The sequence below is a fragment of the Tiliqua scincoides genome, chromosome 5 (genome assembly GCF_035046505.1).
Source record: "Tiliqua scincoides isolate rTilSci1 chromosome 5, rTilSci1.hap2, whole genome shotgun sequence".
Lineage (NCBI taxonomy): Eukaryota > Metazoa > Chordata > Lepidosauria > Squamata > Scincidae > Tiliqua > Tiliqua scincoides.
In genome coordinates this window covers 87,014,976-87,080,614 of record NC_089825.1, presented here as the reverse complement: position 1 = coordinate 87,080,614, position 65,639 = coordinate 87,014,976, and the positions used below count along the sequence as shown (strand labels likewise).

Here is a 65,639-nt window from a genome sequence, read left to right as displayed (position 1 = left end):
TATTGGACTGCTTTTGAAAACTATCTGGTGCAACCAGATTGCTAAAGAGAGCCATAAAGGGAAAGCCTGTGATATCCCTCCTGTGTGAGCTATGCCAGCTGCACATTGGTTTCCAGATCCAATTCAAGGTGCTTGTTCTTACCTTTAAAGCCCTAGGCTTATGATACCTCACCATACAAAACTACCCAGCCACTTAGAACTTTGGAGGAAGCCTAGCTGGGTGTGTCACCACTTCAGAGGATATGATTGGTGCACACCAGGAAAGGGCCTTCTCTGTGATGGCCCCCTGGACTTGAAATGCTTTACCAAGAGAGAAGGCTTCCTTCTCCATACTTCCAAAAGGTGCAATAGGCTGCAATCCTATCCACACCTGCCTGGGAGTGAGTCCCACTGCATTCAGACAACATGGTGAAGAGCAAGATATAAATGCAAATAATGACAATAAGGCTTACAATTGATTATTGTGAGGAAGGGGGGGAAGAGGCAGGAGCCAATTGAGCTGTTATGATGTTCCAACCTGTAATAGTAACCTGAATGTATAAAAGAGGAAATTCAATACATTTTTCATAATTAAAAAAAAATCCATATAATATACCTAACAGTGTATTCAAAGACCCAGGATCAGGGAAAAGTGGAGGAATTTGCACGAGCGCTTGAGGAAATTCTTCCAGGCCCGGCCAATGCAAATGCATCCAACAGATGGGAAGATTTCAAGAATGCTGTTTACAATACCGCCTTGTCTGTATTTGGCAAGACCAACAAGACGGCAGACTGGTTTGAAGCCCACTCTGAGGAGTTGACACCAGTCATTGAGGAAAAGAGGAGAGCTCTAGCAGCATACAAAGCCTGTCCCAGTGAACGCAACCTGCAGGTCCTCCGAGCTGCTCGCAGCAACGTCCAGCAGACTGCCAGGAGATGTGCTAACGACCACTGGCTCCAACTCTGTTCCCAGATACAGATAGCAGCTGACACCGGCAACATCAAGGGGATGTATGATGGTATCAAGCAGGCCCTAGGTCCAACACAGAAGAAAATTGCCCCTCTGAAGTCTCCCACAGGCGAGGTCATCTAGGACCAGGCGCAGCAGATGGAACGCTGGGTGCAGCACTACTCTGAACTGTATTCCAGAGAAAACATAGTTACCAAAGAAGCGCTGAACAACATCGAGTGCCTGTCTGTGTTGGAGGAGCGTGACAGTGAACCAACCCTAGAAGAACTTCACGTGGCCCTGGACTCCCTTGCCTTTGGCAAGGCACCTGGGAAAGACAGCATCCCTGCTGAGGTCCTAAAGTGCTGCAAAGAGATCATTGCCACTGAGCTGCATGAAATTCTCTGTCTCTGCTGGAGAGAGGTGGAGTACCACAGGACATGACGGATGCAAACATCGTCACGCTGTACAAGAACAAAGGCGACAGGGGTGACTGCAATATCTACCACGGCATCTCTCTCCTCACGTTGTAGGAAAGCTGTTTGCCCGAGTTGCACTAAAGAGGCTCCAGGTACTTGCAGAGAGCATCTAACTAGAATTGCAGTGCAGATTCTGAGCCAACAGGTCCACCACTGATATGGTATTCTCCCTTAGACAGCTGCAGGAGAAATGCAGGGAACAATAACAGCCACTCTTTATAGCCTTCATAGATCTCACGAAGGCTTTTGACCTGGTCAGCAGGGACGGCCTCTTCAAGATTCTCCCCAAGATCAGATGTCCACCCAGGCTCCTCAGCATCATCAAGTCTTTCCACGAGGACATGAAGGGCACTGTAGTCTTTGATGGCTCCACATCAGACCCCTTCGACATCCGAAGCAGAGTGAAGCAGGGCTGTGTTCTTGCTCCGACCTTGTTTGGGATTTTCTTCGCTGTCCTGCTGAAGCATGCCTTTGGAACTGCAACAGAAGGCATCTATCTCCAGACCAGATCAGATGGAAAGCTCTTCAACCTCTCCAGACTGAGAGCAAAGTCCAAAAGTCCAGCTGAAATGTCTGCGTGACTTCCTCTTTGCCTTCGATGCAGCTGTCACCGCCCACTCTGCCAAAGATCTTCAGCAGCTCATGGATCGTTTTAGCAAGGCCTGCCAAGACTTTGGACTGACAATCAGCCTGAAGAAAACACAGGTCATGGTTCAGGATGTGGACTCACCTCCCTGCATTACAATCTCTGTGCGTCTTGAGTCCACTTCTGTACTGCAGCGAGTCATGGACTCTTCACTCACAACAGGAAAGGAAACTGAACTCTTTCCACATGCGCTGCCTCCGACGCATCCTTGGTATTACCTGGCAGGACAAGTTCCAAGCAACACAGTCCTGGATCGAGCTGGAATCCCTAGCATGTATGCACTGCTGAAACAGACACCTGCGTTGGCTTGGTCATGTTGTGAGAATGGGCGATGGCCGGATACCAAAGGATCTCCTCTATGGAGAACTTGTGCAGGGAAAGTGCCTTACAGGTAGACCACAGCTGCGATACAAGGACATCTGCAAGAGGGATCTGAAGGCCTTAGGAATAGACCTCAACAGATGGGAAACCTTGGCCTCTGAAAGTCCAGCTTGGAGGCAGGCTGTGCAGCATAGCCTCTCCCAGTTTGAAGAGACACTTGGCCAACAGTCTGAGGCTAAGAGGCAAAGAAGGAAGGCCCATAGCCAGGGAGACAGACCAGGGACAGACTGCACTTGCTCCCAGTGTGGAAAGGATTGTCACTCCCGAATCGGCCTTTTCAGCCACACTAGACGCTGTGCCAGAACCACCATTCAGAGTGCTATACCATAGTCATTCGAGACTGAAAGATGCCAATGATCAAAGTACATAATGCAAGTACTTTGCATGCATTATGCCGTTCTTTCTGGAAAAATTGAACCTCAGGACCAGTGGGGTCCAATGCAGGGTCCCTGACTCACCAAGGAACTGTGGCAACTGCGGCAAGCCAGATGCTTGTGGTGCTGCATGCAAAGCATGGTTTTTTTGCCCAAACAACCATTCTGAAGCCTGCAGGTGGACCCATGTGGCCTCCCCAGAAACAGAACACAGCTCCTGTCAGGTAGGGAGGGCATCCCTGGTTTTCCACGGTTTTGCTTAATCGCAGGCAGTTCTGGAATGGGATACCAGGGCACACCTGTACTTATTTAAGGATTTATATAGCATTCTTTGTTCTTACGCAGTGTTAATGGTGTTTCAGGCTCAGCCACTTTCAAGCTTTCACAGTAGCAGTTTATCCTTGGTTGGTGTCACAAGGTCTGTTAGCACGACTCCCACCCAAAGTGAGAACAGGGGGTAAACCTGCTTAGCTTTTTGCAGACAGGGCACCAGCTCAAACTACAGAACATGCCTTTTATCCATTGGAGACCTTCACACTGACTTAATTCAGAGTGCTTAATATATGAGGTGGGAATCTTTTTCAAGATTCTGGAATTAGGATGTAAAGTATAGAAAAAAGAGCGAGAGACTAACTGGAGAGACTAGTTCTATCAGAGGGTTATTTACTGGATTGGAGGGAGCCTTGATTAGTGTTTGGAAAGGGATATGGGTTTGTGGCTCTGATTTGTTCTTGTTGCTATTGTGGCTTTAAATATCTATTTTAGTAGATCTTGCTTTTTTTGTTCTTTGTGTTCTTATTGTACACTGCCGCCTAATGCATTTTAAGCAAGATAGAAATCTATTAAATAATAATATTGCTCGGGGAAGAGAATTCGGGTTGCCAGCCTTTTGTGGCATGAGGGAGAAACTCAACAGATCATACACAATTCCTCCAACCTTCACAGCTTTGAGCAAGGTCTCATTCCTTGCCTTGTTTAACACCACAGCCTATTTTGAATGTTGAGGCTCAGGCCTCAGGGATGTACAATTTAATGGAGGATGCTTCTGAGCATGTACGAAGTGCTTCTCCATTCTTAGTAAGCGTAACATTGCATACAACTAACAATGTTAGTATGCATAACATTGCACCTCTTGGATTTGAACAAAGAGCTTTGCGAAGAGCTTGTGGAATTCCTTGCCACAGGATGTGGTGATGGCATCTGGTCTAGATGCCTTTAAAAGGGGATTGGAGATATTAATGTAGGAAAAGTCCATCACAGGTTACAAGCCATGATGGGTAGACTCAGAATGTCAGATGCAAGGGAGTGGCAGTAAGATGCAGGTACCTTGTTGTCTTTCAATGTTGTTTGTTTCATGTTTGCAGCCTGCACCTTTAGCAATGCCACTGACGGTATTATTATTATTATTATCCAAATTACATGTAACACAGTTGTAAACTGATGTTGAGCAATTGATACAAGTCTCAGCCTGAGACCTAAGTATCAACTAGGTATTGGCACAGTATGTATGATGTTCCTAAAAGCGCCTTTTTTTTGCAGATCTGATGGTGGTATTTCAGTAAGCTGCAGTTGTTTAAAGTAGTTCACAAAACTTTTTGAGATTGTTCTGACTGCCCCATGATAATGGGGACCACTTTGGTATGTTTTGTCCATAGTCATGTAATATCAATGGCCAGGTCTTGGTTTTATTATTATCATTATCTTACTTCATACTTCCAGTAAGGGCTGCCACCCTTCTTCATAGACCCATCATTAAGCCTCCATGTTGCACCACTGCCTTTGCTGCCTGCTATTACATCTATGAAGGGGTCAGATGCAGAGGAGGGGGTCAGAGAAAATAAAAAACAAGTCACCTCACACTTAGAACAGGGTGACCAGATACAATGGAGGACAAAGAGCCTATACCTTTAACTGCTGTATAGAAGAGGGACTTTGGGCAGGTGCAGCTCAACATGGAAGGGTTTCAAAAGCTGCACCTGCCCAAATTCCCTCTTCAATACAGCAGTTAAAGGTACAGGCACTCTGGCTGTAATCCTATCCACACTTTCCTGGGAGTAAGCTCCACTGACCATAATGGGACTTACTTCTGAGTAGACAGGCATAGGCTTGGGCTCTCTGTCCTCCACTGTATCTGGTCACCCTGGCTTCGAACTAACCTGCCTTCTGAATTGCACCTGTACAGGTGATAGTGGAGGGCGTGGTTCTGGGGGGGCGGGCTGCCTAGGTGAGGGGGAGGGCGGTGTGGGCGTGGCTTATCAACATCTGTTCGCCTTCTAGCTTGGAAGGCACAGCTGGGGGAGGAAGAGCGCGCGCACAAGAGAGAGACCGGGCTGGAGCGTGCGCGGTGCGGGGAAGAATTGCAGCCGTGCACAGGCGGGCTGGTCACACTGGAAGCCGCATCAGCGGAAAGGGAAGTGGGAGGGCGTGCACACCCACCGCTCGGGCGGGCCCCTGAGCAGGCAAAGGTGGAAGGAGGAGCGGAGCCTTGAGCTTCGGCAGCAGCAGACCTGGGGCTGGCCTCCCCGTGCAGGTCGCTTGGCGAGGCCGGGTTGGCGTCCCCTCCATGCAATGCGCCGCTTCCCTTAGCGCGATGCAGCGGACCGGAGGAGGAGCAGCCGCTGCTGCCGCGGCGGAGCCTGGAGGAGGCGAGGCTGTTGCGGCAGCGGCGGCCTCGTACCGGGTGCTGAGCCGCTTGCTGGGCTATGGCGGGACTGAGTCCTCCGCAGCCGGGCTGGCGCTTGGAGGAGCTGTCGGGGAAGCCGCTGCAGCAGCTGGGGAGCGGGGAAGGGCGGGCGGGCTCCGGGGCTCGCAGCTCCTGGTCTTCCGCCCTGGAGAAGCCGGAGAGCCGCCGCCGCTGCTGCCGGGGGGTTCCCCGTCCGCCTGCCTGCCGCCGCCTCCCCCGCCTCCGCCGCCCTCGGAACTGCTGTGCGCCCGGCACCGGTGTGCTCTGCTGGACGCCCCCAAAGGGGAGCCCGGAGGGGGGCGGTGCTGGAGCGGCGCGGCGGGCGGCCTCCTGTTCCCCCCGGGGGCCGGGCTGGAGTTGCAGCTGGCCGCCTTGGGGCTGCACCACCAGGCGCCCCCCACGGCCCCGGGAGGGCTGAGCAAAGCCCCCGGCGCCTGCCCCTGCCTGAGCCTCCTGCCCCCGCCGCCGCTCGCCCCGCCGCCTACGCTGCCCCTGCTGCCCCCCGGGGAGGAGACCAGCGACGCCCTGCTCGTGTTGGAAGCCCTCGGCCCCGACGAGGAGGAGGAGGATGAAGCGGCGGCGGCGGCAGGGCCGGCGGAGTCCGCCCCCCGCCTGCCGCCCCCCGCTCCCGCAGCCCCAACGCCTTCTGCTCCCCCTCCGGCCGGCCCGGTGGCCCCCCTCGCCGTCGGGGCCAGCCGCCCCAGCGCCCCGTCCAGGAAAGGCTCTTTCAAGGTCCGCCTGAGCCGCCTCTTCCGCACCAAGAGCTGCAGCGGGTCGTCCTGCAACGCGGCGGCGGCAGCAACCCCCGCTGGGTCGGGCCGGGCCGGGGAGAGGGAGCTGCTCCAAGCCGCTGCAGGCACAGCCCACGGCACGGCGGGGAGCCTGCCCGACGTGTCTCAGCCTGGCTGTCGAGAGCAAGACTCCAGCAGGTAAGCGTGGGTCAGTGCCAGGGCTTTGCTGGGGGGGGGGAGAACCTGTTGGGGAGGGCCTTGGGGGGACCAGTGTTGTCTGAGGTGGGTGACCAGAGGTGGCTTCTCTGGTGGGCTGTGACGCCAAATAAGGTGTACCTTCCAGGTAAGGTGTATCCAGGTAAGGTATCCTTCAAAGGGAACCTGTGAGAGAACCCTCTGTGAAGGGAGCTTTACGGCTCCATCCAGTGTTTCTCAACCAGTGGTACTTGATACGATGCCTAGTGGTACGCGTGGGACCCCTAGACACCTGCTGCCCAGCAGCGAGACCAGAGACACGACACAACACGCAGCAGTAGCAGACTCAGCTCGGCAGGCAGAGCTCCAAAGCATGCTTTCCTGTGTTCAAAAAAGCCTCCCGTCCATGCGGAGCCTTTTACTAGTGTTTGTTGCTTCGGATCTGATCTTCCAACCCAGAAGTAACTGGTGATGATGTCATCACCAGTTACTTCCAGTGGTACTTTGAATAGGTGGACCGCATGAACTGGTATGATGGAGAACAAATGTTGAGCAACACTGCCCTATCTTGTCCAACTTTCCAGTACCAATACAGCTGTAATGTAGCACCAAGGTAAGGGAACAAATGTTCTCTTACCTTGAGGGCGCCTCCTTGAGTGCCCACCACTACCACAGGATGCAGCACACACCCTGTTGGCACAGCTGTATCAGTGCTAGGATGTTGGGTAGGATTGGGCCCTTAATTGTTTCATTCCTTGTTTTGTTGTGAGCTGTCTTGAGTCTTACTCTTGATGGTGGAAAGACAGGATAGAAATCTCAAAAACAAATATTTTCTTGGATATGTTTCTTCAAGTAAGAATTTTCTTGGGTATATGTACAAAGCTAAGAGGATGAGAGAACCAGCTATTTGCCCTCAACTCTGTGGGCTTCCAAGTTGGATCCAAAAGACTACTCTGTCCATGTTCTACAACTTTACTATCTAGTGACTTGTGGCTATTAGGCCTTCAAGCTGAACCCACAAGGGACAACCCACTGATCTCTAGTGTGTGTACAGTGGAGTTCTGGAATTACCTTTTGTTGGAATTTCAAAGGTTATTGAATTGGGTAGGAAGGCATATGACTGAAGTGGTTTACGGTCTGTGTGTAGGAGCTACCAGGAATGACTGATTTCACTAGGGTTCTGGTGTGGAACCAGAGGCATCTCGCTGGATTCTCTTTCTAGGAACTGAAGATCCTTTTCTTCAAGTGGATTTTCTCGTGTTACCCATCTAGGGATTGTGTGTAGTGGACACTTTGGAGCTCCCAAAGATTAGCCATAATCAGTGGATTCTCTGTTGCTAAGGTTGCATAATGGCAAAGAGTGGGTTTTCTGATATTGGAGGCAATGAATAGTGATTACACAGGCCTACAAAACTGAGAGTCAGAAAAGTTTTCCCCAAACTTTATGGTAGTTTGATATGAATTTGGGGTGCTGATTAAAAAAATGGCATCCGTTTTGCCCTATCATGTCTAGTTTTGGAGACAGGGAATAGTCATGAGCTTCCTCATGAGGAAGCTGCTTGAACCATTCACTACAGTGACTATGCCCTGTCTCCAAAACTAGACATGATAGGGCAAAACGGATGCCATTTTTTAATCAGCACCCCAAATATACCCAGGAATTGGTGTAACATTTAAGGAAGCAAAATGTGTGTTGGCCTGTGTTATTTAATTGTAATTAGAAGGCTTTTATAAGTGAGGCCCCCCCAAGTGGATTTTGGGGGGGGTCAGAGGCAAGTGGAGGGTAGGTTAATGAGTCCTGATCAATGTTCAAATCTAGGGGGTTAACAGCTGGGCCAACTCAGTGATGAATGGTAACTGTATGGATTGTCTAGTTCTGAAGGCCTGTTAGTTGTGTTTGGGGGGGGGGAATAAGAGTTTGAAGTTGGTCTTCTCTGTGGCACTACACGTTGGGATGAGGTTGGTATAATGCATCTATCTATAATACTAATTTATGATATAGTGTGAAAATCTTGTATAACTCGTTTCACTTTTTGTTTGATCATCTTGAGGTTGCTCAAGTCAGATAGTGAAGTTGCTGATTTGATTGGGGTTGGAGACACTTGCGTTGGAACGTAATGCTGTATCCTCTGTACCGCAGTGGCCCTGACTAGTGAGATTCCAGGACCTTGGTTATAGGAGGTCTGTTGGTTCCAGCTAGTAGATTCCAAGAGAACTTGCACTATTACCTTATAGCTCAATGTTTTGCATGTAGATGTTGGTCCTCCATATAACTGAACTGAAAGAGCGGAGACCTTGGAGAGCTCCAGCTGGTAGACAGAATTGGTCTTAGGTGGACCTGTGTCATGTTTGAAAAGTCAAGGCGTTGCGGAAAGTTGCCTAATGCTGAGCTTGGACCATTAATGTCTTCAGCCCAGTTTTGCCTGCCTTGCCAGGATTGTCTGGTTATTCCACCCTTGTTACCTGAGATCCATTTTTATTGCAGATACCAAATGTAAACAACAGATGTGTTGGTATTTCTGATGTAGGGAATTCATGGCCATAGGTACACACTCAGGCTGACTTAATAGGAATTAATTGCAAACTTCAAATTGCTTGTGCATTTTGGCCATCAGAAAAGCTGATGTGTGGTTTTTTTTTTTACAATAATAGAACATATCTGTGTGTATTGAAAAGGCATGGTTACTTTTCCTAGGCGTATTAATGTAAAGAGTGGTTGGGTTATTCCCTGGAGTTGGTGGCCTCAAATCTGTGAATGGTTCAAGTGGCTTCTCTGCGATGTTGAAGGTTAGTGGGTGGTATGATTTCATGCAGCTAGAGCAGGGGTGTCCAAACCTTTTGACAGGAGGGCCATATCATCCCTTTGACACGGTACTGAGGGCTGGGGAAAAAAAGAATTAATTTACATTTAAAATTTGAATAGATTTACTTAGATTTATATAAATGAATATATTAGAGATGGAACTTATATGAATGAATGAAGGTCTTGCAATAGCTTAAGGCCAGCCTTTCCTTCACTGCTGCTGCTGTATCACAGATGTGAAACAGCAAGCAGTGGAGGAAGCCCTCATCCCACAGCTCACGCAAGAGGTCGAACACTCACCGTCACGCTAAGAACAGTTGTGTTCAGCCAGCACAAACTCCAGCAAGTCTCTGGAGGGCTAGAGATTCATTGGAAACTGGGAGCTCCCTACGGGCTGGATTGGGAGTCCCCGAGGGCCGCAAGTGGCCCCCCGGGCCGGGGTTTGGGCACCCCTGAGCTAGAGGAACAAAAGTGAGAATACATAGAAAGGGCCTAGAACTGGAGGAGGTAGACATGGTCCCTTAGTTGGAGTTGGGGGGGGGGAACCAGGTGAATTATGGATTCTCTGGGGTAAGAGGTAAAAGCAGGACTGTGTTCACTCTGTCTTGCTTCAAATATATCTAAAATTCTGTGCCAGGATAGCATAAACAGGCCGTAGTTCTTTCTGAACTTGGAACTGCAATTTATTCAGACTCTGACGAGTTAACTTGGTTAATCTGGAGTTTCCACAAAACTGTGGTTTGTGCTTAAAGTGAAAGCACGAACTTTCTCTCTTTGATGTAAAAAGAAAAAGGGGGAATGTGCAGGCCCACGATGCTCTCAAGTGTGTCCGTGCAGCATCTGAACTGGGTCGGTGCATTTGCTGTATTCTTCTTTTAGCTTGTGTTGGCCAATGCTTCCCAAGGCTTTGTTAGGCCGGGAGCAATACCTTTTGTCTAAATAGGAAGTTTGCTTCACTCTGCCTTCTAAGAAGCATTTTGTATGAGTTGGCATTGCCCTCCCTTAGGATGGAGGCAGCCCAGAGTAGCAACTCGTGCAGTGATACATCAGTGGGCATCTCCTCTGGCACAGGGACAGTCTGCATCAGGGCTGATCTTATGTTGCCTGCAGCAAACGGAATTGCCCGATTAACAGGAATGAAGCAAGGTCAAAACAGTAGCCCTGTTCTCATGAAATCTCCCTCCCCCAGTCAGTAAATGTGGGGGAAGTTGCATCCCTAGACACTCTTGCTACCATAGGTGACATGTTCACCCCACCCACAGTGGTGCATTTGACTTTTGGGGAAGAACTAAATACACAAAGTGTTTATCTGCGCAGTTTACAACTGGGCCTTTGAAGTGCATTTTCATCCCTTGCTTATTCAGTTCTGTTTTTTTACAAAGATCAGCCATGTGGCTGGCAGGGATGGGGCCAGAGGGCTGGTTGGCATCCATGTATGTGGATGGTGCTATACTAACAAAATGTTTGATTTACAGTATTTCTATCTTGGCTTTCCTTCTGCTTTTTGAGGTGGCTCAGAAATTAAGTGGTGCGAACTGTCTTGTGTCAAAATAACCTATATTTATGATGCGCCTTCCACCTGTGTACCTTTTATAGTTTAACAGCAATTCAAAGTGAGAGATGATAGCAAGATAGGAGGCCTGAGGCAGTGACCTAGGTGGACAGGGACTGGGAGTGTTCAGTGGGAGGAATGAGTGTGATTATATGCAGGGACATGGTCTGTGAGAGATGAGGAGGCACCCAGCAGGGTCTTATTTGCAGTCTTGTGTGTCTGTCTGTTTGCAGAAAACCAAGACTGATGCGAACGCAAAGTGCCTTTTCTCCAGTTGCTTTTGGTCCCCTCTTCACGGGTGAGTGACACATCTTAATCTCTCCTTTTTCCTCTTATCCCTTGAAGGAAGTGCTTGTGGGTTTTAAAAAAATCCATGTGTGTGTAACATGTTACCATGCATATCTTTAAAACGCAAGGATATTATTAGAAAAATAAATATATCACTCGCTTCAGAAGTGATCCGGAATTGTTTAAAGTAAGCACCCAGAAATATATTGGTATTCTGTGCATATGTATGGTATTAAGAAATTCCTGTGTGCAAGTGATGTTCCTGGCATGCCAGGAAGTTGCTTGAACCAAATGAGAGAATATCTGGTTGCATCAGATCTACCACTGGGGCTAAATCTAGCCTGAAATGCACCAGTGTTTCACCTGGTGAAATGCACCTACTGAATCAGAGCTGCAGGACTCTTATATGTTGCCAGTCTGAGATGTAACTGAGGTACTGAGTGGAATTCTGCCAACACTCCATCTTAAACCACTGAACTTCCGTAGAGGGTTAGTTTATACTTCTCAGTGTCTTGGCTGGCAGACAGGACAAAGGCATTAACATGGGCTGTGAGATGAGACTAGTTGGCATTCAGCCAGATCAGAACACACAGGTTTCCTGTAACCAAGGGGTTGAGTAATCTGTGGATGAGGCTTCCTTGGTTTGAGTCTTGCCTTGGCCCATGAATTCTCATGGGGTTCCTTAGGCAAGCCACTCCCCCTCAGCCTCCCCTGCATTCTTGTCCATAATTCTTGCTCGTCTAGCAGGCCATTGTTGGACAGCATCAAGATAAAGTGAAAAGCTTGAAAACAGTTTTTGGAGGGGAAACAACCCTGGGGAAGGGGGTGTCCAAGGCTGAGACCCAAAATTTCTGAGTGGGCAAGTTGAGGGCAAGTTCCTCCCCTGTTGATTTTTAACTTCATTTTTGTGTAGTAGCATCCACCTCTAAGTTTTCTCCTGTTTGCTCTGAATTCTAATAACTGAAGTCATGCAATATCCATTCCTCAAGTACTTTTGCAGGGAGTTTAAGTCTTCCTGTATCCTGTGTTGACTGGTTATCAATAAGACAAAGGGATGAACTGAGTCTCCTTGGCAAAATGTACTTTTCCAGGAGGAGTTAATTTCTTCCTCGGGAGGTAGACTTGTCTATTGCAGCTTGTTACCCTCAATCAAAAACACACCATTTTTGGTCTAGTGAATCCTGTTGCAGACAAGCCTTGCGTAAGTGAATCACTTTAACCTGCAACTGGAGTAACAGAGCTCAGCTGTGCACATGGGGATTTCTCTGTTTGTTTTGTATCCTTCACAGGCTGAATTGGCACCTTTTAGCTGCGGTTGTCTGGGCGTTTGAATGGCACTTTCTTCTAGAGATTGAATCTGGTTTGGATTTTGCTTCCATGGTGGTGGTTCTAACATCTTCATTTTTCTGCAGGTGAGACGGTGTCACTGGTAGACGTGGATATTTCTCAGCGTGGTCTGACGTCCCCACACCCACCAACTCCGCCACCTCCACCTCGGCGAAGCCTCAGCCTTTTGGGTACAACTTTGCCTCCTTGCCTTCCTCTTATTACTGGACCTCAGATTTTCTTCCAGAATCTACTCAAAGGATAAGCCCTGAGAGTGTTTAGAAGGAGTATTTTCTTTGCCTCTGCTTTTATGATGGCTTCCTTTTTAAGCAAAACCATCTTGGAGCTATTTTGCAATGCTTCATTGCTCATTTTTATGTTCTGAAAAAAAACACCCCACCCTGTGAGGTAGCCAACTTATATTTATTCTTAATGCTTCTCTGTCCCCTTTCTCTACACCGTGCTACCCAAACTCAGAATCAAGAAGTTAATTTCTGTACCCCCTATGAATTATGCAAACTTGCATGTTTGTCTTGCATAATTCTGCTTTCTGCTGCCCATCCAAAGAGTAAAGAGTTATGCAAGTCACGGAAGTCTCCTTCCCCCTCACTCCCCAGGAATTCTTGCTCGAACCTCTTGTGACTTCTACTTTCTCGCCCTGCCTTGCTTGTACATCTCTGAACCTCTGTTACAGCCACAACATCTAGAAACTTTTTTATTTCAAAGAAGGAAGTATAGCTAAGATACTTGCAGCTTGATCAGGCAGTCAGTCAGTGGAACTCTTTGCCACAGGATGTAGTAATGGTATCTGGCCTAAATGCCTTTCAAAGGGAGTTGGATGAATTTCTGGAGGAAAAGTCCATCTCGAGTTACAAGCCATGATGTGTAATGTGCAACCTACTGATTTTAGAAGTGGGCTACCTCAGGTTCAAGGGAGGGCACCACGATGCAGGTTATGTCTTGTGTGATCCCTGAGACATTTGGTATGCCACTGTGAGGCACAGGAAGCTGGACTAGATGGGCCTATGGCCTGATCTAGTGGGGCTCTTCTTATGTTCTAATTAATGCATGACTATTTTCGCAGACCTTTAGTCTGATAATTTTAGTGGTCCAGTAGGCACAGACTTCTGAGCTTCAGGTTTGTAAGGCAGTTGTGCCTATTGGATTAGATTTACTTCACATACAGCTGCACTGGGCACCCAGTTTTTCCATATAGAAAGATCGTACAGTTAAAATACATTTTGAGATTTATGAGCACCCTGTGAACCTTTATTCTTTGCATCAGTCTTTTCTTTTTGTCACTCAGGAACCAACACAGACGCTCTAGAGCAGGGGTGTCAAAACATAAGGCCCGCAGGCCAGATGCAGCCCCCCAAAGTTATCTGGCCCCCATTATAATTGGACTCTCCCAGCTTGATAATTGGGTTTTCTCATATCTTGAAAATATGAACATGATTTGAACACTTTCTCTTCTGTCACTTGCAGCTAATTCGTTCCTATGTAAGAACAAAGTGCTTATTTCTGGCCATCATCTGCTTCATGACATCACTTCCTGCCTTATGATGTCACTTCTGCCCCTCAGCAGGCACCATGAATGCTAACTTCTGGCCCTCTGTATGAAATGAGTTTGACATCCCTGCCCTAGAAGGTGCAAAGACCTACTGAACCAAGCCAGTACTTTAGGCTTAATACAAGAGGCTGTCTTTCCACCTCCCAGTAATGTCAGCAAACACAGTAAGTGAAGTGATGTCATGCCTTGCACTGCCCCACCCTGCTGCATAGGCTGTTGAAGTGGGGACAATGCAAAACATAATGAAATCACTTCACATATTGTTTATTTTGAGAGATGGGGAGAGAGAGTGCCCATAGAAGGTACCAAAGATACCCTACAAACTGGGCAAAGAGGCCTCTTTTAGAGTAGTGACTCTCTTCTGTTTAGCAGGAGGAGAGCAACTGCCCCATTAATCCCAGCATAACCTGTTAGCCAAGCATAACCAATAGTTGTTGCTGGTGTCTCTTTATGATCCCCTTGGGGTTGGGAAGCATTTTCTTAATTCCTTTGCTATGGAAACCACTTTAATAACTTACTTGTTGTTTGAAAAGGGACATATAAATATTCTTAATAGCTAGATATTTCCTCTATGTCCTAATGCATTATGGTCCAAGAAACCCTCCTTCAGGGAAATATTGCATGTCGGTCACAAATACAGGTGTGTGTCGCTCAACAGGGTTCTGTTCCACGAACCCTGTCATTAAGTGACTTGGTTGCTAAGGAAAAATTACTTATTTGGTGCTGGGATGACTCATGGAGGCATCCTGCATATCACCTAGGGCCTCTGTGGGGTTCAGAATTTGGGGCCTCTGTCAGGCTCCCAATGGCCTGCAGAAGCCTCTGAAAGGCACTTCTTGGTTTCAGAAGCAAACTGGAAATGGCTTCCAAAAAAACCTTCTAGAGGTTTCTACAGGCCAGTCTGAGGCCTGCAGAGTCCCTTTTTGACATGGAGGTCTCCAGGGTCTTCTGTGAGGCACCCCAACACCTGGTAAGCAATTTATAAATTGCTTTTTTCCAAATTGATTTTTAAAATCACTAACTGCTGACTAACCACAGTTGTATATCTGATTGGTTGTTAGTTGGCAGGTTGCTAAGTGATGCACAGCAGTATTATGTAGTCTGCCCAGCCCCATACAGACCAAGAGCTGTATGCTGTGGCCAGGCAGATGATCGACTCCCTCAGCCCTGTTTTCTTTTGCAGTTCTGGGCACACAGCACAAACAGGAGGCTTACCAAGTTTCTGATGGGCTGCCATGCTTGTCTGGTGGGCCATGTTTGGCTGGGTGGGTCACAGAGAATGCACAACTGCCAGTTGTGAAACAAAACAATGTCGGAAACCATTCAAGCTCTGCCAGACTATGTCTTGGATTCAAACCGATTTATCTCTTTGAGATCCATCCTGGCAAGGAATATAGACTCTTGCAGCCCCAAGCTTAAACAAGCACCTGCATTTTTCAATGGCTCCCTTATAAATGAGCATATATACCCTTGCCTACTGGAGGTGATTATATTTTATAAATGGGTTAAGTCACAAGAACAAATACAGACACCCAAAATTTATTGATGTCTAAAATCATCAAAGGATAAAGCTGTTGTAGCAGTTGAAGAATCCTTGTGATTTCCCCAAAGCTAGTTCTTAATCTTAATACCTCTCCATCTCAAAACACTTTAGAATTACATAAGCAATAAATGGATGTGAATAATTTTTAGATGTGTGGGTAAACACATTGTTGTGGATATTTAAAGTATTCAGAATTTGTTTGAACATACAAAGCTGCTTTTACACTGAGTCACAACATTGGTCCATCTCACCTCTGGCAGAATCCTAAACAGGGTTATTCAGAAGTAAACCCTGTTGAATTCAGTGGGGTTTATTTCCTTGTGAGTATGCGTAGTATTGTCTATGTTGATGGGCAGTGACTACCCAGTGTCTCAAGCAGGGATGTTTCCCAGTCCTCCCTAGAGATGCCAGGGATTGAATGGGAATCTTCTGCATGTAAATGGCCCCATTTCATGTGTTTGTGACTGTAGGGCAAACCTGGTGCCAGCCTGCCTTTTGCCCTGTTGCCTTTCCTACATTCTGGACCTCTCAATTTTGTTTTTCTTCTTCTAGACGATATCAGTGGGACTCTGCCTACATCTGTCTTAGTGGGTCCGATGGGGTCTTCGTCCCTCCAGTCTTTTCCTCTGCCTCCGCCGCCTCCACCGCACGCCCCTGGTCAGTTTAGCTTTAATCCTCCAAGGTTTCCAAAATATCCATTTCTTTTTTTTTTCCTGGTGGCTGAGCTTCGCATTTTAATGGTTGGTTTTGTGACTCACAGCGGTGTGTGCAAAACCACACAGATATGAGACCAGACCACAATCATTTCACAACAATGCACATACATGCCCATTCCTACTGTGTCTCTTGGTCACATTCAGCTTCCACTGCAATGCATTGCCCTTCCTTGTAGGGATCACACATGCACCGGAAGTCCCTGTGTAATGTGCACAAACCCAGATTGTGTCCGCCTCCCCTTTCTTTTCTTACTCTTTACAGTGGGCACTCACAACTTTCTCCTGTTCTATGCTTCTCCTGTACAAGTTGGTGATTCCTATTGAGGTTTTTTGGACATGTTTGCAAAGCTGTGGCGAATGACATAGGAGCAGAATATTGGGGGGGGATATTTAAGTTGCGTGTATGTATTGTTGTCTCTGAAAAAGGTGTAAGCAATGCAGTCTTTTCTGTTTGTGTGGGTAGTATTGCTCTTCAAATCACAAATTTGACTCATGTGGGAAGGGAAATTGTCCCTGGCACTCTAGAATGGAAGAACTTTGTAGCAAATATAACTCTTAGGGTAGTGATTTCCAAACTTTTTCAACTGTCAGCTCCCTTGATCTACTGGGCCATTGGCCACAGCTTCTCATTAGGGCTATAATTCTAGACTTGTATAGGGTGTTCGGTTTTTCACAAGGATTTCACGGCTCTCCTTGCTGGTTTCTGTGACTCCCCCAGGAGCCGCTTCTCCCAAGTTGGGAACCATTGTCTTCGGTGGTTAAATAGTTGCTTCAGAGAATGGACTTTTGGTGGGGAAAACAGTGCAGAGGTTAAGGGTCAAATGACTTTTACCACTGTGCTGTGGGCTCTGATCTAAATTGCAGTCCTACATGGCTGCTACATACAAGGAGTCTACTGCCATTAATTTAGTGTGGTGTCATTTGAGCCAGAATTACAAAAGGATGGCAAAAGAGGCTTATGCTTGGTGGTGGTCCTTTCCAAATTATCAGTAATTTATAACCAATTATTGTGATTATTAATTATTTTATATAATTAATAATACCCCTCTTTCCCTAAGAATCCATAACCAGGCTAGGCATGTTGTGGGAGTCTGTGATCAGGAGATCTTTATTTTTAAAACATGCTTATTTTCTTATTTCAGAGCAGTTGCATGGTACTGCTAAGGGGCACCAAGGAGGAAGTATTTAATTCTTGCCGTGTTACTGTACAACATTTCCTCCTCCTCTCCCCGCCATTGTGAACCCCACCAGAGATTCTGAGCCTATCTATTTTTTCCTACTGAAGAACTATTAGCAACTTTAGGAAAAGAATTAACCCACCCTACTTCCCTGATCAAAGCAGTACTGCTTTGATGTGGTCGCCTTTTAAAAACACTCTCACACACACAAAAATCACCCAACCTGCAGGAAGTCCACCTGAGCATGAATCTCCTATGTCAACTTGAACTCTGTGGCAGAGAGGGAAGAAGGGGTTGAACAAGGACAATCTGATGTATACTGTATGAACATTAAGTTTAAAAAAAAATAAAAAATAAAAAGCTTTTATTACTTGTCCCCCGTCTTTGAAAGAGGAAAGGATATAAGTTTGTTTTAATTCAAATGTTTGGCTTGGGCCATATATGGATGCAACCTTGGTGGCAGCTGTTTCTCAGCTGAACTCCTTTCCTCATGAAGCTTCCCAGTGCCTAGGCTTGAACCCCTTCTAAATGTGGCTTGTGATGGACCCTTTAAACCAGTGGAGGATATTTATATATGCAAGGAGTTGCTTTAGCGATGAAATGCGTTTTCCCTGCTTCTCCTTAGAAAATAAGTTAACCCAGTCATTTGTTTTGTGACCTATTTAACTAATGGCAATTCATACACAAAAATTAAGTATAGGATTAGTGGAAACAATGGGTTTATGTGCATACTTCACCCATCCATTGGGCAAATGGAACAGTTTATCTCTAATGGCTATCATTGAGCTTCTTGCCACTACTGTCCAGGATCCGGCTTCTGGGTGCGCCCTCCTCTTTCCCTCTCTTCCCTACTCTGTGCTTCTGCTTCTCTGTTCCCCATATAATTTAGCACCACTCCTCCTCCCACCTTTTGAGATCTGTTGATGCTTCCCGCCCCCTCCCCAAGTGATCTCTGAAGTGAGTTCCAGAGGTGTATGAAATAGGTCTCTTTTCCTGTTGTGGCACCCACCTTGTGGAATACTGTGCCCAGGTAAACCTGCTAAGAGATCTTAGAGCTTCTTGTTCACCAGCTGATGGAAAAATCTTCCTGCTAGCATTCCTGATTGCCAATTGATGTGACACTTTCTATTTTTTAATGTTCCTTTTTAGGGTTACATTTTTAGATTGCAGTTGTTCACTTTGTGTTCTGATAAGCCACTTTTGAGCATAGTTTTTTTCTGCAGAAATGAACAGTAGGCACTTAGCGTGCATATGTTCTTCCTGTGTTCAAAGAGCTTTGCTTACATTACCTTGCCGATTGTGCCTCTGTTTCTCCTCCACCTTTAACTTTCTGGCACTGTTTCACCTCCAGTGACTTTGTCATGTTGCCTGTAGGCCAGCTCCAGATTCAGCAGCTATATGCCTCTGAATACCAGTTGCTAGGAAGCAACAGTGAGAAGCAAATACATAGGAAGCAATCTATGTATTTGCCTGCTTCCTGGAGTGGAGTGGCCCAGTGGGAAACAAGATGCTAGTCTTTTGGATGATAGACCTTTGGGCTGCTTTTATGTGGCAAGCACATAACAGTTATAGTGGCACAATAATTAATAACATGGAGAAAGGGGTGGGCAGGAAGGAGAACAGTATTGAAAATGGAATCACACAGAGAACCAGGAACCTACAATACTAGCGTCCTATTGTAGTGCCCAGAACACTTCCTGTCCAATACCGTCTTGTAGATTTCACTGCAGGGTCTCTGCTTCCAGTTGTTTTTCTCCATTAGGGGGATGTTGATCCTCATCAGTTAACTTGCTGCTCACAAAAAAAGTGGGGACTAAGGACAGCTGCTACTGTATATATTTATAGTTATCCCATGCCACCTCAAGTGGGTGGGTGTTGGCCTGTCCACATAATCGGTTCTCCTTCCCATCCCTCCACAGATGCGTTTCCCCGGATCATCCCAATCAGAGCGCCAGAAGCGATACACAGCCAACCTGCACAGCACCTCCAGTGCCCTCTCTACCGGCCTGACTCAAGCAGTTTTGCGGCTAGTTTGCGGGAGCTGGAAAAAGTAAGGGTTTTTAAACTGTTCAAAACACCTATGATTACGATTCTGTTCTGAATACATGATCATGTTGTCTAACCTTTGTTCTATCCAGCACAGTGTTCTTGACTGCTCTCCAGGGTTTCAGGAAAACCTCTCCAGGGTTTCAGGAAAACCTCTCCAGGGTTTCAGGAAAGGGGTGTTTCCTAGCCATACCTGGAGATGCCAGGGATTGGGACCTTCTGCATACAGTTGCTGTACTATGGGCTGCAGCCATCCCTGATGGGGTTTTGATGATGATCAATCTACATTGTAAGCATAGCATCGGGGAAGGGTTGAACAGAATGGATGACAGCGGCTTGCATGGCACCTGTTTGTGTAGTATTTTGAGGAAGGTTAGAGTTTGAGTGGAATGGGTGCCCGTGTATGGCCCAGTCTGCCGGTGTAATATGGCTCTCCAACTTATCTATTTTGGAGATTTATGAAGTGGATTTTTAAATAGCAGTGGGGCAGAGCAGTTGTTCCCAAGCTCACTGGGGCCATGGCACTCTTCGCACTTGCAGGGGCACCATGTGACCCCTTCTTCCTGGTTCACCGGGCTAACATAATGTGAGATCTGGGAGAATAGCACTATCCCAGCCTGCAAGCTAGGAAGAAGTGACTGCATGGCACTGCGCATTGCCCTTTGAGTGTGCCGCAGTGCCCTAGGACCCGTTGATGCACAGTTAGGTGCTCCTTAACCCAGAGGTTCTCAATCTGAGAAAAACTGTCTTGTCGTATGAAGCTTTGGCTAGTCAGGAAGGGCTGTTTTGAAAATGTAATGTACTTCTAGAAGCATCAAAGAGTGTGTGTGTAGGGGGAGAAACAAAGGGCTTTTTTGTAGATCTATGTCCTAAATCAAGGAATTTGTTGCCTATGCTTCTAACTCCTGATAAGCATGGAGCTGATTTTTAAAGTATGAGTCTTTTACAGATAGTTGCCTACATGATGCCTGAATACTTTAAATGTCTATGTTCAGTATAGGTTGGTGCCAGCTCTACCTTCTCTGTGTTAAATGAGAGAATAGGTTCTGGAGCAGGAAGATCAAACCATATGTCTTTTAATATTGCACTGCTGAATGGGACTGATTTGGTCCATCTCACCATTCTAACAGCTGTCACTGTAGAGTGGTTCATTCTTGAAGTGCATGTTGAATAATAGCTTGCAAAGGTTTTTGAATCTGTTGTTTTGTCAGCTTCTAGCTGAAAATGTCTCTCTCTTACTCTCAGTGTGGTTGGTACTGGGGACCTATGAACTGGGAAGATGCCGAAATGAAGCTGAAAGGGAAACCTGACGGGTCCTTCCTGGTTCGCGATAGCTCTGATCCTCGGTACATTCTGAGTCTCAGCTTTCGATCGCAGGGGATTACCCATCACACTAGAATGGAGCACTATAGAGGTGAGCTGGATGAATGGGAGGCAGGGCACGGGCAATCTCTGTTTGTACCCTTCTGTACTCGGGTTCCCTGTTCATCCTGCAGAGGGGCGATGGGAAGGGATTCCCCAGGCCACTTAGGGCAGCCATGATGGAGTTGGTCTGAATGCCAGTGTTCCATCTAGTGATCCATGCTGCTTGACATATTTTGCAAGGCTGGCCTTGTCTGTATACATCCCAAGCACAATCTTTCTCCATCCATTCTTGTTGTGACCATTGACCTTTTCTATTGGCTCTTCATTGGCAGGAACCTTTAGTCTTTGGTGCCACCCCAAGTTTGAGGATCGCTGCCAGTCGGTGGTGGAATTCATCAAACGCGCCATCATGCACTCCAAGAACGGAAAGTTCCTCTACTTCTTGAGGTCCAGAGTTCCAGGTGTGTGTTTGGTGTCGCTCTTTCAATATTCATTCATTTACCGAGGCATTAAGTCAGCATGCATAAGGGCATCTAACTATTCTAGAGCTCTGTTGACCAAACTTAATATCTACATTGATCAATGTAACCTCAGAAGAAAGTCTGAATTTTCCAACATGGTACCTAATATGTTCCTGAAGGTTCTCATTTCTTCTGTGATTGTGAGGCTGGAAACCTGATTTCTTTAAGAAGAAACCCCTTGAGATCCCAAAGCCTATTGCAGATTGTGAATTTAGTGTTTGTGCATAGTTTGCAGGGGCAATGCAAGTACTTGAAGGGGCAATGCAGTTTGCCGGGGGAATGCAGGTAGGTGTGCATGTGCTAGACTCCAGGGTAAACTTCTTGAGGGACACCCTGGGCACGTGGCCTTCCTGGGGTAGCTGTCCAGACCTCCTGTTCCCTGGGATTCCTCTTTCAACAGAAGTTCAATTTGGCAAGTAGCAGTTTTCAGAGTCTTGGCTGACTTGACTACAGGTACTAACCATATGAAGCAACATTATTTATTTTTCACATTTTTATACCACCCTTCCTTCAAGGAACTTGTGGTGCTGTACATAGTTCCTTCCCTCCTTTTGTTCTCACAACAACCCTGTGGTGTAGGTGAGGCTGAGAGATAGTGACTGCCCCAAGGTCACCTAGGAAGCTTCATGGCTGAACAGATTTGAACCTGGGATCTTCAGATCTAAGTGCAACTCTAACCACTATCCCACCCTGGCTCTCTCAAGCCTTATATTTTAAGGTAGGACACAAAAATCCTACATATCTTCAAGAATTCAAGGTGACTCAAAGGAAAGATTAAGTGTACACCTAAAACCAGAAAATTTCACAAAAAATCAAAGGGGGAAATAAAGTTATTTAAGAAAGGGGAGAAAATGGCAATCAACAGCGGTGAAGAGTGGCGCCAGGGAAGATCTGATAGATGTGTTTAAACTGGTTCCTAAAAGGAACAGTGAGCCTGTTCCTGACAGTGAGCCTTCCGCAGGAGAAAATTCTACAGGGAGGGAGCCATCACTGAGTATCTCCTACATATCCCCAACAGCCGAATAACCAAGGAACAAATAGGGGCCTCCCCTGAGAAGGTCTTGAAGCATGGGTAGACTCATGAGAGAGAGAATTCGGACCCCCAATCCATCCACACTATTTTTGTCTGTTCAGGCTGGCCTTGGCTTTCCAAAGTCTTGGGTAAAATGATATTCTTTCCAGAGATGCAGAGCCTAAGCCTGGCACCTTCTGCATGCAAAGCATGTTTACCACTGAACTGTAACCCATTAAAAGATGCTCTATCAGTATACTTCACTACCTTAATACTGATTGGTCTAAGCCTAGTATTTGCTGCTACAACTGGCTCAGGCTCTCCAAGGTTTGAGGTAAAGGCTTCGTTCCAGCCCAGTTTCCTGCAATAACTTGACATGGGGGAATTACACCTGGGACTATCTATGGGCGAAATGTGCATGGCTACATTGAGCTATGGGTTCTTTACCAAGCTCTCTGTATAAAAGAATACCAGGAGGAACCAGGAAAGACTGCCAGTTTGAAATTCAGATATTGAGCCCTTCTGCTGGGTGGATGCAGCACATGGGGGTGGGAGAGGAGGAATTTCTTGGCAATGTGCCCTGTTCCACTTCCTGTCAGGTACTTTGATGTGCACAAGAACCCACACTTTGCTGTACCCTGCGATACTTGGAATGCTCCAAAACAGGCTTTCCCAAAGTGTGAGTTGCAAGCCCATGTGTGGTGGGTTGCGAGCTGCCCCTTCTGCCCACCCTTACCTCTGGTCGTCTCCAAATTGGAGCAATTCTGTAAATTGGGAAGTCCTGGAGACGTCTTCTTGATTGCCCACAGAAGCATCTGGAAGTGACTTTGGGTTTTCAGATACAACTTCTGGTTTGACCTGAAATAGCTTCCAGGCGCTTCTGTGGGCCTGTGGAGGCCAACAGTGGGTTGTTGGCCCAGCACATCCAGGAAGAGGCCTCCAGGCTCTCCCAATAAGGTATGGCTGCACTAACGGGGGCAGGGAGGACAAGGTGGGTCTTGGCTCTTAGAAGTTTGGGAACCGCTGCTCTAAATTTCAGTGTGAAGTAGGTAGAACGTCTTCACATGCCACTGTCCTAACACAGGAACACCTGGGCTTAAGTCTCCACCTGAGGACAAGAAGAATTGAAGTGGGCTTCCTTCATCCTAAGTGACCAATACAGGCAGTGGTTGGAGAGGCTTCCAAAATTTACTCTTCCCTGTATTACTGACAGATATTTTTCCATGTGCTGCTACTGCTTCTCCTTTCATGCACCCCTCTTTACTCCTCTGTCTTTTTTTAATAACCTTGTAGGTCTCCCTCCAACCCCTGTCCAGCTCCTCTATCCAGTCTCTAGGTTCAGCAATGTTAAATCGCTACAGCACCTCTGCCGCTTCCGGATAAGGCAATTGGTCCGCATTGATCACATTCCAGAACTACCACTCCCCAAGTAGGTCCTGTTATGTTTATAATACATTAGCAGGCAGTGCTTTTGCTTTCTTTCAGCTCCATTTTAAGGAATTCCCTTCATTTGTCTCCCTCTTCTAATAATAAACTTGATTGTCCCATGCCTGTTGGCTGGACAGTGAAATGGGGGCCACCTGCAGGCAAGCTAGTGGTTTTAGTCTACTCGGGAGACTCCCCTGATATGCATAAGAATAATTTGGGAATTTAAAAGAATATTTACAAAAAGTCTGGTCTGTAAATTTTAAGACTACCTAAAAAAAAAAATAATAAAGGATGTTCAGTGGTCTCCAGGAGCTGTGAGATATTGAGGACAGTTGAAGATCAGTTGTGGGGGCAGAAAATGGCATGGATTGGTTTGATTGTACTGCTAACTGTATATGGAGAACTCGTGCAAGGAAAGCGCCCTACAGGTAGACCACAGCTGTGATACAAGGACATCTGCAAGAGGGATCTGAAGGCCTTAGGAGTGGACCTCAACAAGTGGGAAACCCTGGCCTCTGAGCGGCCCGCTTGGAGGCAAGGCTGTGCAGCATGGCCTCTCCCAGTTTGAAGAGACACTTGGCCAACAGTCTGAGGCAAAGAGGCAAAGAAGGAAGGCCCATAGCCAGGGAGACAGACCAGGGACAGACTGCACTTGCTTCCAGTGTGGAAGGGATTGTCACTCCCGAATCTGCCTTTTCAGCCACACTAGATGCTGTTCCAGAACCACCATTCAGAGCGTGATACCATAGTCTTTCGAGACTGAAGGTTGCCAACATGATATAGGAATGGAGGGAGTGGATTGTGAGATGCATGTCTATTCTTTCATCCACACAATATTTATTTATTTTAGAGATTTATATCCCGCCTTTTTATCCACTGGAGGACACTCAAGGGGGCTCACAATTAAAAACATAAAATATACATATATAAAAGACATTAAAAACAGTAAAACACAATAAAAACCTGGAACCCAAATTAAAATCCATTCAAAAAGTGCCATGCTCCCTTGTGTCAGCATAAAAGGCCTCCCTAAATAAAAAGGTCTTAAGCCCCCGCTGAAAGGACTCTAAAGAGGGAGCTGTTCTCAATTCCAGGGGAAGGGAGTTCCACAAGTGGGGAGCCACCACTGAGAAGGCCCTCTTTCTTGCTGCCATCTCCCTCACTTCCACTAGTGGCGGCACAGTCAGAAAGGCCCCCTCTGATGAGCTGAGAGGACGAATTGGATTATATAGAAGGAGGTGATTCCTCAAATACCCTGGACCCGAGCCGTGTAGGGCTTTAAAAATCAAAACTAGCACATTCAATTCAGCCCAAAAACGAACTGGCAGCCAGTGTAGCCGCTGAAGCAGTGGCTACTCCTAATATCCCATGTTAAAAGCTTTTAAGAGTTCTGAGCCCTTTGAGGCTAAAAGTCATAGGGAGTTCATGGAAACTGGAAGGAAAATGCTTGCTCTGATCCTAATTACTCCCTCTTTATGGGGCTCTTTCAGCAGTGGAGAGTCCCTAACAGCTTAAGCTGGAATGAGGGGGAAACAGAATTGTGGGTACATATCTCACACACCATCCCACCAGCTTTTTCCCATGCAGCATGAGGAGGGAAGAGATAAAATTCCCCTCTTCTTGTCCTATAACACTCCAGTTTGGGGCTAGAGGTTTCCTTCCCACCCAGCTCTGGACTATTGCACTGGGCATCTGGAGGCTTGGTAGATGTCTACCTCCTTCCTCCATTACCTCTCATGCATCCTTGACTTTTTTGTATTGCTCCATCTTTTTCTAGTTCCAGCTCTCCGCTGCACTCTAGCATAAGGTAGATAGGAGGCAGTAAAACTTTCTTGGCCTCCAGACACTGAGGTCAGCTGGAGCAGCTTTTGGTTTCTCACCCCAGCTACATCCCCGGAACAACCTTTATACTTGCTTCCGTTTAAGCGGATAGTTCCCATTCTTAGGAGAGAAGTGATGTTCTGTTGAGATAGCAAGGCTGAGATTTACTGCTGAGTGGCACAGCACCCATTCATGGGGATCCTGCATGGGGGGTGCAGTGTCTCTCTTTGGGTGTGGAGACTAGTGAGATGTGCTTGAATATACAGGCCTTCATTGTGCCAGGCTTTTTACTAGACGAGGGTTCGCTGTTTAGCCTTGCATCAGCTTAAATGCAGTGGAGTTGATTTGCATGCATACGGCTGTGTGGTATCGAGTGTAGATTAATCCATTGATGAGTATGCATGTGGCAGCCAGGCATCTCCTAATTGCATTTTAGGCAAGTGCTTCAAGTCCCAGTGGTGCTAAAGAAAGAATCGCTTCTCCCCACCCCACCCCACAGCACCACTATACTATACTGCAGTTTGCAACCTAGGGTAATGGGAGATTGCCTGAAGCAGATGACTTGCTTGAGGGGAAAACATCTGGATGCTCCTCAAATGAGTTAACTGTGCATCTTGTTTAGCTGCAAACCGATTGTCTGGAAAAAGCCCCAGGCTAGAGCCATTGACTGTAAGTGTCTCTAGCTTACAGTTTTGGCAGTAGAACATTAGCAGTGCAGCTGCTGGGAAGAAAGGGGAGAGAGCACGTTTTGGCTGGGGTGATAGACCCTGCTTGGGCCCTGCAATCTAGAAACGCTGTAAACGATGTTTTGGAAGGCACAGGGAAGTAGCATGGTTGGACCCGAAAGCAATGGAGGCAGCAAGGAAGGGAACTGGTACTGAAGGCCAAAAGGATGAATACAGGTTGGCCCTAATTATCCACAGGGGATCCATTGTTAGACCCCCACGGATAATGAAATCTGCGGGAAGGGACCAACAGAGGACCCTTGGACATGACTGGAAAGTGCTTCCAGTTACATTTGGGAGGTCAGCTGAGGCCCTCTAGCATAGGTCTGGCAACCACCCCAAGTTGAACCTGCAGGTCCCAAAACTGCACATAAAGAGGCCCCACCTGTAGTTGGATTTCCAAGACCTGGAATCCACTTTTTTCTTCACCCCCCCCCATTTATCCATCTTTTTCTGTTGCCTTTCTTTAAATACGTTTTTAAAAAGCTTCCAAATGGTGATGGTGTGACCCACATTATATTGGGAGGCACTCCATCCCACCAGTTCAAGACCCATCTTCATTTGAAGTAATGGGCCCAACTGGGTTGGGATGCAGATCTGAAGCATCAGTGTGTTTCTTTTTTCTCAAAATAGACCATAATCTGGGAAGCTACCTTCCAGTATCTTCTGCTCTGATTGGCAGTAGGGCTTTGAGGGTCTTTTCCCAGCTACCTGGAATTCTGCATCAGGAGCAGTTGGAACTGAATGGGGGGCATTTTGTATGCAAAGCATGTGTTGGGGGTGGCCTCCTCTGTCCCCAGTCTCACATATTGCATTGACTTCGATGTTGCCTTATCATGCCTTAAAATCTTCTGATTTCCCATTCATCCAGACCTCTGATCTCATACATACGCAAGTTCTACTACTACGACCCCCAGGAGGAGGTGTATCTCTCACTGAAGGAGGCCCAGCTCGTTTCCAAACAGAAGCAAGAGGCAGAGTCTTCGACGTAGCGAGGGGCCCCCCTCCCACCTTGCTGCTGTCACCAGTGGTATATGCACTCTTATATACTCTCCAACTGTCCCTGTTTTTTTGTTACCTGCACACTGTTTTGCCTTTGGAGGAGATGCAGGAGAGAGCTCTTAAAACATTTTTTATTATGTGCCCAGGTCTGCTGTGAGTTCCTATTATTATTATTATTATTATTATTATTATTATTATTATTATTATTATTATTATTATTATTATTATTATTAACAGTATTTGTATACCACTTTTCAGCTAAAAGTTCACAAAGCGGTTTACAGAGAAAAATCAAACAACTAATGGCTCCCTGTCCCAAAAGGGCTCACAATCTAAAAAGATGCAAAAAGAACACCAGTAGACAGCCACTAGAAAAGACACTGCTGGGGTGAGGTCTCTTCCTAGGTCTCAACATGCTCCTCAAGGTCTCTAGATCTTAAACATGCACCCAAAAAGTGGGCTAAGAATGACTTGACTAAGGTTACCCAGTGGGTTGCATGGCAGAATGGAAATTTGAACTCAAGTCTTTCTGGTTCTGTTGCCAACACTCTACTGCGTTCTGACATTTCTCTAGATCAGGGGTGCCCAAACCCTGGCCCTAGGGCCACTTGCAGCCCTTGAGAACTCTCAGTGCAGCCCACTGAGAGCCCCCAGTCTCCAATGAGTTCTGGTCCTCTGGAGACTTGCTGGAGCCCGTGCTGGCCCAACACAACTGCTCTCAGCGTCACGGCCAATTGTTCGACCTCTCGTGTGAGCTGTGGGACAAGGGCTCCATCCACTACTTGCTGTTTCACGTGTGTGATGCAGCAGTGACAGCAAAGGAAAGGCTGGCATTGCTTTGTGTGAGGCCTTTTATAGGCCATGAGCTATTGCAAGACCTTCATTAATATAAGTTCCATTTCTAATGTATTCATTTATGTAAATTTATTTAAATTTGAAATGTAAATTGGCTCCTTTTTCCCCCGGCCCCTGACACAGTGTCAGAGAGATGACCTGGCCCTTCTTCCAAACAGTTTGGACACCCCTGCTCTAGATGCTATTCCTATATTTGCAGGATTTTATTTATTTTAAAACTTTTGCAAATAAGAAAACCTTGCTCATGCATTCCATAAGAAGTGCTCTGAAACTTTCTTCACAGCCATATGGGCTAGATTTTTTCCCCCTTCAAAAACAAGAGCTGAGATGCTCAGAACTCTAAGATGCTCAGAACTCTAAGATGCTCAGAACTCTAAGATGCTCAGAACTCTAAGATGCTCAGAACTCTAAGATGCTTAGAGTTCAACAGTAGCCTTCAGCTGTGTGCATTGCAGAAGCCCAGAGTGTACACAGCTCTTTGCTACAGTCTCCTCAGCTTTGCAAAAGGCAGACTCTAATGCAATGATTTTCAACCATTTTCATCTCAAGGCACACTGACAAGGCATAAGAACAGCCCCACTGGATCAGGCCATAGGCCCATCTAGTCCAGCTTCCTGTATCTCACAGTGGCCCACCAAATGCCCCAGGGAGCACACCAGATAACAAGAGACCTGATCCTGGTGCCCTCCCTTGCATCTGGCATTCTGACATAACCCATTTCTAAAATCAGGAGGTTGCGCATACACATCATGGCTTGTACCCCATAATGGATTTTTCTTCCAGAAACTCGTCCAATCCCCTTTTAAAGGCGTCCAGGCTAGACGCCATCACCACATCCTGTGGCAAGGAGTTCCACAGACTGACCACACGCTGAGTAAAGAAATATTTTCTTTTGTCTGTGCTAACCCGCCCAACACTCAATTTTAGTGGATGTCCCCTGGTTCTGGTATTATGTGAGAGTGTAAAGAGCATCTCCCTATCCACTCTGTCCATCCCCTGCATAATTTTGTATGTCTCAACCATGTCCCCCCTCAGGCGTCTCTTTTCTAGGCTGAAGAGGCCCAAACGCCATAGCCTTTCCTCATAAGGAAGGTGCCCCAGCCCCGTAATCAACTTAGTCGCTCTCTTTTGCACCTTTTCCATTTCCACTATGTCTTTTTTGAGGTGGCACTAAAATTGTCAAGGCACACCATCAGTTTTTTTTAACAATTGATAAGGCAAACCAAGCTAAAGGCTGGAGCCTCATATCCCTCAATGGCCCTACTAATAAATGACCCTACCCCAAACTACCACAGCACACCTGTACGCCATTAAAGGCACACCCAATGTGCTGTGTCCCACTGGTTGAAAATTGCTATTCTAATGCAGCTTGGCCCTACTGGTGATCTAAACTACTGCTTGTCTGTTTTTCCCCCACCCCTTTTTCCCCACCCTCCAAAACCAGGAATTCGGTCACCCATATCCTGTAGCTATGGAAGCTGCATTGGAGAGGACTCCTGGTGTTTTGCTCTCTTGGCCTCCAGAGAGTGTCTGGGGACCTGAAAGAAGCACAGCTGTGCCCAGAAAATCGGGAGCCATGACACCATCTGGGGTTCCCTAAGGACGTTGGGACCTACCAAAACTGGATTACAAGCTCCTGGAAGGATGGAGAATGTCATATTTTCTTGTTAAAATTTCTATATTTTTTGGTGCTTTTCCCTAATTTTCCCCCTTCCCTTTCTTCCAGCATGGGAAATAGTGAGCCGATTTTACATTTTTGTTAACCTGTTGGCATTTGGGGCAGGGCGGTGGGTTTGGGGGGGGGCTGCAACAGACTCTGTGACTTAATGAGCAACATTGCATTTTGAGGTCAGTTATTCTGGTTTGAGGATGCTGCTTTAGCAAGCGAAGTCTGAGCCTAAGCTGTGAGAAGCTGTTGCATCAGAAAGACAAGGCCAAAGACGGAGGAGGCCAGAGAATGGCAAGTGGTGGTGTGGCTGCTCACTCATTCAAAGGAAGCCGGGGAAGTTGGTATGTTGAACCTGGTCAAGCAGCAGAAATGGTGAAGAAGAAATGTCAAGGGTGGTGGCTGGACTCGGCCAGATGAGAAAATCCGGTTGCCTGTATTTTGAACAAAGATGAGATGCTGGTAGCATTGTGGAGCTCTTCTACCGCTGGTGGTGTTATCCATTTGAATTCCGGATAGGCATCTCTTTGTCTTTCTTCCTGCCACACAGCACTGGGAACCCATCTAGGCAGCTGTTGTAACACTGTTGGTGACCCCAGCAGGCAGAGAGAGAAATGCATCTGGTGCCCTGAAGTTGCAAAGCCTTGGGTTTTCACCCCTCTGTCTTTCCCAAAAGCTGTGAACAAGACAAGGCCTCTTTAACGAGAAGACCTGGCATGCAAAAGGAGATGCCTCTTGGACCATTGAATGAAGTGAGGCAAATCTTTAAAGCACCTTAGTCCTGTCCGGATGGGAGAGTGGAAAGGAACACTCCCTTTGAGCGCTTGATCACGAATCTTCTCTCTTCCCTCCCTCCCCCCACCCTCTTTGTAAGATACCATGTCATCTTCTAGCCTTAGTGAGAAAGCTGTGGAGTACTTCAACTGAAAGATCTTGTGTGCTTTTAAATGTTTGCTACAACAATGAAGGGAGAGGTTCTGCCTTGGCAGCAGCAGAGAACCCCACAACTGTTCAGAAGTTATTGTGACATACAAGAGGAATATCTCCCTGTGTGTGTATGTGAGATGCCATTTTAGTGTGCGTGCACTAAATCTGCTTTCATCCAGGCTGAGGATGTTTAGCATCATTTTTTTAGTTATTTATTGGGGGGGGGGTGTAACTCCCTATTATGTGACCAAAACCCTTCTTTTACCCTGGCTTCATCCTTCACTTCCAAGGCTTTCATCCTGCACCCTGGAAACCGCAAATGACAAGGCTTTCATAGTCACTAAGATGTGAGAACTCCCTTTTGGAAAAGCATTAGAGGACACCTGGCAACTCTTTAAAGTTGAAAACAAAAATCATCGACTAGTAGAGTCAAAGGAAGATGAATCCCCCCCCCCCATTTACTGCTATGTGTGTTTCAGGGTTGATTCCAAAACTTAGTTTTCATAGCTGCTTGTGTTGTTTGTCCTTGTTCAAAACAGTTACTTCTGAATGAACTTTGTTTCTTGCCTGTGTCCAATGTTTCCCTCTGCCCCAAGAAGTTACCCATTTTTTGTTTGTTTTGGCTGTTTGTGAAATAAGTGAGTTGGAGATATCCTGAGTGGCTTAATGTTGAGCCTTTTCCTTAAGGTCTGTTTATCTCTTAAAGGTTCCCATGACAGGCAAGATACTTTATTCTTTTTTTTATTTTTTGTGAATACATGAGCCAGTGAAGGTGCACCACCCTGTGGTGGTGGTTGGGAGAGTGGAGTTCTATTCCTTCTTCTGATACACTGGAAAAAGACATCGCTTCCTGCTATTACACATCAATTTGGGTTACCCCTGTACAAAAGTAGCAGCAAAGAACTAATGTTGAAGAGGACTTTTCAAACTTGAAACGGAAGACATTGGCATATTGGGTGGATGCCAAACACACCAGAAGACTTTCTCAAGATCCTCCTGGGTGTGCATTTGACAAGTAAAGGTACACTGGAAAAAAATCATTTATTTGAATATGCTTGGGAGGATTCAGAGGCACAGAGACTTGGTTGCAAGTAACAACCAAAGGGGATTAAAGATTCTACTTCTCTGTGAAATGTTCGTTTTTGCTAGAGGCTCTTAAAGGCTTGAAGGGCAAGTCAGGTTGGTCTGTCTTCTTTCTGAGCTCAGCTTATCTACTGTGCACCTTGCCACACTTAAAATGATGAGCTTCCCAATGGGTGACTCCCTCTCGCCCATCTTCCTGCCCTGTTCAGATAAAAGATGAGACCAAATAAAAGTCCCCCTAAGTTCAATGTTCCCACTTGGAGGAGGGGTGTTTCTTAAAATGTTCAAACACGCACAAAACATGCCCCAGTACCAGGCACCTGACATCTGCTACTGACCTCCTGTGGTCTTGTTGAGTTCTTGGTTGAAACAGCTCTAGAGGGCTGTTTACTTCTGAACAGCAAAGGCCAATTATGTAAATAATTTCCAGGGAGCTAGCTGGCTTTCAGTGGCTGCTGTTGTGTCCACCTTGGGTCTTCTGTAATGGTTTTCTTCTAAAAGGAGCCAGACTTCTTGTTTTGTTTAATTCCTGCCTTGTGGGCCTGCCTGATGGTAGTTCTCTTTCTTCTGAAATGTGTGGCTGGTTGCAAATGAGTGTCACGCAGCAAGGAATTAAGTGATGCACTGTAGCTCTTCTGTTGTCTGCCTCTGATGGAACTGTTCGTGTTGGGGTCTTCTGATGCAGCATCTGTTCCTCTCTTAGAGAAACTCTTCACTCAGAACAAGTAAATGGTTTTTGAATTCTTTTGGATCAATTTGCCCCATCTAACTGTGCTTTGCATTCATGCTGGCTCTGACTGCTTGACATATCTTTTCTGTACAACTTACAGTGTGTTAACGCCCTCCTCTTCCTCCCAGCTTCTAAGAGGAAGTGTGACTGTGACTACTTCCTTACTTTCTGGGCAGAAATAGCTCTTGATCGGATCAAGATTTGTGGGATGGGGTGGAATCCAGGCAACCCTGACAGTGCAATCCTATGTGCTCCTGTTTGGACATCAGGCCCATTAATTGTAATGGAATTTACTCCTGGAGAGAGATAGGATTGCAGCCTTAATTGTGCCGCTTTGGCTGTGTGGATGAGCAACTGTGGTTGCTTAGTGCCATATGATGAGAGGTGAAAATAAGGAGGAGTTGGCCCAGAAAGTCTAAATGTGTGGACTTTAAGAAGTACAGGAACAGGTTGCTTAGTTGCTGTCTTTAAAGATAGCATTTAGTGAGGTTGGGTATCAGTGCAGCTCTGTCCAACTTCTCTCTTAATTGCTTTAGGGTTTAGAATAAAGACATAAGTACTAACCTGAGACCTGACAAAATTTCCCAGCACAAAATCTTGTTTAGAAGATGCTAAAGGGGGCTGCTGCTGTTGCCCACAGACCCAATTCTGCACAGTGCCATGACTCTTCCCCCCCAGATACTTGAGATACCAGGAATGATGACAAGTGACATGTGCATTAATCCTAGAAGGTAGTTTTTTTTAAAAAAATTAACTGCCTAAAAAAGCTAGGCACTGTTTGCAAATTTGTGCACTGATGAAATGTCATGCATTCTTGAAAATGAGATGTCCTCTGCAGAAAGAATGTGTGTCTCAAATGTAAGAGATTAAAAAGACTGTATCCACTAAGGAGGCTCTTCTTGAGTATAGCGTGAATGCTGCTTGGACCCTGAGAAAGTGATGCAAAGAAGCTGCCCTGCTGCTTTCATCTTTATAAGGTTTTTTGTTTAGAAAGTTTTGTTTTTATAGATCTCTGCTTCAGGCAGAGTGGAAATACACTTATGTGACCATCCTGTGTAAGTGGCAAAGTCCCTCCTCCATTTGTGTGACTACAGCAGGGCCTAGGAGGGGGGTAAAGCTGGTAATTTGTACCAGGGCCCGGGGTAAAAATGGGGGGCCCAGGAGCCAAAGGAGGGGACCCAGAAATTTCCTGGGATCTGACATTTTCCTGTCTACTCAGACTTGTTGCCCGTACAGGATGCTGGAGACATTACCATGACTGGGGGTGCTGGGGACACTACTGTTGCCACATGGATGGGTAAACCTGGGCTCCAAGGACTTTTCCAGCTGTCTGTACCCTCTCTTCATCTTGCTTCACCCCTCCCTGCCCCTATTCTGCTCATCCATCACCATCCTCCCCTGCTCTGTTTCACCCCCCCCCTTTGCAAAGGGACCCAAAAGGAATTTTGTACCCCCTGATAAAATTCCTCTCGGAGGCCCTGGACTACAGAACAAAGTGTCAAACACAGGCCTTTCTGCTCCACCTGCTGTTGCAAAATGGCTTTGACTGATACCCCTTTAACAATAGCCTTGTCCGATTGGTTGCTGTTACCCATGTTATTGGTAGGAGGGCCAGATGGTAAATGGGCCAGTGGAGGCCCAGTGGAGGACCTCCATTGGAGTGGAGGGCCAGATGGTAAATGTGCCATGCCCAAAGTCTACATGAGAACTTGATGGCAGTAGGGGTTTTTAATTCCTGTCTACTGACCCAGTGAGGGTAACTAGCAAAACTCTGCATGCAAGAGAGGGAAAACTGTTGAAGGCAATTCAAACTCCTATTTGCTGCTACTTCACCTATTGGCTGATCAAGTGCTTGATGATCCCCCTTGTTTTCACAGTTCCAGACAGGCAGCAAAAACGCAAGAGTTATCAAGCCCCTGGCAGGCCCAACAGATAACTATGGTAGTTGACTGTGCTCAACTTGATGCATGGAAGATGTGTAGGCTTGACCAAGGCCAATACAAATTGATGCAGTGGTGAAATTGACTTCAGGATTGCAAGAATCCAAGGGCTACGCTGGCCCTTGTGGCTAACCATCCATCCTTTTGTGTAGTGTGTTCCAAAATTATTCTGGTGGGATGTTACATGGACTACTGGTCAATAAGTCCCTGTAATAATTGCCTGAAAAAGTTGGTGCATCTTTCATACAGAGCTAGGCACATTATGGGGGAACTTCTTTGAGCTTTCCCAGGGTGCAGTATAAAAATGGCTTTTTAAAAAATCCCTTTCAAACTGATTTGATAAAAGTGGCTAGAACCACAGAATGAACATATGCGACTTGGGAGCAATATCAATTCTATAGCATTGTCCCATGTCGATGAAAATCTAACCTGTTACACTGCACTGCATAGCTCAATGGCTTGCATGTTCCAGCTAATCAAGTTCACTCAGTACAATAGCTGTGTTGTCAGGTGGGCCTTCCTAGTCCATTTTGCAGAACTCCCAGTTTGCTGTGTGTGTGTGTGTGTGTGTGTGTGTATGTATGTTTAATTTATTAAAACAGCTGCTGTAATTTATTTTTTTGAAACTGGAAAATGTAAACGACAAAAATACCCCAACTTGCAGGCCAGTCTTACAGTTTGGGGCTTGGGGAGGGGTGGTGATGGAAAGGAAAGATGTTTTATATGAAAATAAATGCACTTTGGGTGTGTTTAGACATTTTGGAGAGTGGTCAGACTTCTATGGACTGGGTTTTGAATGGCCTTGTCTGTATATATTGTATCAATAGGCACGTTTTTGGTTTCTCATGCAGAGGCATTTGTAATTGCTGCAGGGTTCTGTCTGAAAAACTGATGTACTGAATTTTGCCCCAAAGTTGGGGTAGAAGGGTTGTGTTTTTTTTTCCTTTTCGAGTAAACTTTGTCAACCGTGGGAGAGAACTTTGCCCCTCTCCTGTTTGTATCTTATTTCTATTGTGGGTTGTGTTTTGTTTGTTCTTTTGGCCAATGGGTGGTTGTTTGACAGGGTAGGTGGGGAAAGGGGTTTGAAATAAAAATACTGAAATGGTACTTGGGTGTTCTGTGTTATATTTAAGGGAGGAAAAATATATTTGGGTTAACTATACTCCTACTCTTGGCATTTCAGGTGTTTAAAGCACTTAATTTTCTTGGTCATCCTTACTATGGCTCCATAAGGGAGGACAGTGTTATACCCATATTGGAGGTGGGAAGGCTGAGGCAAAGAAAAGAGCTAGAATCTAGACCTTGGGTGTCAAACATAAGGCCCATAGGCTACATCTGGCCCCTGGAAGCAATTTATTCGGCCTCTGTTATAATTAGGCTCATATCTCGAAATTATGAACAAGATTTGCACATTTTCTCTTGTCATTTGTAGTGAGTTTCTGTGGGACAGCAAAGAGCTCATTTCTGGCTATCATCTGCTTAATGACATCACTTCCTGTTTGATGATGTCACTTCTAGCCCTCAGCAGGCTCCACGAATACTTTTTGGCCCCGTTCATGAAATAAGTTTGACATCCCTGATCTAGACTAAGGCCGTTTATTGAGTTCATGAGTGAGACGAGGTTTCAGCTGGCTCTCACTCTTAACTTGCAGTGAGATGCCAACTTCCTGTTAACAAATGAAGCCAAAGAAGTGAAGAGGGCAAGTATATAGTCTTAGCAGGATTATTGCACTATGGGGGGAGGGTAAGATAATATTATAACTGGGTTTCAATAGCAGATGGAAAACTCTTTAAGAACTTTGCAGCGGATTGTGGGAGCCCTAAATTGCTTCTGGGCATGTTCAAAGTGGTTTTTCCCATGTAATACCTACAGTAGCTTCCAGCACACTGCAAGCCAAGCTTTGGGACCAAGGCTTCTAAGCTGAAAGACTACAGCTTTTCCCAAGGCAACCCTGAAAAAACATAAGAATTGGGTAGCCACTCAGAATTGTTTCATACATGCATTCTTTAATGTGTTTCTTCCTTCCCCTTTCAGTAACAAATTGAAAATGCTTCTCTCTTCTTACAGGAGGCCTTCCTGTAGTGATCTTCATATATTTAACTAGATATGCAAATTCCCTTTTACGTTTTTATTGGTGTTTTTAGAATGTTTTTACATCTCTAAACCAAATGGTTTGGCAGCACTGCAAAGAGGAATTATTTCTTCTTTTGGTGTTAAATGTGATACCAACATAAAGTCACTGCGCCAGAAATGACAACTGCACAACTCTTTGAGCAAACAAAATTAATCGGAGTCATGGGTGAACACTTGAGTTGAATCTTGCTCCCTTGCACTATAGCTCTTAGCCATTCAGTTAGCTCTCAGCCATTTCAGACAAAAGAAAATATTTCTTTACTCAGCGTGTGGTTGGTCTGTGGAACTCTTTGCCACAGGATGTGGTGATGGCGTCTGGCCTGGACGCCTTTAACAGGGGATTGGACAAGTTCTGGAGGAAAAATCCATTATGGGTTACAAGCCATGATGTGTATGCGCAACCTCCTGATTTTAGAAATGGGTTATGTCAGAATGCCAGATGCAAGGGAGGGCACCAGGATGCAGGTCTCTTGTTATCTGGTGTGCTCCCTGGGGCATTTGGTGGGCTGCTGTGAGATACAGGAAGCTGGACTAGATGGGCCTATGGCCTGATCCAGTGGGGCTGTTATGTTCTTATGTTCTTAGTTGGCTACGCAGGGCCTCCTGACTCTTCAAATCCTACCTCTAGGCCAATGGTCTTCAACCTTTTTCATGCCACAACCCCAATAACTATGAGCCTGGGGACCCACTGTTGGTCCCATCCCCCACCTGGGACCCTATCTGCCCACTCCCTGCCCCTTCACTGCTCACTCCCTGCACCTGTTATGCCCTCCCAGCACTATCACTGTAACCAAATCTTGTTATAAGAGAGCAGAAAATGTTACCATGAAGCCTGGCACTAGAGAAAGCTATTTTAGCACAATTGCTAAGAACCTGAACAGGACTGGGACACAATTTCCTGGTCCTGAAGCGGTACACCAGATGCCTCCCCCTTTTGGAGGTCTAATCCAGTGGTCTTCAACCCTTTTCATTCCTTTAAGTTGCCACAATTGAGGCTTCAAGACCCCATGGGGTCCCAACCCCATGGTTGAAGAACACTGCTCTAGTATAAGCAAGTCTTAAAATGAAGAGTTGAGTTTAAGATTGATTTGTTCATCCCTCTGAAACATAGATAAATGAGGTGTGTTGGGGGGGCATCAGGGATACCTAAAGGTCTTGTATTACTATCACTGATTTGGGGGAACCAAGCCCTGGAATAAAAACTGGCTCCTAAGGCTGTAACTACAGTGTCTCATATTGGCCAGCACTTCTTAGCCCTTGTGCAACTTTTTTTAGAATTTCAGTTGCTATGCAAAGTTGTGGGTTTGTATCAATCTTTTAAAAAGGTGCTTTTTTAAAACAAATGCAAATAGTTACTGCTTGGTTGGTAATGGGCATGAAGCTATCCCTTTAACAGCATTCTGAGCTTCAGCAATTAATAGGGGAATCATTTTAATCTCCATGCTGGGAAAAATTTTCACTAGTGTGTTCTGCATGTCAGTCCATTGTCAGTATGAGAATCTGATGGTCTGATTTCTTTTTCTGAAAAGTTGGTAACCATGGTAGGTGGGGAGCAATAGGGGGGTAGGGTGGATTCTCTGCAATAGTTTACTACACCTGAGCTCTTTCCTGCAGTGTACAGTGTTGCCTGTGAGCATATGCAGAGAGCCTTTCATGCTATTGATAACTGCAACCCAGATCTTACAGCTTGGCATTGTTTCTTCCAAGGAGCAACTTATTGTGGTTGGTCTGTGGAACTCCTTGCCACAGGATGTGGTGACGGCATCTGGCCTGGGCGCCTTTAAAAGGGGATTGGACAAGTTTCTGGAGGAAAAATCCATTACGGGTTACAAGCCATGATGTGTATGTGCAACCTCCTGATTTTAGAAATGGGCTATGTCATTATGCCAGATGCAAGGGAGGGCACCAGGATGCAGGTCTCTTGTTATCTGGTGTGCTCCCTGGGGCATTTGGTGGGCTGCTGCGAGATACAGGAAGCTGGACTAGATGGGCCTATGGCCTGATCCAGTGGGGCTGTTCTTATGGTCTTATTTAAAACTTGCTCACCTTGGGTGTAAATAATATGAAAGAGAGAAGATGGGAGGCTATTTTATCTGTACCCTTCTCCAATCAATCAATCAATCAATCAATCAACAGTATTTATATACCGCTTTTCAACTAAAAGTTCACAAAGCGGTTTACAGAGAAAAATCAAATAACTAAATGGCTCCCTGTCCCAAAAGGGCTCACAATCTAAAAAGATGCAAATGAATACCAGCAGACAGCCACTAGAACAGACAGTGCTGGGGTGAGGTGGGCCAGTTACTCTCCCCCTGCTAAAAAGAGGAGCACCCACTTGAAAAAGTGCCTCTTACCCAATTAGCAGGGGATCCTGCTAATCCACCCCATAGTAGCAGGGAATTTTGATCTGTAATAAGGACAGGAGAGAGCCATGTAGTGTGATTGCATTTGCCACTATAATCACTTTCAGAAATCTAAATCAGGGCTTAAACTGGAGCTGAAAATAGATCTCTTATGCCACCTTGTGTCCAGTTTGTGAAATGAAATAAGACTATGGAACTTACTAATAAGACTGGATACTGTTAGTTCTCCTTATACTGTATGTGAATTTGCTATGTCCAAATTTGCTGATCTTCGAGAGACAGAATTGCTACCTTCTCTCATTATCTGCCCCTCTGTTCTCATTATCTGCTATGCAGAGACCTTCTTTTGCAGCATTTTGGCACTTGTTGCTGGCTTCCTGTGGGTTTCTGCTGCATTCTTCTGATGGCAGGGAAGGTATTCCTTCCTACCCTAGGGTACCTCTTGTACCTAACCCCATTGATCCCATAGGATCAATGGTTCATTATCTGTATATTCACTATCTGCTAGGGTTTCCAGGAACCTAACCCTAGTGGATAACAAGAACTGATTGTATGTACAATCTTTGCCAGCAGCAGAATATCTTTTAATTAGGACCAGCTAATGGCCAAACTAGACAGCATGAGAGACCTGTGATGGGACAGTCTTGCCTGAATAAACTACTACAGTCCCATGCTGCTGCTTTGATTGAGGAAGTGACACCAGTGGGGGGTAAAAGATCTTTAACCTTTTCCCTCCTCCACTCTTTCCTACATCTGAAAGACTTCAAAACTGCCATTAGCACTACAGAGAGATAATACACAAGTCATTTAGAGGGGAGATTTAGATCAGGGAGATGGGGAAAGAGAGGACTTTGCCAGTGCTAGTCCACCATTCTTTGGAGCAATTGTGTAGGGCTGCTAATTAGTGTGAGTGTGGTATTAAAATTGTGTGGGCAATCATGGCTTCTAAACATGCCCATGTTTAGTATGGGCCCTAAAAATTCAAGCACGTGAGCACACTTTGGAGCTCACCAGACCTCCTATTCAAGCTGAAATGTAGTAAATGCAAAACAGGGGTGTGTGAAGATGAGATGACAGTCATGATGGAAATTCTGCAATGCAAAGTCCAGGCCTGCGGCTTGTAATACTTAAGATGGAATAGAGCAGAGCTGGTCTGTTCATGCAAGGGCAGGCTAACCAGGGGGTGCCCTTTGGGCATTCTGGGCTTGCCTCCTCACACCCTAAATGCTCACATCAAACCCAACAGTCCTCAGCATTAGAGGCAGCTACTTAAGAGTGGCTGCTGGCCAACTTGACAGTAATGGCAGGTGCCCTCTTCGTGCTGAGTCCCTGGTCACCTAAGTCTGAGGTGTTGGCAGCAGCTGAAGAACTGGCCAGCTCTTGGGCCTCTCTTGGCTTGAACCTTTCAGTCCTGCAGCCACTGTTCCCAAATGGTCCCCAAGCCCATGGATTTAGCAATAATCAGCAGTGGCTGGAGATTTGCATAATTCTTCAGCTGGCCTCTTTCACCCCAAGAATGGTCTAAGCTGGCAGAGCCTTGGAACCCAGTGAGGAGAGATGCTGTGTTTTGTTTGCTTTGGAAGAGGAGACAATAAGAGCACATGTTAGTGCATGTAGACTCTCACTGGACACAAAGTGTGCCCCTTCTGCTGCACAGGGGGCTCTGCTGGGTTGGGAACAAAGGATATGCTATAGACGTGATTAGGTTAATTTGGTGGGGGGAAAAAAAGATTGGACCAGCATAATAAAACTATTTTATGCTATATGTCTAAAACATGTGTAAAGCCTATGACACTGATAGATCGAGCTGCTGTGATGTCAATGGAAGGTTCACAAACATTCCAACTTCATAGAGAGTGAATCTGTTGAATGTCTGCCTTCTGTCTAGCTTCAGTTTTAGAAAGGAAATGCCAGCTTTTCTTGCACAGACTCGATTAGGAGTTGTATTGTGGGGTCGACTGCAGTGGCGTCACTAGGGTTTACATAATCCAGTGCAGGAGGACCTCCCCCCATGCAGTGGGCAGTGCAACATGCTGGCCCAGTGGGCATGGGGATGTACCATCACCCTGCCCCACTGGTTTTTTGGCTATAACTTTTGATAGAGATTGCAACGTGGTTTGTTTTATTGTGTCCTGCATAAATTATGCATCAATTGATATAACATGATGGTGATGTTTAAAAATACCAGGATTTAAAAAATTTTGGTCAGTAGTGGTGTCATTACCTGGTGCAACCTGCGTGGCCCCTTAGTGATGCCACTGGTGGACTGAGACCTGAGAAGCAACCCTAAGAGATGGCAATGCTAAGGGATACCACTAAGGAATCGTAGGTATTGGTTGCACGAAATGGGGATTGCATTTAAGGTTGCAAGAAGAGGAGGTTGTGATTTCCTCTGTCACTTAGCATTCTGCAATGGCATTTGCAAGGGTGCCACGAGCCAAAAAAAATCAGGGGCAGAGTGAGTGACGATGTGTTCCACGTATTGACTTAATTGACCAGTTTTTGTGGCAGGCTTCTAGTAATCTAGCGGAGGAGGAGGAGACAGAGGCTGCTTTCCCCTCCGAAACTGGAGACTTGCCATTCATGCAACCTGCAACCATTTTCTGAGGATCCTATGCTAACACAATATGATCTTTGTTCTTTCCTCTGTTTAGTTCCACGTGCAGAGGTGAAGATGGGTTTGTTTCCCAGAACACAAATATCAGACTCCATTTTTTCAAGGGCAGCCTTTGCTCATTTTCCTTGATGACAAGTTTGGTACTGCTGTTCTTGAGCTGAGCTTAAAGTTAAGTTTAACTTAATTGCTAGATTCAGTACTGGCAAGGATATCTCTCTCCACCCCCTTTTGCAGATTGACTATGATTGACTTTGTCTGACCCATACTCCATATTGGCTAACTCTCTTATGTCTCCCATAGTTTTTTGCTCTCCACCCACCTTCCTGTTTGTTCACAACATGCTCTGATCTGAAATGTGCATGTTTGCCATTTACCAACCTCATTCTTCAGTTGAGTGGCTGGCTTTACTTTGGCTATAGCTTGAACTAGACCAGCAGTTTCCAAAACTGGAGATCAGTATGCATCTGAAAAGTCCTTCCTGTCCCAGGAGAGCTTACCTTTCCTCTGTACTGCCCCTGCACCTGGCACTCAATCTCATCACAATGATGTTCTGGGCAGTCGCATCTATTGCCAATATCCTCAGCAGGCTTTGCAACAGGTTGTCCAGGCAGACACGACTGCTTGGATGTCCTTGTGATGAGATTGAGTGCCAGGAGTAGCAGCAGTGTGGCAGAACTGTAAGCCCTGCTCACATGGGTGGAAGCCCTCCCCTGTGCCAGCCATCTCCAAATGTCAGATCTGGCCCGCTTGCTGGTGTTTGGAGTGCCCTGAACTAGACAAACTCTGACAATAAATAAAATCAATTCTTAACCCCATGACTATTGTATTGGCGTATTTAGCATTGTAAACAGCTTTGTTTATAGTTAAGAATAACTTGGAAAACTAGCTCAGATTATGATCTGCAGCTTGTTCGTTTCACATTTTTATAGGGCCCTTCCTCCAAGGAGCTCATGGTGGTGTACATGGTTCCTTACCTCCTTCTGTCCTCACAACAACCCTGTGAGTTAGATGAAGGCTGAGAGTGACTGGCCCAAGGTCACCCAGGAAGCTTCACGGCTGTGGGGATTTGAACCTGGGTCTTCTGGGTATAAGAAAACTCCAGAACCACTACACTAACCATTTCATGGGCTTCACTTTCAGCTGAGGAGGAAAGGGCCTTGATGCACATTGCTCAACAGTTAAACCTGGTCTGCCTGTCCCTGGAAACAAACCCCACTTTGTCCTCTCTTGTTCATGCTCTGCATTTGCAAATGCAAAGCATACACCATAAGGCAGTGATTCCCAAACTTTTTCGCCTGGCGGCTCTCTTGACCTACTGGGCCAGTGGCCGCAGCTTCCCCATTAGGGCTACAATCCTCCACATTATACAGGTTTTGGTGGGTTTTTTGCAAGGATTCTGCAGCTCCCCTGCCTGGCTTCCCAAGGAGCCACTGTAAGCCACGGCTCATGGCCTGGAAACTACTGACAAGGTGAGAACTGGCCCTGCACCATCTAGGGTGAAGATGGAGCCAAGATGCTACCACTTTGCAATCCTCCCACTGAATGAATTTTGTTTAGCAATCTAGCTTGTGGATTATTACGACAAATCCCATCTTTACACCATAGAAGTACAGTGAGTTTGCCCCTCCCTCCATCTGCTAGAAGTTAACATCCTTTGAACCTTCATGTGTGTCTGACAGATTAAAGCTCTGAGCTAGAGACAGAATGGGGCTAGCTAGTTTTGATCTCTCGAAAGTATATGTATGAATGCAAGTACCTGTCAGCTACCCCAAAACGCAGTGTGTCTCCAAAGTGCGTAGGAGTCTGGAAATGGGAAGGGAGAGTTAAATTATTTAAGGCACCCCATTCCCTGCCCTTCTTTTCTGCAGTGTTAGGCTGTATCTTCTTCTCCTGTGCCTGGATCGTTCTTGCTGCTACCCTCCCTACATTTTTGTTCTCTCTTGGGTGTAGTATCTCATTATGGCATCACCAACCCAGTGCGGGTCTCTATTTTCAAATTTGACCTTGCTTCTTCAGGGCCAGCCTCAGGAGCTGCAGGGCCCAATGCAAAACATTTTGGCGGGGCATCAGCCCCTGCGGCCTCCACCCCCACTCACCAGAATGAGTAGCAACAGTAAACCGAAGGCTGATGGCACCCTGTGCAAAGGATGGCACCCAGAAATAGGTAGTATTGACATGACATCACTGCCAACTGCTTCTGGGGGGGGGGGTGTGCGATTTTGAGCAAGGGGCAAGTGAAAGTGCCATCCAACAGCAATGCTCTGCTTGCCACACTCTCCATGTGATGCTTTGGCATAGAAGATTCCAAGCTGGAGATCAACTGCAGAGTGAGGTGCCAGCTCCAGCTATGGGTGCTCTGTTTGCAGGGTCCAAGGCTGGCCCTGGCTCTTGGGCCAGGCAGGATGTCTGCTTTGCAAACGCTCCCTTGGTCCAGGCAGTGTCCCTTCTGCCACCTTGTCACTGTGCTGCCTGGAAGCGATCTCTTGGACTTAGGTAAGTACCATGATCTGCTGGCCTAGGCTGGGGACCAAATTGGTCAAATTGGCCTAAAATCAGCCCTGTTGCTGTTGATGCTATCTTTTTGGATGAAAGGATGATGTTTCATCATAGCTGGGGGAAGAAGAAGCCTTACCCAAATGGTGATGCAAGGTGGCTGCTTCAGCCAATGGATTTTAATTACCATGAAGCAATTTCAGTGCAACGTTCAGACAGATCTCTGTAAATTAGCCAGTAAATGGTAACTGGCCTCTTTTCTATTTTAAAAAAATAGATGTACAATGTGTGCATGCACATGTGTCTTATAATATCCTACCCTAGTGTTTCTCAAACTGTAGGACCTGATTTTTGGTGGGTCATGTGTTAGCACTATCCAGAAGCAGCAAGGCATTCTGGGATGCAATGTGGCCAACAAAGTGGGTGGTGGGTCAGTGCTACCTGGAAGCAGGAAGCTGCAAGGTGTTCTGGGGCATGCCAATGAAGTGGATTGGGGCAGTAAAAAGATTGAGAAGCAGTGTCCTATACTATGAACCACTGACAGTAGCCATACAGAAATTCAACAGGGCTTGCCCAGTATGTAAACTATATTAAAGAAGTGCACCTAGTTCAATGGCAAAAATGGTTGGTAAGAAATGAATAACATATATTAAAGTGCCCCCCTCCCGCCTTAGAACAGGTTGGGTGCTGGGTTTTTGCTGTTTTGTTAATTTTGCTGTTTGCGCAGTGAACAATGTGTTCTGGCAAATGCCCAACATATCATCTGGGGAGGCACTACAGTGAGACCCTGTGCTGGGCATTGTCCCACCCCAGCACTGGCACTACAGCCCAACTCTAACAGTGCATAATATTTAATAATAAATAAAATAATAATAATAAAACTTTATTTTTATCCTGCCCTTCTCCCAAAAAGGGACCCAGGGCGGCTAACAACATATAAAACAAATTAAAACATAATTTCACAGATAAAAACATATTAAAAACACATTAGCAGAACCCATAAAAACAGTAGTCAGAATAAAAGAGCATAAAACAGCAGTTCTTAGAGGAATTGGGCCTGTAAAAAAGCAACTAAAAGATATATAAAAGATGTTAAAAAGGCCATAATGTCAGAAGGCTTGGTTAAACAACAAGGTCTTCAGGCCTCGCCGAAAGGACTCAGGAGAGGGAGCCATTCTCAAGTCAAGGGGAAGGGAGTTCCACAACGTTGGTGCCACTACTGAGAAGGCCCTGTTTCTTGCCGCCGCCCCACGTAGCTCCTTAGGTGGCGGCACTTGTAAAAAGGCCTTCTCTGATGACCTGAGAGGACGAGCTGGATTGTACGGGAGTAGGCGATCTCTAAGATTGCCTACTATAATAATAATAAAGAGCCAGGAGGGTGTAGTGTTTGGAAGACAGACCTGAAAGATCCAGGTTCAAATTTCTGCTCAGCCATGAAGCTTCTTGGGTGATGTTGGGCCAGTCTCTCTCCCTTAGCCTCACCTACTTCCCAAGGTTGTTGTAAGAACAAAAGAGAGAAGGAACCATGTACCAGTTCCTTAGAGATGCATCTTTGTTGGCAACCTTCAGTCTCGAAAGACTATGGTATTGCGCTCTGAAAGGTGGTTCTGGCACAGCGTCTAATGTGACTGAAGCGTCTAGTTGCTCCCTTCCACACTAGGAGCAAGTGTAGTGTGTCCCTGGTCTGTCTCCCTGGCTATGGGCCTTCCTTCTTTGCCTCTTTGCCTCAGTCTGTTGGCCAAGTGTCTCTTCAAACTGGGAAAGGCCATGCTGCACAGCCTGCCTCCAAGCGGGCCGCTCAGAGGCCAGGGTTTCCCACCTGTTGAGGTCCACTCCTAAGGCCTTCAGATCCCTCTTGCAGATGTATAATAATGTGAAAATTAATAATTAGGGGCAGGGCACAGATTTTGCATTCAGAAGGTTTTGAGCTCTTTATCTCCAGTAGCAAAGTCATGAAAGGCCTCTGCCTTGGAAGACCCAAGATCTCTTAAGAGCAGGTAGTACTAAGAGGGGTTTCTGGTCTGACCTGGGATAAAGCAGTCTCCTCTTTGCTACAGAGCTCAGAGCAGCTTAGTGAGGCCTCCCAGGCCATCTTCAGTTTTCTCTTTGCCCCTGCTAGACTGAATGTCGCCTCAGTGTCCTTGTGTCCCCTGAGCTCATTCCCTGCTGCACGACAGTCCGCCGTGGCTCACGCCTGGGTGAGAGAAACTACTAAGTGGCTCTTGACGAAACTGTGAAAACGCTTTTTAGAAAGCGTGAGGAGTGAGGAAAGGGAGCACCAGCAGCTTGAGTGCATTTCTCTTCCCTCAGCACAGCAGGGCTGCCTCCAAGGGCTTCTGCTTAGATCCTCCATGGCTTGGCTTCGCCTGTTTTCTTTCTGTTAACAGCTGGACAGGGATTGTGAGAGGTGCCCACACAGGCAGGCTCAGCAGGCAGGGAAATGGTTATTAAAAGAAACGTTCAAGCCTGCTCCAAGGCTGAGCTTTCAGGCGAACAAAGACTGTCACAAGATGTGGTGTCCTCCACTGCCACTCCAGACTGGGGAAATGCAGTCTGGTGGGCAGAACTGGTCAATGCACTCCTTTGTTCCCACCACCGGCCATCCTCATAAATCTGCATCTAGGGCAATGGGGAGCTCAGCTGCTGCCTTAATTGCTGTGCTCCAAGGCAGGGCCTATGCCCAGTGCAAGGAGCAGTCAAAGAGTCTGGGGCTTTGCGTCCCAGGGTTGCTAGTCAGGTGCTTCTGAGAAGTGCTTAAAGCTAGGGCAAGAAGGCACCAGTGTCCTTGCACTGTTTCTCCTGGGAATGTTCTCAGAAGAATGCTGCCCACCTCTTCTTACCTGGCAACTCCCATGCTGTAACCCAACACCCTCCTCTCCACCCTCTCCTTTTACCAATCCAGGGAACAGGAGGAGGTGGAGGAGGGGCGGACAGAGGTGGGCACCTCCTTGCCAATCTGTTACCTGCTTCAGTTGGCTTTGTGGGTGGGCCATATATATATGACACACACACACACACACACGTTTATGGCTGCATGCATGCACATATATATATAATATAGACACACACGTGTATGTCCTATCTATCTATCTAGCTAGCTATCTACACACACACACACACACACACACACACACACACACCACTTGTTCATGTCTTCTTGAGACCATGAGAAAACTTATGTTGGTTATATTGTATTACTTTGTACTGTAAAATACACTATGTAGGGCTGGAAAATTTCCCTGAAGTGGCAAATTCTAGTGACACCCCTCTCCCATTCATTAATGCAAGCCAGGAAGGCTGCCTGCACAAGCCCCACTGAAATGAATAGAAACCACAGAAGCACTGTGCAATGGGCAGGAAGCCAACTGACTAAAAATATGACTAAAGCAGGGCAGACATGGCAGACATCGTGAAAATTATGCATGCTGAGGAGGAAAGTGGCTTTCCTTTCTTTTCCCTCTCACAATCCTGGTCATGGGGGCATCCGATGCGGCTTATGGGCCGGAGACTCCAGACAAAGGAGGGTACTTCTTCATGTAATGTATAATTAACACAGCCCTACACACATTGTTAGACCTATTTTGGGGTATATTTGGTGTGCTGAACCCAAAAATGGCATTGGTTTTGCCTGATTGGCTCTTGGGGGTACAGCATAGTCACCTTATATGCTGATTCAAGCAGCTTCCTTGTGAGGAAGCCATTGCATTGGCTTTGCAATGACCAGGAAAGCCATTGCAATGACAAATGCCATTTTGGGATTCAGGACCTCAAAAAATCCTGAATTTGTTCAAACATCCTTGGCGACTTTGAAAAAAGTGTTCTTAGGCCTGTGTAATCTGCGGAATTCGTTGCCATAGGATGGGATGATGGATAGTGGCCTTGATGGCCTTAGAATGGGATGGGACAAATTCATGGAAGAGGACAAATCTATTGCTAGATGCAATAGGACAGTTGTGGGGAGCCTCTGTGATCTGAAACAGGTTGGCAACCTTCAGTCTCGAAAGACTATGGTATAAGCCTACAGCACCCAGTATTCCCAGGCGGTCTCCCATCCAAGTACTAACCAGGCCTGACTCTGCTTAGCTTCCGAGATCAGACGAGATCTGACATGTGCAGGGTAACAGCTTGCCATGAAAAGCAGTTGTTGAGAGGGCAAAAGTGGCAGAGAGCTATTTCCTTTGCACCCTGCTTGTGGAACTTCCCAGAAGTATTTGGTTGGCACCGAGGCTGGCCCATGACCTCCTGATGCCTGAAGTGGCATGCCATGCCAATGCTGCCCCCTCACCCAATGATGTGCCTGCCTCTGCTCCTCTCATTCTCCAATGTCTTTGCTCAGCATCTTCCTCCCCGCCACATTTCCTCTTCTTCTCTGTCCCCCTTTTCCTTTTCCAATCCAAGAACTGGAAGAAGGAGGGAGAGCAGTAGAGGTAACTAGTTTGCCCTTCCACCACTCTGCTGCCTCAGGGCCCAATCCTATCCAACTTTCCAGCTCCAGTGCAGCCACAATGCAGCCCCATGGTAAGGGAACACATGTTCCCATACCTTAAGAAGGCCCCAGTGACTGCCCCTCCATCACAGGATGCAGGGTACTCTCCACTGGCACAGTTGCACCAGCACTGGAAAACTGGATGGGATTGGGCCCTCAGTTGGCTTCATGTATGGGCTGGTCCTGATCGGCACTGTGGGAAGCAGGATTTTGGGCACTGTCGTCTTTTGCTGTGATCCAACCAGGTTCTTTTTATGTCTTGAACACGTATAACTTTCCCCTATAACTTGCAGTTTTGTGCTGGGGAAAAAGTATAGTTCCTTTGACAGGAAAAGAGGTGCCACCTCTACTTGATGCCTGCCATAGGACAGTGGAGAATGGGCTGTGAATTAGAACTGCCCTGGGTTTGAACCTTGCCTCTCTGAATTCTCACTCAGTGGCCAGGGGCAAGCCATTTAGCCTCAGCTTCCCCAGCTGCAGGATGATCATCCTGCTTACCCTACAGGATTGTTTTTACAATTACATCCAAATAGTACATATGAAGTACTCCGAACACTCAGGAAGTGTTAGACAAATGCTAATTTATTGCTAACAACACTTGGATTAATTGATAATGATTTATGTCCTTTTCAGGGATATTTCTTCAATGGCCTGGTAGCTCTTCCAGCCCATCCTGAATTCCAGCCCTGCCATTTCCTTTTCTCCCCCACACCAGCACAATACAGGCCCTTTTGTCAATGGGCACACCCTCCCTTGTCCCCAAAGTACAGAATTCCACCCCCACCCCCCAAAAACATGGCTGGTCGCCTTCAGATCTCTACTTTTAACTTCCTATTAGCATCTAAAGAAGGAGCAAAGTTTCTACCACCAGTCCCCTTCTCCTCTCCCCCCTCCCTCCACATCCACTCATTTCCTGGAGAGGTTCAAAGCTGCAGAAGCTCAGAGACAAAAAGTGGCATTCTTTTGGGCTCCAATCAAATAAAGAGGCTCCATCTGCTTGGCGATCTACATGTGTGTCTCATAATAGCTTCCCTGTTGGTGGCTGGGCATTGATCCTTACCAAGTCCCCATCCAGAAATGTTCTCTGCTTAAGAGACCTGCAAAGCCAGGATGCAGGATCTGTTAATGCAGGATCAGTAGAGTAGCTAGAGGGAGTGCAAAGCACTGAGGTTTGCAGGGTGCCTCACCACCTTGCAAACAGCCCCTCTCCCTCCCCGTTGGAGCCATTCTGGGTCTCTATAGCAGGGGTGCCCAAACCCCGGCCCTGGGGCCACATGCGGCCCTCGAGGCCCTCAGTGCGGCCCTCAGGGAGTCCCCAGTCTCCAATGAGCTTCTGGCCCTCCAGAGATTTGTTGCAGCCCGCACTGGCCCGACACAACTGCTCTCAGCGTGAAGGCAACCGTTTGACCTCTTTGCATGAGCTGTGGGATGAGGACTTCCTCCACCGCTTGCTGTTTCATGTCTGTGATGCAGTAGTGGCAGCAAAGAAAAGGCCAGTCTCGCTTTGTGCAAGGCCTGAGCTATTGCAAGACCTTCATTTATTCATTCGTATAAGTTCACCTTTAATATATTCATTTATGTAAACTTATGTAAATTTATTCAAATTTTAAATGTAAATTCATTCTTTCTTTCCCCAGCACCTGATACAGTGTCAGAGAGATGATGTGGCCCTCCTGCCAAAAACTTTGGACACCCCTGCTCTAGAGCAAAACAGAGGTTCTTTAGAGGCCTGAAATCGCTCCAGAGGTGAGGTGGGGGACACTTGCATGCCATGGTGAGGTACCATGCAAACCTTTGCATCAAACTGCTTTGCACCCCCTCTAGCTATGCTACTGTGCAGGATGCAGCAAGGCAGGTGTGTGTGTCTACTAAAATGGCAGCTGTTCTCTAGTGACGGGTTGGGCATCACACACAAACAGCCTCGTGCATGATTTTAAAAAACAACTGAGGTTGATGATACCATGGGTTCATCCAGTTAGATTACACAGGCTTTTTTTGAGTTGCCAAGGATGTTTGAATGAATTTAGTATATTTTTGAGGTGCTGAATCAAAAAATAGTATCAGTTTTGCCCAACTGACTCTGGTTTTGGGCGTACGGCACAGCCACCTTAGATGCTGGTTCAAGCAGCATCCCTGTGAGGAAGCCAACGCCATGGCTTTCTCATGAGGAAGCAGCCTGAAACGGCATTTAAGGTGGCTATACCGTACCCCCAAACCTAGAGCCAACTGGACAAAACTGATGCCATTTTTGAATTCAGCACCCCAAACATACCCAAGATCTAACTTGTAAGACAATAAAATGTGTCTAGGCCTGTGTTATTTATGTCCCCCTTGGCACCTCTACCTACTTCTTGACCTAGTCAAGTGGGATGAGTGCTCAATCAACTGTTCTGTATCAATTCCAGCAGAAGGACTGGGCAGAATATATTATTCCAGTGGAAAAGTCAGACTGGGAAGATGGGCAATCCACATCATGACCTGTCTGATGTGCCATGTGGCCTCCCAGCAATGTTGCTGAATTCAAAGACTCTCAGGACCATGGTTGGTTGGCAACCTTCAGTCTCGAAAGACTATGGTATAAGCCTACAGCACCCAGTATTCCCAGGCGGTCTCCTATCCAAGTACTAACCAGGCCTGACCCTGCTTAGCTTCCAAGATCAGATGAGATTGGGCATGTGCAGGGTGGCTGCTGCAGTATGATGTCTCAGCAGCTTTTTAGGAGGTCAAGCCATACTGTTACCCTGCACATGCCCAATTTTGTCTGATCTTGGAAGCTAAGCAGGGTCAGGCCTGATTAGTACTTGGATGGGAGACCTCCTGGGAATACTGGATGCTGTAGGCTTATACCATAGTCTTTCGAGACTGAAGGTTGCCAACCAAGGCATAGCTGAAGCCTCTGTTGGGGTGGGGCGGGGCGAAAGGGCCTCAAAATGGGGCCCAATGTCAGATATTTGTATCACAACACATGAGACAAACTGTTGAAATGCAAGAATTCTCCTTTGATTATGATTAGAGGAGGGGAATTTAATGTGGTAGCCAAGATTGTATCTACAGTATTTGCACAATGCAACTGCATTTACTAGTTTTTATACACTAACTCTTAGCATTTATGTTTTACTTCAGGGTGTTTAAGGCACTTAACATACGGTGTTAGCTTTACAACAGCATTGTTGTCATCCCTATTTTGCATATGGAGGTGGGATGAACCTGAGAGATGGTACTTTCCAGAAGGCCACATACGAAGTTCATGCAGAGACAAGATCCAAACATATCCAGAATCTTAGCTCACAGTGCAATCCTCTGCATATCTGCTCAGAAGTAAGTCTCACTGACGGCAGCCTCAGGTTGCAATCCCATGCACAGTTACCTGAGAGTGAGTCCTATTGAACATAGTGAGACTTACTTCTGAGTAGACATGCATAAGATTGTGCCTTCAGTCTCTTTGCCCCTATGTACAGAGCACTACAAACAAGAGGCCCATAATTTAAGTGAATGTGTCATGTAGATGATGATGAATCTTTAAAAAAGTTCAATGCAGAAAACAAGAATGTGTTGCTGTGTCGAGCCTTTTTGTGTTGCCTTAAATTCTGATCTGAGTTTCCATTGCTGTTCACCATACCTAAAGAAACAAAATAGTAACTTTAATTTTTAACAAGTGGTAAAAGCTTTGGGCTGAGCAGGGTCAAATTCTTATTAAAGCAATAGTTCCGAAAACATGAGTTGGGACCCATTGGTGGGCCGAAACCCTTTTTGGGGGTGGGTCGCCTAAGGGTAATGGAAAGATCAGATAACTAATTGCCTCAAGCCCTGAGGCTGTTGAAAAATCAGATACTTTAACTGCTAATTACCCTGCAAAGAGCTCAATTCCTGCAGTTTGCAAGCATGAGTACAAATAGGGAGATAAATGTTTGAGGGTCTTTTTCTGGTTACTATACTATTATGTACTTATAAATAAAGTTTTCTCCCTAGATCTTTTTTAAAAGTTTGGTAAACATAGGTGAGTCCCAATGGAGTATTGTTTTAAAAAGTGGGTCCTGGTGGTAAAAAGTTTGGGAACTACTGTATAAAGCTTTGTTGGAATGCATGAGAAGCAAGGCTCTGTTGGGAAAAGGTGTAACACTGAAAAAGAAGTGATTTAACAACTCCACCATCACTCCCACATACTCAAGTATGTTTTACATATTGCAAAAAAAAAAAAAAAATCAAAAAAAAATCCCAATGCAAAGTCTCAATGCCTGTACAGTACTGTTAATACACAGCTCTTTATTATATGTAAGGAACATCTTTTTTACTTACTCTGAACCAACAAGGAACAGTTTTACACTTCTCAGAACTACCAGCATGCAAAAGTACAGCTCATGTTCCAGAGGGCTAGCTGTGTGAAGTAGTTGCTGCAAAAATGATGACAAGTCTTCTGACACCTAATAGATTTAGAGGGGCAAAAGTTTTCATGGGCTGGAGTCCACTGCCTGATGTATGGAGGAAAACTCTTTGTTGTTTTACATCTCCTGGGCTGCCAAATAAACTCGGGTGCTGGGCATGGATACAACCTTCTGCTGTTCTCACAACGTGGGGCCTCCTCTGTGATTTTTGTGGACTCTTTATTGTCCTGGGCAAAGGTTGAAACAGATCTCCAGACCAGGATAGCGGTTCCCATGGCAGAGGAATAGGTCTTTTCCAAACATCTCACTGGCCTGGTTTGCTGCTACTCTTGTTTTTGTGTTTTTGCAATCGGAATGCAGAGGGGGCAGAGTTTTGGGGCGTTGATCCGAACTGCTCAGCAAAGCATGATTAGGGAAGATCAGCAGGCCTGCCCTTTTGAAGGCCTGCTGTTGACACACAGCACTGTGGTGGTGTGGAATGGAGAGGAGATCTCTGCCTTAAAGGACATGATGGTGTTGTCCCTGTGACTGTCAGGGAAAAATTGAGATATTTCCTTCTCTTAAGTATGATGGGGATTGTTGGCAACCTTCAGTCTCGAGAGACTATGGTATTGCGCTCTGAAAGGTGGTTTTGGAACATCGTCTAGTATGGCTGAAAAGGCCAATTCGGGAATGACAATCCCTTCCACAACGGGAGCAAGTGCAGTCTGTCCCTGGTCTGTCTCCCTGGCTATGGGCCTTCCTTCTTTGCCTCTTTGCCTCAGACTGTTGGCCAAGTGTCTCTTCAAACTGGGAAAGGCCATGCTGCACAGCCTGCCTCCAAGCGGGCTACTCAGAGGCCAGGTTTTCCCACTTGTTGACGTCCACTCCTAAGGTCTTCAGATCCCTCTTGCAGATGTCCTTGTATCACAGCTGTGGTCTACCTGTAGGGCGCTTTCCTTGCACGAGTTCTCCATAGAGGAGATCCTTTGGGATCTGGCCATCATCCATTCTCACGACATGACCGAGACAACGCAGGCGTCTCTGTTTCAGCAGTGCATACATGCTAGGGATTCCAGCACGTATTCTGCAGCAGGATTCTGCTCCTCTAGCTTACCAATATTTGGCTTAGCACTCTCCTACTGTCCTCATGACATCTTCCTCTCTGTCCCTCTCTTCCAATGCAGGGAGTGGAAGGTGAAGGAGAATAGGCAGAGATGGATCCCCCCACCTGCTGCCTGAGGCGACTGCATCAGTTGGCCTCATGAATGGGCCAGCCTTGGAAAGGGGAGCTGTGAATTTGTAGAGGACCAAAGATGGCTGCTTCCTAAACATAAGAGATTGTCAGCCCAATCTTGTCCACGCTTTCCTGGGAGTAAGCCCCATTAACACTAATGGGACTTACTTCTGAGTAGACATGCTTAGGATTGGGCTGTCAAACCACAAACTGTTAACAGCTGAGATCCACAAGACTCAAGTATCTCTTACCATTAGCCACTGCTTCTTATCTTCAAGACTCCTCTGTGCAACTACTGGTGTAATCACACAATCCAGCCCATTATGATGACATAATAACTTATTCTGTCACTCTCTAGCCCTCAAGCAGAGAAAAATTTCAGAAAAACTGAGTGACATCTGCAGAAGATTAAGATCAGAAAAGTAATTGAAACACTGGCTGGAAAGAACCACCAGCAATTGGGACTATCAACCGAATCCTGTATGTCTGTCTTGATTACATCTCATTATAGTCAATGGGACTTACTTCCAGGTAAATGTGGATAGGATTGCAAGCCTTGTGTATTCAGCAATTAAAAAAAAAATGATTGCAACAAAAGTCAGATTACATGACTAATATATATCACAAGCGCTCAGTAATATATATATATTACTAATATATATCACTGAGCGCTTTCCACATGCGCTGCCTCTGACGCATCCTCGGCATCACCTGGCAGGACAAAGTTCCAAACAACACAGTCCTGGAACGTGCTGGAATCCCTAGCATGTATTCACTGCTGAAACAGAGACGCCTGCGTTGGCTTGGTCATGTCGTGAGAATGGATGATGGCCGGATCCCAAAGGATCTCCTCTATGGAGAACTCGTGCAAGGAAAGCGCCCTACAGGTAGACCACAGCTGCGATACAAGGACATCTGCAAGAGGGATCTGAAGGCCTTAGGGATGGACCTCAACAAGTGGGAAACCCTGGCCTCTGAGCGGCCCGCTTGGAGGCAGGCTGTGCAGCATGGCCTTTCCCAGCTTGAAGAGACACTTTGCCAACAGTCTGAGGCTAAGAGGCAAAGAAGGAAGGCCCATAGCCAGGGAGACAGACCAGGGACAGACTGCACTTGCTCCCGGTGTGGAAGGGATTGTCACTCCCGGATTGGCCTTTTCAGCCACACTAGACGCTGTGCCAGAACCACCTTTCAGAGCGCGATACCATAGTCTTTCGAGACTGAAGGTTGCCAATACAATATATCACAACAATTTGCATAGCTTGTGTAATTAACTGTGCAGCTGGATGCATGCCTGTGGGTTCAAAGTGCATCTCACTGAGTTCAGTGGGACCTTCTCCCAGTCAGGTGTGCAATTTCAGCTTTAATTCCCCTCAATGCAGATTTGTGGCAAGCACGGGCTGACCAGTCCAAAGTATATCTTAATGGATAAGTCAGGATGCCTTGAAAGTGCCATTAGAAGGCAGTCTTCTCATTTTTATTTTCTGCAGGTACTCTGGCTTTTGAAATCGATCTCTTCGGAAATCTAATTAATCATCCTGAAAAGGATGGTTTGCCTTTTCATCTTTCTGTGTTCTTCTATTCTTGGGATTCTATTTAGGGTGCTTTGCAAGCATACAATGCTTAATAATGATAATTAATTTGCAATGTAGGTACTTTACATTCCTTTATCTGCATGGGCTTCAGAACAGCTCCCTGAGGGCAAATCAGTATTATTTCTTGCTTTACAGGTAGCCAGTGCTTATTCTGTACATGTAACAGGTATTTGTGCCTGGAAGCCCCAGCCTCTGACTGGAAAGCCCTTCTTGAGCAGAGGCATAACTTGGACAGAGCCTAAGGAGCACCTGTCCGGGGGGGGGGGCCACTACGTAAGGGTGGGAATGACTGTCCCTCAGGCAGTAACTGCCCCTCCTAGTTATGGAGGAAGCGCTGGCAGCTTTGTACCCCTTCTCAAAAGCTTTGTGTTCCTTCTCATTCAAGAGGAGCCTCCACAGGAGAAGGAATGGAGGGGGGGGTGCAAAGCTGCCACAGCGAGTGCTTCCTCCTCCAGAGAGAACCAAGAAATGATGTCACAGCATCACATGATGTCATGAAATTACTGCCCTAGGCACCAGGGCAGTGCGTTATGCCCTGGGTGTGAGGCATGCATTCTGCAGATGTTCAGAGGCACTGTCATTACGGTTCTGTGGGCTTTGAGGCAAGGCCCTATGAACCTTTCTATTCATTCCAGTAATGTGGAACAAAATGATAAAGCTCTTGAGAATGTACACAGTGCTTTTCCTTACCTGCTGTATAATCTATACCAGGGGTCTCCAAACCCTGGCCCAGGGGTCAGATGCGGCCCGCGGCAACCCTCTATCTGGCCCGCGGCCAACCTCTTGTCCCCTGAAAGCCTCTGGCCCACTCAACTGAACATGACCAGAACTGTGCTCAGATTGTGTCTGGAGGGTGTTCTGAGGGCCAGAGATGTTGAATGAATGAGCCCATTCATTCATTTATTCACTCATTTAAGTTCCATCTTTATTTAAATTTTTTTCTGGCCCTCAGCATCACACCAGATATTGATGTGGCCCTCTGGCCAAAAAGTTTGGAGACCCCTGATCTATACCACTGTATAATCACAGGACAGCTAGTCTCAAAATATCTTAAATTAGGAGAAGGGGCTCTAGGCAGCACATTTCATTAATATGTATGTATGTATGTATGTATGTATGTATGTATGTATTGTTGAGCCAAGGTACACAAAGAGAGTCTGGTCCAACAAGAAGCTGACGGAACATACCAAGATCCAGGTCTACGGAGCCTGCGTCCTGAGTACACTTCTGTACTGCAGCGAGTCATGGACTCTTTGCTCGCAACAGGAGAGGAAACTGGACGCTTTCCACATGCGCTGCCTCCGACGCATTCTCGGCATCACCTGGCAGGACAAAGTTCCAAACAACACAGTCCTGGAACGTGCTGGAATCCCTAGCTGAAACACTGCTGAAACAGAGACGCCTGCGTTGGCTCGGTCATGTCGTGAGAATGGATGATGGCCGGATCCCAAAGGATATCCTCTATGGAGAACTCGTGCAAGGAAAGCGCCCTACAGGTAGACCACAGCTGCGATACAAGGACATCTGCAAGAGGGATCTGAAGGCCTTAGGAGTGGACCTCAACAAGTGGGAAACCCTGGCCTCTGAGTAGCCCGCTTGGTGGCAGGCTGTGCAGCGTGGCCTTTCCCAGTTTGAAGAGACACTTGGCCAACAGTCTGAGGCAAAGAGGCAAAGAAGGAAGGCCCATAGCCAGGGAGACAGACCAGGGACAGACTGCACTTGCTCCCGTTGTGGAAGGGATTGTCACTCCCGAATTGGCCTTTTCAGCCACACTAGACGCTGTTCCAAAACCACCTTTCAGAGTGCGATACCATAGTCTTTCAAGACTGAAGGTTGCCAACAGCAACAACATGTATGTAAACATGTTAAACATATTAAACCCCTGCTAATTGGGTAAGAGGCACTTTTTTCAAGTGGGTGCTCCTTTTTTTAGCAGGGGGAGAGTAACTGGCCCATCTCACTCCAGTAGTGTCTGTTCTAGTGGCTGTCTGCTAGTATTCTTTTGCATCTTTTTAGATTGTGAGCCCTTTTGGGACAGGGAGCCATTTAGTTATTTGATTTTTCTCTGTAAACCGCTTTGTGAACTTTTAGTTGAAAAGCGGTATATAAATACTGTTAATAATAATATGTCTGCCTGTCTGTCTGTCTGTCTGTCTGTATGTATGTATGTATGTATGTATGTATGCCTTTTTCCTCCGAAGGGGACAATTTATTTTATCCAAATTGCTTTCTGAACTTTATGTTGAAAAGCAGTATGCAAATATTTTATATAAAGATGTTTTTAATATCTATACAGATCACAATGAAGTGTCATTCTGCTCAGATGCATAAGTGATTGCATCCCACATGGATACACTAGGAGGTCAGAGGTGGCAGAAGTGTGGGCCTCTCAACCACCTCTGACCCCAGGCAGATATCTGACCACATTCCCTGTTGATGCCCATCATGACTATGTTATGTACAGTATTTGAGAGGAGCCCTGGCCCTGAAACCACATTTTGGGACTGAGCTCAAAATAAGTTTTGCAGATGGAGCAACTGACACAGAGAGACAGTGACTTGCCCAAGGCAATTGTGGCAGTAGGTTGAATTCGCATTCCGGGGGGCAGCTGCATCTCATAAACTTCTGTGAACCAGAGCTTGCTTCATCAGATGCATGAAGCATCTAATGTTATATTCATTCAGTCACACTGGAATAAGCCAATTAGACGCCAATTTGTCCCTGCAGTTTGTTGCAATGGCTGTGTGTTAGTGAAGGGCAGGCAGTGTTCACAAATGCACAAACAGGTCTGTTTTCACTTGGCGTTTACAAGGGGAATATGCTTCTTGTTCAGGAGAAACTCCACATTTTTCTTGTACTGAATATACATGATGCAACTGGTCTAAATCTGTGCTGTAAGGTCAAGCGCTGCTCTGCCCACCCTCCTGAAGTGCAACTGGAAGCTGGTGCTGGAAGAGGGCCATTGAGCGCAGGTCACCCAGAGCACAAATTCCTGCCTAGACAGTCCCTTGTTTTGTTTCCACTGCCCCCTGAAGCAAGGGAAAGTGTCTTCTCATGATACAGCCTCTGCATCTCTGTGTGTGTGTGTGTTGTGTGTGTTGGCAGGGGGGGTGGGCTTTTCAAATATTGACAGCCACTCCATTGAGATGGTAGGCTGGAATCTGTTCCAGGAGGTCTGTTTGACATAGTTATTTGGGGGACTTATACCAAACGGCCCACAGCAGCTTGGCTGGTGTGTGTGTGTGTCAGTTGGCATGAAAATGGCATGACAGGAAAGGGTTTAAAAACCCATTTTTGATCCAGATCTGATCCTGGCACAGCTGCTGTTTTACAGTGAAAGTAATGTTTGTTGAGTTTGACCCTGAGAACCTGGTGGTGATGGGGCTGGGGTGAGGGTTGGTTGGGGGTGGTGGTGGTCATCTTCATGAGCTGATGGAGCAGTTCCTCTTGGGTTGTGTTTGTTCAGTCTGAAACTCTGTAGGTTTTCTTGATGTTGATCAGGGGCACAGGGTTTCAGTGGCTTGATTTCAAGGGACATCCTTTAGAAACAACATGAGTATACCCTGCCTTTTACTCCAAAACCTTTCCAGCCACCAGAAAGCACAATGGATGCCTCTTCATTCATTCATTCTACCCAAACTCTTGCAGGTTGAGAGTCTGACCATGTGCCAAACTTCTGTGCCAAACCCCAGTTCATGGGAGGCCAAGGGAGGAGAGGAGGAGACTCATTCTCCCTTCCAGCCCAGCATACAATTCCATGTCCACACCCAATTTGCAGAAGACAGAGGGGGGCACAGAAGGGCTAGTGGGGGGGGTACCTTTCTCCCCTTACCCCACATCCTTACTCCTCTCTCTCTCTCTCTCTCTCTCTGGGTGTGTGGGTGTCCTAAGTTATAGGAAAGAGGAGCATCCCCAGAAAGTATGCATCCTTCCCCAAACCTGGAAAAGGTTTGGAGGGGTGGGATTGTGTGGGGGCAAGTACGCTGTTTGCTGTGTGGGGGCAAGTATGCTGATGGTCCATTTTGTAGCTCAGAGGGGAGCACCGTACAGGAGCATAGGGTACTTCGCATAGACATTTGTGGGGAGTCCGAAATGCTGAATGGGTTTATTATGGGCACCATGGAAAATCGTGCATCCTTTCTCTCTAGATTTGCAAAAGAGGTGCATTCACACGTGTAAGCAAAGAAGGACACGAGGCTCTTCCAGGCTGCTGGCTTTTTCTCTCCACCCCTTGTTCTAGGCTGGGGGGTGGTGGTGGTGGACGACTCGTGTTCTAAGAGGCGATTCAGGAGAGCAAGTCCTTGCCCGATGGAAGGGAACCTGCAAGGGGAAAAGGCGGTGTTTGCTGGCTGCAAAGCGGACGACCAGTGGAGCAGCTCGCAGCCCTCTGGGTTGCTAAGGGAGGGGCCGCGAGGCGTGATCGTGGACCCTGCGTGTCCCTCTCTCGTTCTGCAAAAGGTGCGGGCTGATGGCGTTGCAATGTGTGTGTGTGTGGGGGGGGGGGGTCAGATGACGATGAGTGGGGATCGTTGCATCAGGCACGCGGGGGGGGGATGTCAGGAGGTGCTTTTCTGTCCCCCTTCCTCCCGTCTCTTAATAAGGGGGGGGGGAGATCACAACAGCTTTATGGGTTGCTAAGGGAGGCGGGGGATCAGCCTTTGCATTTCCCTCTCCAGATCTGCAAAAGGTGTATGCGTCTTTTTTTGGGGGGGGGGCACCATTGCATCAGGCAAAAGACCAGGCGAGGGGGGGTTTCCATGCCTTTCTCTCTCTGCCTCTCCCTCCCAGCCCCTCTTCTCCCCCCATCCCCCAGCGTGCAAAAGCCTCACATGACCCACTAAAAGCGGTGCCTTTGGATGGCTGCGAGTGGGGAATGAGCAGGGAGGGGCCACGGGGTGGAGACAGACAGACACAGAGGCGGTGGCGCGGGGTGGGGGGAGAGGGGATCGCGCCTTCTGCAGCCGTGCCCGCCGCGACCAGTCGGGGGTCCTGCCCCTCCCCATGGATCGCCCCAGCGCCGCCTCTTGGAGACCTTAAGGGGTCCAGCATGGAAGAGGTAAGGGGTGGATATGGGGGGGGGCAAAGCGTAAATTGCTGGGAGGGAAGCGCTGTGGGGCTGGAGGCTGGCGGCAGGGCGTGGTGCTGCTCGCTTGGATCTTTCCAGTGGGGGGGGTCTTTTCAAGAAAGGGGGGTCCCTTGCAAAAAATGAAAAGGGGTGCCTGACTTTGGTGGGTGCTGCGCGTCTCGGTGTGCACCGGGGGGTGGTGGTGGTGAGGCTTTGATCCGAGCAATGGAACTCGAGGTAGAATGTGTGGGATCGGGTGCCGCAGGACTTGAGAGGGAGGTTTGGGGCTGGGGATGGGTGGAGTGGTGGGGATCGGTGGGGTGGCAGAATGAACAGGGCTGGGGGCAAGTGCGGGAGGGTGGGGGGGTGAGCTGGGTGAGGTGCCGCGGGAGCCCGCAGGGGTGTGTGCCTGGGGATGCGCGGAAGCGAAGGGCAGGAGCGGAGCATTCGTGGGGCTGGCGCGGGTGGGTTTGTGCGTTGCCCAAATGAATGAACACCTGAATCTGCAGGACGGTGCGCTCAGCGCTGGGAGAGGCAGGGCTGTGTGGGGTCTGTGTGGGGCTGGGTGCTCGGGCTGCAGTGCAAGCCAACCCACAGATCAGATGGAGGGGAAAGGATCTGGATCTCTTTGGGGTGTAGATGCTCTCAGGGGCTAAGTGGGTAGTGTGGAGGCTACTTGGGGTTCATCACCGGGACGTTTGAGCACAGTGCGGAGCTGAGAGCAGGCTGGAAGGCGTAGGTCTGCCTTGCAAATCGACTGTGTAAGCAGAGGGGAAAAGAGGGGAGTTGGGGCCCCATTACACCTATGTGTATGCTTTGGGGTTCGTGGTTACCCTGCATTTGTAGGTTGGAGTGTTGATTGGGACTTGGGGGGGGGAAGGGACCGGCACCAGTGAATGGGAAGCAGAGAGATGTGGGGGTGCAGCTTCCAGTAGCGTATGTGACTTTGAATGTATGGGGATAGGTGGGGGAGAGCACAAAGATAGATAGGCATGGAGGGGTGGGCAAATATGGACGTGAACTTATGGAGGTGTGAAACTGGCAGTGTAGAAAAATGGGGCCGCACCAGTTTGGCCGCACACTTGCAGAGCAGTGCTTGGGGAAGGGGATTGAATTATTTGGGTTGCAGGATGTGGGGACCCTGTGAAGGTTGAGGTTTTATTATGATTTTACATTTCTGTCCCTGCTTTCTGCCAGGAGCTTAGAGACTCTGTTCTCACCCATTCCCCCCCCTCCAACAACCCTATGAGGTAGGTCAGATTGAGTGTGTGCTGTTGGCCCACAGTAACTTTCTCAGCCAGAATTTGAACCTGGGTCTCTTTGTTCTTAAGCCAGCTCACTAGCCATAACAGTGACTTGGGGATTTGGACATGGGAAGTCCAGCAGTTGGAACTGGCATGTGTGATTGGAGATTGGCAGGCAATCCCTGATGAAGGCATGTAGGGTGAACCTTCGGATTCCTCAAAAGCTTATCAGGAAGGTTCTTCCATGACAGCAGTGATGGGTGACCTGTGTTGGGTGTGTTTAAGCTCATGCTCTCAGTTTAAGTAGGGCAGCAGCAAGTAGCAGTTATAGCCAGCAATGCCATCAAGAGAGTGTGCACCCTTAAATGTCTGTCATGGATAGGGATTCTTTTCAGGACTGCCTTGACCAGTGTAGGTTCTCCAAAGATGGGAAGCTTGAAAACCTCTGTCTGTCTGTCTGTCTGTGTGTGTGTGTGTGTGTGTGTGTGTGTGTGTGTGTGTGTGTGTGTGTTTAAGGGTCTTGATTTTCATTACTTCAAAGTACCCCTCAGGGTTAGAATCCAAATCTGAAAACTACGTTCAGAGTTCCAGAAGTCAAAGTGGAATCCTGATGTTTTTCTAATGGTTGAATTTATGTGAATCTTCATTTTGAGCTCCTGGTCTTCTGCTTGCCCAAAAAGTACTGTGTAACACAAGAACTTCCTACATATGTAAAATAGCAGGTAGTCCTATAAAAGACAAGTTCTGTGCCAAGTAGTGAAACAGAATCAACCCAAGTAAAAAAAGCAGTATAGCTGGTTGTGTGGGGCAACAGAATTAACCACGTTTAGGTTGGTCTCTTTTCAAACAGGCTGGCCTGTGGATCTGTATTTTCTGGGAATTGTTGCTTCTTCCACCACAGTGCTTTTTACCTATCTGGGTGAGTTGGGGTTAGTGCATCAAGGTTCCATAAATTTGGCTTTTCTTTAAACTTGTAGTGGGGGGAGTATGAATTATTGAATTGGTTTCCAAAATGTACCGTCAGCAATGCTTTTTCTTTTTTTAAAGTGATATGTGCCAGGTCTCAAACCTGTTGGAAGATAAATTGAAAGCCCCTTCCTGCTATTTCTTGATCTGTGGACATTGGTATAAGTTGTTGGGTTTTAAATAATTTCTGTTTATACTTTGATGACTGGATATGTTTCTAGAACTAACTCTAGATGTAGATTCAGAGGCTCAGGTTAAGACTTAGCATGTAGTTATTATTTTAAATAAGAAAGTGGTTGTTTAGGACCCTAAAAATAGACTTAGATTGTAATCCTAGGCATGTTTACTCAGAAGTAAGTCTCATGAATTCAGTGGGCTTTACTTGCTGGTGTGTATAGCGCTGTAGCCTTAGCAATTGTGGCTGGCTCCTCTTTTCAGTCTTTGAAAGTCATAAATTGCTCACTCATTGAAATCAATGGCATGTTTTTTTTGTTTCTGTTTTTTACTTCCACCCCATCATCACACCAGAGGTTGATTCTCAAGCAGGGCTTAACCAGGCCTCACCCTAGCTTGTTCTGCAAACTGGCTTGTATACCTGGAAGTTGTGAAGTGACAAGGAAAACTGACATTTAAGCATGTGCAGAGTGCCTGCCATCCCTAGTGAGCAAGGGGCAAACCTTATTCAATTTTCCAGCATTGTTGCAGCAGTGCCAATGGGGTGTGTGTGCTGCATCCTGTGGTGCAGGGGCAATCATGGAGCACTCCTCAAAGTAAGGGGACACTTGTTTCTTTCCTTCTAGGCTGTGCTGTGGCTGCACTGATGCTGGAAAGCTGGATAGGACTGGGCCCTAAATCCTGCCAACAATTTTTGAAAAATAGTAGAAACCTATTAAATCAATCAATAAAACCACTCACCTCCGGAGATTAAGATTAAGAGTGGTTGGGTGTCCTAGTCTGAGGGAGTGACTTAGGTCTTATCTCCCCACACTTCTTTACATTACAAATAAGCACTGCTCTCTAGGAGGGATGGGAGCCCCCAAATTCCCTCAACCTTGTTCTAATATCAAACTATTGTTTTATGTTTTGACTTAATTTGCCCTTACAGGCTTACCTTTATAGCCATAAGGGCTAGAAACTTACCTTTTAAAATAACATGACCAACCAAATAAAACTTGCAATTCTCAGAATGCTGAGTACTTGTGCATTTGGTAACAGTCTCTGTGCTTATGCAATTGTGGCATGCATTCGTTACAGATAGCAGAGTATGATAAATACAGCACTTAATTGAAGAAGACCTTTCTAGCTGTCCATGAACTGCCACTATTGAACAAGTTGCTTAAGGGATTGGATTTCAACTAGCAGTGAGTGGGTCATGTCCTGACCTAAGGCGGTCATGCTCTTGGTGCTATTTTGTTGTTGCTGTTCTTAAGGTATTTATCAAGTGAAGGGGAAGGGCTGAGAGAGAAAAAGGAGCTTGCAGAAGCGTGGGTGGGAGGTGACCAGATATGAAAGAGAACAGAGCTATTTTCGCTGTTGTGGAGAAGAGACGTCTGCGTTGGCTCAGTCATGTCGTGAGAATGGATGATGGCTGGATCCCAAAGGATCTCCTCTATGGAGAACTCGTGCAAGGAAAGCGCCCTACAGGTAGACCACAGCTGCAATACAAGGACATCTGCAAGAGGGATCTGAAGGCCTTAGGAGTGGACCTCAACAAGTGGGAAACCCTGGCCTCTGAGCGGCCCGCTTGGAGGCAGGCTGTGCAGCATGGCCTTTCCCAGTTTGAAGAGACGCTTGGCCAACAGTCTGAGGCAAAGAGGCAAAGAAGGAAGGCCCATAGCCAGGGAGACAGACCAGGGACAGACTGCACTTGCTCCCAGTGTGGAAGGGATTGTCACTCCCGAATCAGCCTTTTCAGCCACACTAGACGCTGTTCCAGAACCACCTTTCAGAGCGCGATACCATAGTCTTTCGAGACTGAAGGTTGCCAACGATGATGGAGAAGAGGGAATTTCTGCAGGGACAGCTTCTCACGCTCTCACAAGACAAGTTGCGCATTCCAACATTTCTTCTTCTGCGTAACTGTCTTGTGGTCATTGATGATTAAGGGCCCAATGCTATCCAATTTTTCAGTGCAGGTGCTGCTGTGCCAATGGGATTTGCACTGCTTCCTGTGTTGGGGAGGCAGTCACAGGTTCCCTTACCTTGCAGCTGTAATGTGGCTGCACTGGTGCTGGAAAGTTGGATAGGATTGGGCCCTAAAACAATTACAGCGTGTCCTGTGTTTCAGATTTAGTTCAGTGGTAGGAGGATCTTGAGGTGTTCCCTAGCCCTTCCTAGTAATGCCAGAGATTGAACCTGGAATCTTCTGCAGAAAAAGCAAAGTACTCCACTACTGAACCATATGGGATTACTGGTGGGTCCTAAATCTGAAAAGGTTTGAAGCCTATTAACTGAGAAAAAGATCAAGCAGACATCTTTCAAAAACATCCAGGTGTAAAGTGGTGTGGGTTTGTGTTGGTGAGGGAGGCGTCCCTTGTGACTTGGTTCTTGTAATGTTTATATAGTAT

At 46.7% G+C, this 65,639-nt stretch overlaps 1 protein-coding gene and 1 pseudogene across 2 annotated transcripts; one reads left to right on the top strand and one right to left on the bottom strand.

Annotated features, from left to right (window-relative positions):
- The first annotated feature begins 5,266 nt into the window (after positions 1-5,266).
- SOCS7 (suppressor of cytokine signaling 7) lies at positions 5,267-33,462 on the top strand. 2 transcript variants are annotated; one of them, XM_066628815.1, is made up of 10 exons: positions 5,267-6,420; positions 11,006-11,070; positions 12,473-12,577; positions 16,052-16,156; positions 19,313-19,443; positions 20,685-20,853; positions 21,137-21,265; positions 23,631-23,766; positions 27,183-27,341; positions 29,613-33,462. In XM_066628815.1, the coding sequence occupies exons 1-9, from the start codon at positions 5,372-5,374 to the stop codon at positions 27,301-27,303; spliced, it is 2,010 nt and encodes a 669-aa protein (XP_066484912.1). In that variant the 5' UTR covers positions 5,267-5,371; the 3' UTR covers positions 27,304-27,341; positions 29,613-33,462. The 2 variants fall into 2 exon arrangements, with proteins under 2 accessions (XP_066484912.1, XP_066484913.1); XM_066628816.1 differs by lacking the exon at positions 16,052-16,156.
- A 17,725-nt stretch (positions 33,463-51,187) lies between these two features.
- Positions 51,188-51,304, bottom strand: LOC136654928 (5S ribosomal RNA; annotated as a pseudogene).
- Positions 51,305-65,639: the final 14,335 nt, after the last annotated feature.

Bases quoted from the DNA above. Each gene is read 5' to 3' on its own strand.
- SOCS7 (XM_066628815.1), top strand. From the start codon at position 5,372: ATGCAATGCGCCGCTTCCCTTAGCGCGATGCAGCGGACCGGAGGAGGA. The intron at 11,071-12,472 runs GTGAGTGACACA...ATTTTTCTGCAG, and splicing joins TTTTGGTCCCCTCTTCACGG to GTGAGACGGTGTCACTGGTA. The intron at 21,266-23,630 runs GTGTGTGTTTGG...ATAACCTTGTAG, and splicing joins CTTGAGGTCCAGAGTTCCAG to GTCTCCCTCCAACCCCTGTC.